The 72089-nt window shown below is 45.8% G+C and overlaps 1 protein-coding gene across 1 annotated transcript; it reads left to right on the top strand.

Moving 5' to 3' along the window:
* The first annotated feature begins 27632 nt into the window (after positions 1 to 27632).
* Positions 27633 to 49962, top strand: LOC120035185 (dickkopf-related protein 2-like). Its single transcript, XM_038982011.1, has 4 exons — positions 27633 to 28187; positions 44383 to 44533; positions 45260 to 45400; positions 47484 to 49962. Exons 1-4 carry the CDS (start codon positions 27987 to 27989, stop codon positions 47732 to 47734), a joined length of 744 nt encoding a protein of 247 aa, XP_038837939.1. The 5' UTR covers positions 27633 to 27986; the 3' UTR covers positions 47735 to 49962.
* The last annotated feature ends 22127 nt before the right edge of the window (positions 49963 to 72089 follow it).

Here is a 72089-nt window from a genome sequence, read left to right as displayed (position 1 = left end):
AATGGCATGAATGAATAGACTTAAAGCACCTGGACACACATGAGGACGACAACACATGGATTGTTCCCCCCTGCACAGTGCCTCTGTCTGCATGATATCTCCTGTCTGCTGGGGTTCCCCAAAACTTCACACCTTGACACGTAGTGTACTACTCTACTGTTGTCCACATGCCAAGAAGAGTTAGTCTCTCTTTCTCTGTCTCTCATCTCTGTCTCATGCTCTATCTCTATCCTATCTTTCTCATACTTTCTATATATATATATATATATATATATATATATATATATATATATATATATATATGCAGTTGAAGTCGGAAGTTTACACACCCCTTAGCCAAATACATTTAAACTCCGTTTTTCACAATTCCTGACATTTAATCCTAGTAAAAATGCCCTGTCTTAGGTCAGTTAGGATCACCACTTTATTTTAAGAATGTGAAATGTCAGAATAATAGTAGAGAGAATTATTTATTTCAGCTTTTATTTCTTTCATCACATTCCCAGTGGGTCAGAAGTTAACATACACTCAATTAGTATTTGGTAGCCTTGCCTTTAAATTGTTTAACTTGGGTCAAACGTTTCGGATAGCCTTCCACAAGCTTCCCACAATAAGTTGGATGAATTTTGGCCCATTCCTCCTGACAGAGCTGGTGTAACTGAGTCAGGTTTGTAGGCCTCTTTGCTCGCACACGCTTTTTCAGTTCTGCCCACACATTTTCTATAGGATTGAGGTCAGGGCTTTGTGACTCCAATACCTTGACTTTGTTGTCCTTAAGCCATTTTGCCACAACTTTGGAAGTTTGCTTGTGGTCATTGTCTATTTGGAAGACCCATTTGCGACCAAGCTTTAACTTCCTGACTGATGTCGTGAGATGTTGCTTCAATATATCCACATAATCTTCCTCCCTCATGATGCCATCTATTTTGTGAAGTGCACCAGTCCCTCCTGCAGCAAAGCACCCCCACAACATGATGCTGCCGACCCCGTGCTTCACGGTTGGGATGGTGTTCTTCGGCTTGCAAGCCTCCTCCCTTTTCCTCCAAACATAACAATGGTCATTAAGGCCTAACAGATCTATTTTTGTTTCATCAGACCAGAGGACATTTCTCCTAAAAGTACGATCTTTGTCCCCATGTGCAGTTGCAAACTGTAGTCTGGCTTTTTTTTATGGCGGTTTTGGAGCAGTGGCTTCTTCCTTGCTGAGCGGCCTTTCAGGTTATGTCAACATAGGACTCATTTTACTGTGGATACAGATACTGTGGATATAGATACTGCTCCCAAGCGTGAATCAGACTTGTGGAGGTCTACAATTCTTTTTCTGAGGTCTTGGCTGATTTCTTTTGATTTTCCCATGATGTCAAGCAAAGAGACACTGAGTTTGAAGGTAGGCCTTGAAATACATCCACAGGTACACCTCCAATTGACTCAAATGATGTCAATTAGCCTATTAGAAGCTTCTAAAGCCATGACATAATTTTCTGGAATTTTCCAAGGTGTTTAAAGGCACAGTCAACTTAGTGTATGTAAACTTCTGACCCACTGGAATTGTGATACAGTGAATTATATGTGAAATAATCTGTCTGTAAACAATTGTTGGAAAAATTACTTGTCATGCACAAAGTAGATGTCCTAACCGACTTGCTAAAACAATAGTTTGTTAACAAGAAATTTGTGGAGTGGTTGAAAAACGAGTTTTAATGACTCCAACCTAAGTGTATGTAAACTTCCGACTTCAACTGTATGTATGTGTGTGTATATATATATCTTCCTTATTCTCTCTCAAGAAACCACAGCCAATGCATAAGCAGTGTAGGATCTGAACATATATCTTTCCTAAACCAATCTCAGAACTGTAGTCAGACTGTAGAGAGTGGAGATACCGTATGCCTGAGGGGTACAGGAGAGATAGGGTTGCTACAGCAGTCAGCCTGTTATGTCTCAAAGTTGAAAAAGGTTTGGAGAGAGACAGAGTGACTGGGTCATTTTGATGCATAGAATATGGGGGAAAGAATGTTGAAGTATAGGCCTAGGTCACGTGATCAAGCTATAGTATAATGAATGAATGTCAATCCAATCTATCTGTATTGAGATAACACGTGTGTCTCTTGACATGATCTCTACTACGTCTTTGCACCTGGAAATAAATCAAACCCGACCACATGTTTTTACTGCTTTTAATAATCCACTTTACCGCCATACCGTTGCTATACAATAGCTCCCTATAACACATCTGTGTGTTGACCCCATATCATATCCTGTGCGACATAGATCACACAACACAGGCACCTGAGTTCACTCCAAGTTCACAAGGTAAAACTCACGTCGTAAGGGATCATTAGTACCTGTGTGAGTGACTTCCAGACGCTTGTTGTTCAGTAATAAAGTGTAGTGATGCGGTTTCAGCTCTCAGCAGCCTCTACCTTGGCAGGGCACCTTTTGGCAATCTCAGATTCCCCGCGTATCATCAGATGTGCTGCTATCCGATGTCACCTTGTACTTGTCTTGGACATTGTTCTAGCTTTGATCATAAATTGCCGTAATTATTCTGGTGGCCTATACTTTACAGCCTACTTCCCGTAAGAAACCCAATTCATGGAACAGGAGAAGCCGGTGCTGTGGTAGTTGTACAGTACACAAGCACAGCGGGGTAAAGGGGAGTGGCCTACCTGACTGGATAAATGGGCCCAATTAAATGCGTCTTTTATGTTTTTCATCAGCAATGCACTTTGCAGCTCTCGCTGCTGCTGCTATTGTGCATCTTCGTCTCTCAGGCTCTTCACGAGTGAGTCCGGATGTGTAAACGAACCGAGGGTGAAATTGAACCAGCTTTTCTTTCTCCACCTCCTCCCTCCCTCCATCCTCCTTCTATTTTTCATTCATCTCCAAAACACAAATAAATAAATGAAGAGAACCTGAGAGGTGAATGCGGGGAATTGTTCATTTGCGGGTTCCGGAGAACAGGAGAAATCAGGACTTAAACAGGGGGTGTTTGACTGACTCATTTGGCTTTTAATAGTGACACACACACTTAACCCTAGAGTGCCCACAGCCCACACCTTACCGTAATCACATAGGCTACTGTGTCGCTTGTCTTTCTTATACCCTCTTGTATATATGGCTGGGAATTGCCAAGGACCTCACGACATGATATTATCACGATACTTTGGTCCCGATACGATAGGTATTGCGATTCTCATGATTCTATATGTATTATGGTTTGATACTGAAATGTTATTGCGATTCGATGCTCCAAACATATTGCTCACCATATGTCTATTGCAGAGGGACAAGAGAGAGCCATGAGAAATCAAGTTTTGATCAGTCATGGAAATAAAAGTGCTGAAAACAAATTGGCTCCCTATTTAAAAAGAAGATGGAGAACAAGCTATGAAGGAAAAATACTTGACTTTGCAGGTACAGCCAACTTGTGTAAAATAATATTGTCAAATTGTCAAATCAAGCTTTATTTATACATCACATTTCAGACATGCAATGCAATGTGCTTTACAGGGGGGGGGGAATGAAAATTAAAGCTGAAATATATACTACACAACAAACATAAGATAAAAAAAACCTAAAGAATGACACAAACCGGACACTAAAAAGCACCCTGAGGAAAAGCAACGCTAAAAATATGTGTTTTAAGATCTCTTTAAAACATGTCCACAGTTTCGGCCCCCCTTTCAGCCCCCTCAGGCTCATATCATCCAAAATACACTATGAAACTGTAGCAACTTTTCCCCCTATCACTACCTGTACACAACGCAAACATCCATCTATCACTCCAGTGTTTAATTGCTATATTGTCATTATTTTGCCTCCATGGCCTATTTATTGCCTTTCCTCCCTACTCTTCTACATTTGCACACACTGTACATAGATTTTTTATATTGTGTTATTGGCTGTACGTTTGTTTATGTGTAACTCTGTGTTGTTGTTTCTGTCGCACTGCTTTGCTTTATCTTGGCCAGGTCACAGTTGCAAATGAGAACTTGTTCTCAACTAGCCTACCTGGTTAAATAAAGGTGAAATAAAAATGTAAAAAACATGTAAGCAATGAGACCCAAAGGGGGCATGGTATATTCTGAATGTACCACAGCGAAGAGCTGTTGTTTGGCACGATGCGTTACCCTTTCTTAACTTGTTATTAAATGCAACAAACATGTAAGAATTCACAGCATCAGTGATATGTTCATAATTTGCATGTCGCTGAAACATTTTACCAATTAGACAGTCATTTATTTCTGTCAGACATTTATTGCAGACCACTTACTGGCTTATTCTGGTCATTGTTTTCTAGTCGTTAAAGCACTCAGACTTGGTCTGTTCAGTCAGTGTGGTTATCCAGAAATATGGAGAGAAAAATTGATGATTTTTCAGTGATTCTCTATTTTTGCCCATAAAACATTTTATTGCTGTGAGAATTATTATGGGATTCCCTTTTCACTGTTCCTTGGAGAGACAGTGCATGTAGCCTCCCTGTGGTATAGCCATTCTGATTGCTCCCCACTGGAACTCGTGGCTGCAGGTTGAATGACTGTCTGAGCAGCTCCTGAAGTAGCCTAGCTGTCTTGACTGGCTGATTACTGATCATCAACAAAAGTCCTATACCATCGTCCTCCTCTTTAGCAATACACAGGCTACGTCTGTCGGCTCTATCAACGCATATAACTTCCGTCAGAATTAAGAGGAGAAACCGAATACTGCTTCTCCTTCGCGTTCCAAAGGGTTACGCATGTTTTCGTTTCCATTGTCCAGAAACTCCCTCATCCTCACATCACAGTTAGTTAATCACTCGTCTCCATCGAGGCCTGGAGCCCACAGACGAGCCGAGCTGAGCTGAAATTCTGAAACCTAATCATTGTTTGCCCTATAACACCGTTAACGTAAGCCAATTTTCAAGGTTAAGTGTAAAAGCCAATTCAATTTGGATCCGCAGGATTTAAACCGCCGATGACTATCTGAGAAAAGGAGAGATGAGGCACATAGACAACAAGAACGTGAAAATCACAGTTTGGAACGGAACACTGGCCCAGGCTCAAATTGATCTCCAACATTATTTTTCTCTCAGTCTTTTCATTCTCAGCCACTTACCGAAAAAGGCAATATTATGAGACATGCCCTGATCTCGTATAAAAATATGACTTGGACTGGGCCTGTAATTATGTTGAGATGGTAAGAGTTATCATCAGTTGAATGTGTTGGATAGGATTAAAGGAAGTTGTACTTTTTTGTCCAAATGTATGACCTCTCTTGATATATGGTAGTAAAATAACAGAAGGGATGATCTCTCATATCCAAGACTAATACGAAACAGCTTTTTTCTGGCCTGTAGGCCTGCAGAATATTCATCCTTACTTCACAGCACAATGATTCATACGTTTTTACAAAAGCAGAATTCTCTGAAAATGCATTCTGGTTGCCGGGGACGAAAGTTCTCTAGTAGTTTGTCCAAAAAATAACTGATGTTAATTGAAAACCTGACTTTCTGTAATTTCAAAAGGGACCTCGGCGCCCACAACAATTATGAAATGCAACAGCTGGTTTCTTTACTTTGTAGAATGCCCTGTCTTGGAGTTTGAACATTGTGCATATTGCTAAATAACATGGTTCCAGTTTCTTTACCGTGACATTTATTTTTGGGAATCGTCTTGGTAACAGTAATGAAAATAAAGACCCGTCAACAGTATCAGATGTACATCCTCCGGGAGGTCATTACTTTATGATGTGGTATGTTCAGAATGAGATGCCATCCACAAACGATTCACCAGTCTCAAAGACGCTTCCTTGGGTGCCTTGTGTCAGTCAGTCAACCCTTTGCTTTAGGTACATATCACAGGAGGCTTCTGAGGGCAGGACGGCTCATAATAATGGCTGAAGCGAACTGAATGGAAACCATGTACAGTGCATTCGGAAAGTATTCAGACCCTGTGACTTTTTACACATTTTATTACGTTACAGCCTTATTCTATTATTACGTTACAACCTTATTCCCCTCATCAATCTACACACAATACCCCTTAATGACAAAGCCAAAACAGGTCTCTAGACATTTTTGCAAATGTATTCAAAATAAAAACCAAAATATAACATTTACATAAGTATTCAGACCCTTTACTCAGTACTTTGTTGAAGCACCTTTGGCAGTGATTACAGCCTTGAGTCTTCTTGGGTATGACGTTACAAGCGTGGCACACCTGTATTTGGGGAGTTTCTCCCATTCTTCTCTGCAGATCCTCTCAAGCTCTCTCAGGTTGGATGGGGAGCGTCGCTGCACAGCTATTTTCAGGTTTTTCAAGAGATGTTTGATCAGGTTTAAGTCTGGCCTCTGGCTGTGCCACTCAAGGACATTCAGAGACTTGTCCTGAAGCCACTCCTGTGTTGTCTTGGCTGTGTGCTTATGGTCGCCCCAGTCTGAGGTCCTGAGCGCTCTGGAGCAGGTTTTCATCAAGGATTTCTCTGTACTTTGCTCTGTTCATCTTTCCCTCGATCCTGACTAGTCTTCCAGTCCCTGCTACTGAAAAACATCCCCACAGCATAATGCTGCCTCCACTATGCTTCACTGTAGGGATGGTGCCATGTTTCCTCCAGACGTGACGCTTGGTATTCAGGCCAAAGAGTTCAATCTTGGTTTCATCAGACCAGAGAATCTTTTTTCTCATGGTCTGAGTCCTTAAAGTGCCTTTTGGCAAACTCCAAGTGGGCTGTCATGTGCCTTTTACAGAGGATTGGCTTCTGTGTGGCCACTCTACCATAAAGACCTGATTGGTGGAGTGCTGCAGATATGGTTGTCCTTCTGGAAGGTTCTCATATTTCCACAGAGGAACTGTGGAGCTCTGTCAGAGTGACCATCGGGTTCTTGGTCACCTCCCTGACCAAGGCCCGTCTCCCCTGATTGCTCAGTTTGGCCGGGCGGCCAGCTCTAGGAAGAGTCTTGGTGGTTCGGCCTGTGTATTATTGGGGACCAACAATGCTGCAGAAATGTTTCGGGACCCTTTCCCAGATCTGTGCCTCGACACAATCCTGTCTCAGAGCTCTACGAACAATTCCTTTCACCTCATGGCTTAATTTTTGCTCTGACATGCACTGTCAACTGTGGGACCTTATATAGACAGGTGTGTGCCTTTCCAAATCATGTCCAATCAATATAATTTAACACAGGGACTCCAGTCAAGTTGTAGAAACATTTCAAGGATGAGCAAAATTTACCCCATTACCCTTTTTTTGGACAAGCTAAGTTTCAAAGCTGTAATGTTTACATTTATTCAGATTATTTCCAGGGATACAGAACATATTGAAATATATGTAGATATCTTTGTTAGAAAGAATACTATATTTTCCTTGACATAATAAGGCTGAATGTAAAGAATTGTTCAATATACCCCACTCTCCCATATACGTAAGTTATTTGTTATTTTTACTATGTAAAAGGTTGATTGGGATACCAAAAGCTGTTTACAGACACACTGCCTTACACCCACTTTTGCCAACAAACGTCCAGCCACCAACCTACATGTGACCTGTCATCTGGCATGTGACAGGTCTGCGGTGTTTGTCTCCCCTGTGGCAACATGGTGCTAACATTAGCTAGAGTAGTGTTACTCCACTTTTTCCCACTCTTGAAAAATTGCAGCGTTGAGAGGCACCAAAGTGAGAAATACAAGTGCAAACAGCTTCGTTCCCTCCAACACTGCTGAAATACACCATACTGCCAAGAGACTAGCTGGGTACAGTATAATTCAGCCTTTGGCTCCCTGTGCTATTAAGCTGTCAAATATAAAACCCAACAGTATAATGACTATTGTTTTCTGCCTAGATGCAATACTTTAAAGCGACTCATAAAGAGCCACAATCATTTATTTCCAGACTTTTATTATGTATTTTCACCTTTTTATGTTGCAATAACAAACATTTATTTGAATAATGATTTTAAAAATAAAGAGGGTAAAAAGTATTTTTATTGGCATACGACAATTTAAAAAATAATCTTAATCCAAACCACATGAAGACAAACATTTGATACAACGAAACTCAAAAGCACCACCATAAAGCTCTGAGAATTTTCATAATTTTGTGGTGGAATTGGACACTACAATTATCTTTGAAATGATAGGCTAACTGTAAACATTTTGAATAATCAAATGCAACTGGTTGGCCATGAACAATAATCAGAAATTGTATCTAACGGACATATATAAAGGCAATAGCTCCTTCGATTAGTCAAATCAAATGTACTTGTAATAGCGTAAAGTGCTGAGATAGGAAGATTTATGGTACGTTTTAAACTTGTTAATTAACCTCTATATCTGCCGCTCATCCTTACTGAACCCTGTTCCTCCTGTCTGTCTGCTTTAGCTGTTTATCTGTTCGATTGTCTGGCTGCAGCTCCCAGCTTTCTCTGAGATTTTTCTACTGTCGATCACAGCGAAGCAGACAGTCTGACTGCCTAAAGCCCTGGCTGGTGTACAGAAACTCAACCTTTCTCAGGAGTTAGGTTAAATTAAAGGATTTAGTAGTACGCTGATCTAGGATCAGGCTTCCTGTGACAATGCACACCTGTACATTGGAACCGTCATGAGATCTGAAGCTGGTCTTCTTTCTCAAAACACTGACGGATCATCATCGTCTCCACACAAGTGTAATTACTGTCATCGAGAAAAGGTTGTTGCTTAATTATGTTAACACTATAATCTGCTTGCTGCTGGTTGGCTTTGGTAAGCTCAGGTAACATGTGGGTGTGTTGGGTCTGTTGACTAGATGAAACCACACCAGATAACACGATGGGACTGTTTGGGGACGGCGATGTAAGACGACATGCTTCAGCATGTATTGTAACGGTATCAATTCAAGTCAATATTGTTCAAGTCAAGGGCGCAACTTTCACTGGGGGGGGCATGTCCCACATTCTGAAATTGCATTTTTGTCCCCCCCAGTTTTATCATTGGAATGTGATACAAAACCAGGCAACAGTGTGTTTTTAGGACCATGCGGACGCCTCCGAGCGGTCGGGTACGCTGTTTGGAGTATTTATCCGACTGGATAACAAAAAAACGAACAAAAATTATTATGTCCCCCCACTTCTAAAACCAAAGTTGCGCCCCTGGTGGGAGACGGTTATGTAAAAGGACATGCTTCAGCCTGTATTGTAACGGTATCAGTGTACTCAATCGGAGACTGTTTGTTCAAGTCAATATCAAACTGTCTTAGATTGCCTGTTTATCTCATATTCCCCTTGTGTAACAGTTCATTAAAACAATTTCCGTGCCCATTTGTTGTTAGTCGGACTCCCATGTTATAGGTGCACAGATTTGTTTTTAACATGGCCCGTAGCTCTTATGTTCTTCAGAGTCAACATTTCTGGGAAATATTTAGAGCTGCACTTTACATGGGAAGGAGGGGACATTTTGTTCTTCGCCGTCGCTTGGGGAGATGGTTTTCTCTTTGTGGCGGCTCAGTACAATGGTTTTCGGTGGTTTCCCCCCGTTGACCACAGACACTTTGCTCACTTTCTCAAGGCGGAATTCCAGGCCCAGCGGCCAAGGCCTCCTCCGCATAGTGACTGAGCATCAAAACATGCCCAATATGCATCACATCTGCCCCCAACAACTCCCATGGGGACGGCATGTTGGCGAGTCAGTTGGAGATGACGTTCTCCAGACCTGGTCTTAGCTTCTCAACTTGTGAGTGTAGCCCAAAACGCCATAACAAATGTGTTTCTCTGTACCACAATTAGGCCTCAGACTGCAATTTCCAACTAAATATTGCGGCTGGAGACTTGAAGTGCAATTGTGAAGGACATCATGAGCCTTCTACGTTCTGTTAAATTAGAATTGACATATCCTGATTTGGCTTTGGCTTACACTTAAATAAACGACTCTCCGATTGTTGCCACTTTTATTCGGGTTAACCTACTGGAGTTCATTAAGCGTGGGTGTGCTGACAGACCAATAGACCTCCATGAAGTCTAAATGGAGTAGGGACGTCCAAAGGATCCCGGATAGCAAGGACCGTCTGAAAACTAGACTAGTGGTGGAGCTGGCTAGCCATTCTTAGTATCTAGTTAGCTAGTCATCTAGTGACATTGAAAGCTAGCTATGTTAGCACCTGGTACTGTTCTAGTCTCACATAGTTAACGTTAGATTACTTTGTGAATGTTGAAATAGTTATGCAAGTGCGTGAACCAAGGTACTTGTCAGCAAACTAAATGGATTGGAGTCTGTTATGCAAATACACTTGTCCCATACAGGCCTACATTTCTCATCACTCACCCTTCATCGGTGCCATCTCATTCAGTCACCTAAACCCAGGGTTTCCCAAACTCGGTCCTCGGGACCCCAAGAGGGGCACGTTTTGGTGTTTGCCCTAGCACTACACAGCTGATTGAGATAATCAACTAATCATCAAGCTTTGATCATTTGAATCAGCTGTGTAGTGTTACGGAAAAATATTAAGTGTGAACCCCAGAGGACAGAGTTTGGGAAACACTGATAACCATCTTCTCTCACACAGTATCTAGCCAACCATATGTCAATACACCATCAGCCCATCCTCCATCAGTATAGCCTCTCATTTGTACAAGTGGACTAAGAGATTTACTACAGCTCAAGTCTTTCACACCTAATCAGTCTTCATAGTGGAGGGTTATACCCAGGACTTCCCAGCTGGCATGCATTATAACATTGGCTTACATACGCTTGCATACACACACCCAAATGCTTGCATACACACACATGCATGCACAGTACACACACACACACACACACACACACACACACACACACACACACACACACACACACACACACACACACACACACACACACACACACACACACACACACACACACACACACACACACACACACACACACACACTATTATAGCGTAGGTAGACACAGTGTGTGGTTAAATAACCCTGTCAGAGTGACAGTGGGATCTCTGCTTGCACATGGATCCTATTTGTAAAGCTGGAGCCAACAGGGCCCTCTAGTTGTATCTCCTTATGAATAATTTTCAGTCTCGTTGTCAGTGACACATCGCTCCAAACCAGTGGCGTTGTTGGTGCTGATGAATACTTTGTCCGTGTCTGTCAGACCAAGAAAAACAGACACCTCGCTGCATGTGCATGGCTGCTGTGCTGAGATGGATCTAGTTCAAATAAACGACCGAAAAAGTAGGCTATACTGTAGGTGCCAACTGACCTAAACATCTTACGTCCATATGGGATTGGTGTGTTTCTCAGGGAGGGTTCTTCTTCTCTGTTCTAGAGAGTGAGAGGGTTCTTCTTCTCTGTTCTAGAGAGTGAGAGGGTTCTTCTTCTCTTTTCTAGCGAGTGAGAGGATTCTTCTCTTTTCTAGAGAGTGAGAGGGTTCTTCTTCTCTTTTCTAGAGAGTGAACAGGATCTTCTTCTCTCTTCTAGAGATGGATAGGGTTCATCTTATTCTCTTTCCTAGAGAGTGAGAGGATTCTTCTTCTCTTTTCTAGAGAGTGAGAGGGTTCTTCTTCTCTGTTCTAGAGAGTGAGAGGGTTCTTCTTCTCTTTCTAGAGAGTGAGAGGGTTCTTCTTCTCTTTTCTAGAGTGAGAGAATTCTTCTTCTCTTTTCTAGAGAGTGAGATGATTCTTCTTCTCTTTTCTAGAGAGTGAGAGGGTTCTTCTTCTCTTTTCTAGAGAGTGAGAGGATTCTTCTTCTCTTTTCTAGAGAGTGAGAGGGTTCTTCTCTTTCTAGAGTGCGAGAGGGTTCTTCTTCTTCTCTCTTCTAGAGAGTGAACAGGTTCTTCTTCTCTCTTCTAGAGATGGATAGGGTTCTTCTTCTCTCTTCTAGAGAGTGAGAGGGTTCTTCTTTTTCTAGAGAGTGAGAGGGTTCTTGTTCTTCAATTTTCTAGAGAGTGAGAGGGTTCTTCTATTTTCTAGAGAGTGAGAGGGTTCTTCTCTTTTCTAGAGAGTGAGAGGGTTCTTCTTCACTTTTCTAGAGAGTGAGAGGGTTCTTCTTCTCTTTTCTAGAGAGTGAGAGGGTTCTTCTTCTCTTTTCTAGAGAGTGAGTGTATTTGAATCACTGTACCAATATGGAGCATAATTCCACCACAACAAGAGACAAGAACAACAGCAAAATAACACGTGTGCTTTGTATATCCCCTTTTATAACTAATATATTCAGCCTCTACCTGTTCCTGAGGCGTGTTTTAGTTTTCTACTGTCCTGAAGCTCCCAATCTCAGGCCAATTATTTCAGGTTGGAAGTCAGAAATAAATCAGTTGATGGTCGATGCCAAGTTTACCTCAAACAATATTAAAGGCAGAATCTGCAGTCATACTGTAGTTGAATGATTTAGCGAAGACAATATCTGCCCTCATGCTGTGGATTATCTTGTCATTGGATGTCATAGGTTTCTTCATAGGTTCCTGGCTTCTAGGGAGTTTCTCCTAGCCACTGTGCTTCTGTGTCTGCATTGCTTACAGGTTGATGTTTATTGTCCTGAATCTTGGCCTGGAGGCAGAACTGAGCGATTTTCACTAGATGGCCCAGTTGCAAAGTCAAAATATTGTAAATATTAATGAAAACAAAAATGTGCTTTTCAGGTCTTCATTTAAGGTTAAGGTTAGGCATTAGGGTTAGCAGTGTGGTTAAGGTTAGGTTTAACATAATATTTTATGACTTGAAACCTGTTCCAGCTAGTGATCACTCTGCAGAGCTGCAGAGGATGGATGGATGGATGGATGGATGGATGGATGGATGGATGGATGGATGGATGGATGGATGGATGGATGGATGGATGGATGGATGGATGGATGGATGGATGGATGGATGGATGGATGGATGGATGGATGGATGGATGGATGGATGGATGGATGGATGATGGAGATTGGATGGATGGATGATACATAAAGCGGAGGGAAAAGGATGAGTGATTTATAATGTTAATCATCCCAAGCAGCATCATTGGTCAGTTGAGACACAAAGAAGCCACTGATTAGATGTAAGTGGCGTGAAAGAAAGAGAGAGGGGGAGAGAGAGAGTGGGGGATAGGGAGAGGGAGAGGGAGAGCAAGAGCGAGAGAGAGAGAGAGAGAGAGAGAGAGAGAGAGAAGGGGAGAGAGAGAAGGGGAGAGAGAGAGAGGGAGAGAGAAGGGGAGAGAGAGAGTGATAGAGAGAGAGAGAGAGAGAGGCGTAGACTACCTCACCAGTCACCACACAATGGTAAAGAAGAGAAGATTGAGATGAGCTCATGCTGTGGCCAAGATAAAGTCTTTGCTAATTGAACGGAAGGGCTTAGAACTGAAAGGACTGCTCTTTCTTTAGTCTCTCGTTTGTTCCGGAAACTTCTTTGATGTCTCTGTGTACAGTAATGGATGTTGGACCAAAGACACATAACAGGAAGTTATCTTTTGGAATAGTCTCCTCTGAAAGACCATCCAGTTTTACCTCATCTTCCATTACCACCGTTAGCATAGAATTGCGTAGGTTTCGGCTTCACGATGGTGAAATTGGAAACATACCTCTAGTCGCTGGGCACGCCGCTCTCTTTCTTTTTAAGTTCCTCCTTCCTTTTTAATGTGGGCTTTCGAGGGGAGAAGACATAACAGGCGTTCGCAGGTCAAAGTTAACACCTTGAACCATCTGGACAGAGAGCATATCCAACCAATAAAAACATCAAGGCCCACGAGGGATTATAGTCTGACTGTAGTAAAAAACATCCCACCTCTCTGTTAGGAGGATTAGTGTGTGTGTGTGTGTGTGTGTGTGTGTGTGTGTGTGTGTGTGTGTGTGTGTGTGTGTGTGTGTGTGTGTGTGTGTGTGTGTGTGTGTGTGTGTGTGTGTGTGTGTGTGTGTGTGTGTGTGTGTGACCCATGGAATATAGACAAAATAGAGAACGAACAGTAAGAGTGGGCATTTCACTGAAAGGTGTTTTTTTTTTTTTTTTGAAGAGTGAAGTGTCCATTTGTGTCAGTATACTTCTCTTTGTATGGATGTTTTCCTACTAGACATACTAGATGCCGTCTTCAAATGATTATATAGACACAGGTAAGAGCCAAAATAAAGGAAACAGCAACGTAAACTCTTAATAAGGTGTTGGGCACCACGATCTAGAACAGCTTCAATGCATCTTGGCATAGATTCTACAAGTGTCTGGAACTCTACTGGAGGGATGCAACACCATTCTTCCATGAGAAATTCCATCATTTGGTATTTTGTTGATGGTGGTGGAAAATGCTGTCTCAGGCTCCGCTCCAGAATCTCCCATAAGTGTTTAATTGTTTTGAGATCTGGTGGCTGAGATGGCCAGGGCATATAGTTTACATCGTTTTCATGCTCATCAAACCATTACGTCACCACTCGTGCCCTGTGGATGGGGGCATTATCATCCTATGGGGGCATCGCCATGGTAGCCAAAATAATGGCCTGCCCAGCATGATGGGATGTTAATTGCTTAATTAACTCAGGGACCACACCTGTGTGGAAGCACCTGCTTTCAATATACTTTGTATCCCTCATTTATTCAAGTGTTCCATTATTTTGGCAGTTACCTGTACGCACTGCAGCCTATATTAATTAATCACAGTGAGGAGATTCAGCTCACCAACACACTACCTTTTACAGTACCTCCTCAACATGTTTTTGTCTTTAGTGTGTGTGTGTGTGTGTGTGTGTGTGTGTGTGTGTGTGTGTGTGTGTGTGTGTGTGTGTGTGTGTGTGTGTGTGTGTGTGTGTGTGTGTGTGTGTGTGTGTGTGTGTGTGGTCACAGGTGGCTGAAATGTGTTGTTTACCGCTGCATCTGTTTCCTGTATGTCCCTAACCATGGTCACACCCAAAGACTCACATTTTCCCAGTCGCCCGACCGCATCACTTCCTGTATCTAGTGTCTGTAACTGACCTCAATGACTTTGGTAGGCAGTGGTATCTATCTTCTCTGGCCTGGCTATAGCGTGCATCATGGGATACGACCGTCTTGTGTGCGTGTTGGAGATAACAGTATGACTTCGGTCCTAAGGAGGCTGTGGCCAAAGCCTCAAAATGGGGTGTGGAATTCCTCTTTTGGCTAAATGGTGGTCTGTGTTGATTGCATGCTTACTCATAGTTGACTGTTCCCCCTCCCCTTCACCAAGATATATCATTGTCCATATCTTCTAGGACATTTTTCCCCAAGTATAAGTTTTTCACATTTTTTTGTCCAAACCTCAAAATATCCCAACACCGACTCACATATTTCGGTGACCCATGACTGAACTGGATCAAAATACACATTGAAGTAACAGAGGGGGTATTCACAGTCACACACGGATTCTTGCGGTAGCGAGTGAATTGTGGGTATATTTCATTTGAAATGTGTCTCACAATTCTTCCCCTGACACCCTGAAGGTCTTCTGGAGTCAATTGTCGCCTCAACAAAGTGTCAGCACTCTCAAAGAAAGACTCTCAATAAACCCACAGTCGCTTCTTCTGCCATATTAACTGTCCTGGCTTCAGGCATTGAGTGGCGGTTAGGCTAGGGTACAAACATTCACTCATTGAGAGAATGTTACTTAATTGAAATGAATGATTATTACCTCTGTAGCTCGGTTGGTAGAGCATGGGGATTGCAATTCCAGGAATGTGGGTTCGATTCCCAGGACCACCCTAAATGTATGCGTGACAGTAAATCGCTTTTGGTGGATATAATGTAGGCTAATGTTCTCAGTAGTGGGTGATCATGAAGTTAAGCATTGACTCATTGTACGACCAGACCTCATCCCTTTCATGCAGCTTTTTTCAAATCATCATTAGAGTTGCATCATGCAGCCTTAGAATGTATTAAAAATCCAAACATATAGTCCAACATTTGTATCACAACTAAAGTTGGATAAATAGCTCTAAATTAGGCATATAGTTGGACCTGCTTCTTTGTTAACCGCTCAACACAGAATCGCCCCATGTGCGCACTCCCTCAAATCGTTTGGAGAAAATATCCTTTCTATTTGATTCATCTTTGTTCAATTGTATTCTTCATACTATAAAATAATATAAAATAATGTCACGGAATTCTAAGCAAATCTTGTCTGCTAAATGAACTAGTGTAGCCCACAGACATCAGGGCCTAACATAAGGACAACTCAGAGTATGCTATTCTGTTCTTCTGAAATAAACTACATTTTCTTCATATCATATTTCTTTAGACCTGTCTAAAATAACTAATGGATTTATTGTGATGGTACTACTTAGTCACCTCTTTGAAAATCAGCCATAGAATGCCAACTATTTCATATAGTGTACCTACAGTACTTAAGTAACGCTAAGGGGTCACTAATGTGTTGGGGGAAGATCTAAAGGGGAATTTAGCTTATCGAAACCGACACTTGAAATCAGTATATGGGTCCCGCTCTGTGACTTTCCTGTCTGCTGTCAACATCACAGGTTTGGGGACAATGGCACATTGTGTGGTCGTCATTCAATCCCAGCGCTGCCATGCCGTAACATTGACACTGAGTGATGGCATAAAAATGATGTCACCGCGGCTGCCTTCGGGAAAAACAAAGACCTACCTAACTTAAGACATGGCAAATCTGATCTGTGGTCAGATTAAAGCCAGAGATCACTGGGAAGAAGAAAGACCTACCTACAGTAAAGACAATCTGATCTGTGGTCAGATTAAAGCTGTATGGATCACTAGGAAGAAACCCTAATAACGTACACAGCAATAAGGGACTCCAACTTCTCCTCTAGAGTGACGGAGTGGCAAAGATATTTTGTTGACTCTTTCTGGGGTTTGACCCCTCGCCGCCTCATGTCAAGATGCTCCAGAATGACTTTAGTTTACATACTTCTGAGCTGAGGGATGACATCTGCTTATTTAGTATCTCAATGTGACATGCACAGCAGAGGAGGCTGGTGGGAGGAGCTATAGGAGGACAGGCTCATTGTAATGGCTTGAATGGAATATTATATAACGATATCAAAAACATCAAACATATGGAAACCACATGTTTGACTCCATTCCATTTATTCCATTCCAGCCATTACAATGAGCCTGTCCTCCTATAACACCTCCCACCAGCCTCCTCTGATGTACAGTACCACTCCCAGAGTACTCTATCTTTACTGTCCCTCAGTAAGCTTACTGTAAAGAGGCCGATCATTTACTTCATGGTTTATTTGTTTTGTTTCATGGCACAAATACTGCATTATTTCTGCCTGCTGATTTGAAAAATGTCTCTGGACTCAGATGGAAACGAAGTAGTTGTACATTTTCTCCTACAGGGAGTAACAAAATGCATGCCTTGGTAATTGTTGTGGACATTTTTACCGAAGCCCTCTACAGTAAAGGGTTGTGAGTGTGTATAATAACACAGGACCAGCATCTATACTATACCACCATGTGTGCATACATGCATACATACTGTACATGCATACACGCACATGCATGCACGCACATGCATGCACGCTCACCCACTCACACACAGATAGATAGATCGATTTTTTTCTTACCCAATCAACACTCTTCACAACAATAATTACCCTTACATTGATCTGCAGCTGTCCACACACTGCCTGCCTGTAAGTCTTCCATTAACAATACCACAGCACGGTATTGTCACATTTTCGAGGTTGACCATTGATTCAATGGAATATTTGGAAAATCACAGTTTACCATGAGAACATGGTATTTATACGCTATTTTGGTCAAGAACTTCGTAAATCTCTCCCAAAGCGTTGCCCCCCCCCAATGCATGCTGGGATTTTGGAATACTATACATACCTGGCTACAAGCGCTTTTCAGTCACGCTCTAGTGTAGTCAATAGACAGGCGTGCATAAATGCTCTGCTTAGATATGTCAGACAGCCACGGTGCGGAACAGTATGACTTATTTTGGTTGTGGAGATGAACAAAAGTCTTACTAGTATCTCTATTTATCATTGCTCTCTATACTCCATCTGTAGACAGATACCATGAGGCTTTAGGTTTCATGTCCTTGTAAGGCTTTACTGTTCATCTAACGCATGAGACATCATCATGGAATACTACCAGTCTCCAAACGTCTTTTAATCTCTCATATCAATTGTCTGTAGGAGTGTATCAGTAAGAGGAGATCTTTCCCACTGAGGCAAAATCAACGTGGAAACAGATTGGATTTGCAAAAAGTCAACATAAGGGCATTCCGTCTTTTTTTTCACCCAACTTTTAACCTAACATTGTTGAATTCACGTTATCATTTTAACCAAATGTAAATGAAAACTAGAAGTTGAACTGACGTCTGTGCGCAGTGGGGTGTGTTCTTCAGAGACCTGCGACTCACTACTGTCACACTGCTGACCACAATGGTGGTATGTCAGTGTGTCTGCACAGCCCCAGGCAAGGCAGAGGAGAGGGCATCATCAGACAGCCGTTTGATTTAGAGTCAGGGGACGGCCTTTCGGGACACTTGATTATCAGAGCCCAGCTTTCATGTGGTCAGCGTTCTCGCTAAAGAGGGGTCACTGTTATCAATTCAATAATCTGAGGCATTTAACGGGAGAAACAGGGCGGCATTCTTGTTTCCGAAAGGCTTGACTCTTCGCAAATAGACCTAATCCATCTTCCTGGCAAATCAGAGGAATTAGCCCCGATAGGTAGGCAGCAGCATCTCTTTAAACAGAGCCACACACACACACACACTCCTTTTCAAAATGCCTCCAATTGAACTTCCTGGAATGTGCTCCACAATGTGAGAAGTCGGAGCTTGCGCAAGAAGTCGCCCGGTTTTTGATTAGAGTGGAGGAGGCTAACGATGCAAATCAGAGGAGCGGCAGGACATGTATGTAGTCTGGGTTACAGCCATGCAGAGGCTGGAACAATGACCCGTTTGAATGAATTGTACTGTAGTTCCACTGAGATGCTCAATCGCCTTAGAACGTACAGCTACTGTAAACACGTAGCCTATGGATAGGCTAACATATAGGACATGATATCAGTTACCAGCCATAGAAATACAAAAAATAACAGCACTATCTTCCACAATTAAACAAAACACAATTTTCCGTTGGAAGTGCATGAGATAACAGCTTTCTTAGCCTAACATGCAGCACATGTACAGTAGCAGCGTCCACGTAGCCTATGGATAAACAGACAGTATTCACTTAGAAATAGAAAGCATTTGAGTCATGGTTTATCAGTCCTTGTGGGCTTTAAATGGAATTGAGTGCCAAGCCTTAACAAGATGGCTGGCAGATGTAGTAGGAAGTGGTGGTGCCTCTCCAAAAACACAATGTGTTTCTGTCTAATCCGTCTACGTCTTTGTCTTCTTGGTGATAATAGTCAAGTATGAACAAGACCCTTTTGATGCTCTCTCCAGGATGTCGTCTTCACTACAGATGTAGGATCTTAATTTGATCACCCTGTTGCAGGATAACTTTCCTGTAATACAGGACACTTTAAACTTGTAGTGTATTAGAGGTTTAAAAAGGTTTCGGAAGTTTGTAATCTCCTCTTGTTTTTCCCTTACTGAAAATGTTTTGTCCTCTACAACAATCTCCATGAATTATAATCCACATAATAGTTCCCATTTACTGTCGCTACAGGATTATTTTCCTGCTGTAGAAAACTGGCTCAAATTTAAGATCCTACATCTGTAACTGCCATCTGCCCACTCTCCTTTTCTCCGGTTAGCGAAGAAAACGGAGGACTTGACTTTCCCCTCTTAATATTGCCAATTTCAATGATTCATTAATAATTTTTCTTATTCTGTGGTCCTGATAGGCTACATTTAGTAAGGGATGTATGTTGCAGCTGACGCACGTAGTTGTTGCTTATTGTTTTTCATTTGGCAGGAGTTGAAACAAAACCCATTTCACATCATGTAGTTCTTATCTGGATTTCACAAGAAAAATGAATAACTCAGTCAAATAATACTGGAAACCACATGCTTGGTTTTTCCTACTTTTTATGGAAAGACATTTCCAGACAGGCCGTCAACAACGGAATAAGTGATTTGACTCCACTCATAGAAATACAAAAAACAACATTTTTATCCGCAATTAAACTTAAGAAAATATTCTCTATTGGAATTACATGGGATAATGGCTTTCTTCTTCCAGGATCTCATTATGGTTCACGTTCCGGAATCAAACATGTTTGTCCTTCCTTTAATGGCCAACTGTGCTACAAATGTTTAGCCACCTGCTGAAACGACTCGGCCATCAAACGGTTCAAACCGCGTCATCATCATCCCGTCTGCTTGGACCACAGAGGTGGTGGTGTATACACTACAGGAGACAGACAGACCGTTTGGATCATTTGTTTATCGTCTAGCTGGCCTGGGTGTGGCCAGCCCATCTGCAGGAAACTCAATGACTCACATCAAAGTCATACATCAAAAAGAGAGCTACATTTTCTCTGGGTTTGACTTTGACCACACCAGCGACCAACCCCAGCGTCACCACGCCTGATTTATAGACGTCTAGTCTGGACCCAACTGTGGGGATGGGGAACGCTGCTTTTACAACTGCACAGGTCACAAGCCTTCTGATTCAACTCCCCTCAATCCAAGTCAGAGATAGTCAGGGTGGACTCCAGGCAGCATACTGGGCCAGTCGACCTGCCCTTGCCCCCTGACGTTTTTGGGATTGATACGTGGGTGATTGTGTCCGACGTGGAGGGTGGGGGAGGCGAAACCCAACCCAACCCAACCCAAGGCAATACATGCTGTGTGATCCATTAATAAGAACCAGTTCCGATGTCCTGGGTCGAGAAGGTTTACAACAACATGGGTTGCATCCAAGACCTTAACCACAATTACTTAACCAAGTTCCCAGTATTTGAATCTCCCAGTCAGTGGAATGCTTTAAAAGCAAACATAAAAGCATCATGTCATTCATTTCCTCAACCCCTCCCCCCACCCATACATGGTAACGCTTATTTCCATATGATGATTACAGATTGGAGACATATTGTTTGTTTAGAACCACAGACTGACAACCAGCTGTGAACGAGAAGAGGCAGCCTGCTGTAAATTCTGTAAGTCAACACACCGGCCGGCAGTCTCTGGGTATACATTATGTACGTACCCTTATGTTGTTGTTTGGAATATATATGGATTTTACTGTATAGCCTGTGACTTCAGCAGACAGATTCAAATGAGGATGGAAAATAATGCTGAGAGAAGTGATTTGTGACTGTTAGTGACCCCCGAGGGAAAGTTTGCACCTGCCTCATTAATTGGCAGATATGACCACCTTGGTCATGGACTGTAAGGCCGATGTTTCTCATGTTGCCATGACTCCATTGGGCTGGAGCTGGTCCAGTTATGGTCTGGCATAGAGAGAGAGGGACTCTCTACCTGGTATTGGATTCTTCCTTCAATCTTTGACTTCCAAATTGTAATCAAAAACAACGAGGCCTGCCTTCTCTGTTGTCAATTTGTCTCCACATATCGTTTTACAGATGGTTTGAAGCTGTTCAATCGATAAATCGCCAGGACTAAATAACTTTTCGTTATGTGAGAGTATAAACATGGTGGTCAAAACTCAATGACCTTATGATCGCTGGGGTGATGATAGAATCTCAGAACACCAACACTGGTCCAAACATTCCGTCTGGCCAAATCAACAGGCCAAGAAAACAATTACCCCGGTTAGCACCGGCCAACTGCTTTTACACTGCATACTCGTCAATCGTCGCTGCTGTGAAGCACTCGCAAACCTGCTGTTTCCTTAAAATACCATTTTTGGGGGCATGAAATCTTCATGAAATCTTTTTTTCCCTAGGGACTTGCCCAGCATTGCGTCGAAGAGGAGCCAGGGCACCAGATCAACCTCACAGCTATCTCCAAAACATCTAAATAACCTCCAGATAGCCCTGTCCAAAACCTCTAAATAGCCTCCAGATAGCCCTGTCCAAAACATCTAAATAGCCTCCAGATAGCCCTGTCCAAAACCTCTAAATAACCTCCAGATAGCCCTCTCCAAAACCTCTAAATAACCTCCAGATAGCCCTGTCCAAAACCTCTAAATAACCTCCAGATAGCCCTCTCCAAAACCTCTAAATAACCTCCAGATAGCCCTGTCCAAAACATCTAAATAACCTCCAGATAGCCCTCTCCAAAACATCTAAATATCCTCCAGATAGCCCTGTCCAAAACATCTAAATAACCTCCAGATAGCCCTGTCCAAAACCTCTAAATAACCTCCAGATAGCCCTCTCCAAAACCTCTAAATAATCTCCAGATAGCCCTGTCCAAAACCTCTAAATTATCTCCAGATAGCCCTCTCCAAAACCTCTAAATAATCTCCAGATAGCCCTCTCCAAAACATCTAAATATCCTCCAGATAGCCTTGTCCAAAACCTCTAAATAACCTCCAGATAGCCCTGTCCAAAACCTCTAAATAACCTCCAGATAGCCCTGTCCAAAACCTCTAAATAGCCTCCAGATAGCCCTCTCCAAAACCTCTAAATAACCTCCAGATAGCCCTGTCCAAAACATCTAAATAACCTCCAGATAGCCCTCTCCAAAACATCTAAATATCCTCCAGATAGCCTTGTCCAAAACCTCTAAATAACCTCCAGATAGCCCTGTCCAAAACCTCTAAATAGCCTCCAGATAGCCCTGTCCAAAACCTCTAAATAACCTCCAGATAGCCCTCTCCAAAACCTCTAAATAACCTCCAGATAGCCCTGTCCAAAACCTACAAATAACCTTCAGATAGCCTTGTCCAAAACCTCTAAATAACCTCCAGATAGCCCTGTCCAAAACCTCTAAATAACCTCCAGATAGCCCTGTCCAAAACCTCTAAATAGCCTCCAGATAGCCCTGTCCAAAACCTCTAAATAACCTCCAGATAGCCCTCTCCAAAACCTCTAAATAACCTCCAGATAGCCCTGTCCAAAACCTCTAAATAACCTCCAGATAGCCCTCTCCAAAACCTCTAAATAACCTCCAGATAGCCCTGTCCAAAACCTCTAAATAACCTCCAGATAGCCCTCTCCAAAACATCTAAATATCCTCCAGATAGCCTTGTCCAAAACCTCTAAATAACCTCCAGATATCCCTGTCCCAAACCTCTAAATAACCTCCAGATAGCCCTGTCCAAAACCTCTAAATAACCCCCAGATAGCCCTCTCCAAAACATCTAAATAACCTCCAGATAGCCCTCTCCAAAACCTCTAAATAACCTCCAGATAGCCCTGTCCAAAACCTCTAAATAACCTCCAGGTGGCCCTGTCCAAAACCTCTAAATAACCTCCAGATGGCCCTCTCCAAAACATCTAAATAACCTCCAGATAGCTCTGTCAAAATCCTATAAATAACCTCCAGATAGCCCCCTCCAAAACCTCTAAATAACCTCCAGATAGCCCTGTCCAAAACCTCTAAATAACCTCCAGATAGCCCCCTCCAAAACCTCTAAATAACCTCCAGATAGCCCTGTCCAAAACCTCTAAATAACCTCCAGATAGCCCTGTCCAAAACCTCTAAATAACCTCCAGATAGCCCTGTCCAAAACCTCTAAATAACCTCCAGATAGACCTGTCCAAAACATCTAAATAACCTCCAGATAGCCCTGTCCAAAACATCTAAATAACCTCCAGATAGCCCTCTCCAAAACATCTAAATAACCTCCAGATAGCCCTGTCCAAAACATCTAAATAACCTCCAGGTGGCCCTGTCCAAAACCTCTAAATAACCTCCAGATAGCCCTCTCCAAAACCTCTAAATAACCTCCAGATAGCCCTGTCCAAAACCTCTAAATAACCTCCAGATAGCCCTGTCCAAAACCTCTAAATAACCTCCAGATAGCCCTCTCCAAAACCTCTAAATAACCTCCAGATAGCCCTCTCCAAAACATCTAAATAACCTCCAGATAGCCCTGTCCAAAACATCTAAATAACCTCCAGATAGCCCTGTCCAAAACCGCTAAATAACCTCCAGATAGCCCTCTCCAAAACCTCTAAATAACCTCCAGATAGCCCTGTCCAAAACCGCTAAATAACCTCCAGATAGCCCTCTCCAAAACCTCTAAATATCCTCCAGATAGCCCTCTCCAAAACCTCTAAATAACCTCCAGATAGCCCTGTCCAAAACCTCTAAATAACCTCCAGATAGCCCTGTCCAAAACATCTAAATAACCTCCAGATAGCCCTCTCCAAAACCTCTAAATAACCTCCAGATAGCCCTGTCCAAAACCTCTAAATAACCTCCAGATAGCCCTCTCCAAAGAAAAAAACAGGTTTTTAGAAATTTTAGCACATTTATGTAAATAAGGTATTTTTTGTTTTATTTGTCAACGCTTTGCTATGATACTTGAAATTGAGCTCAGGTGCATCCTGTTTCCATTGATCATCCTTGAGATGTTTCTACAACTGTGGTAAATTCAATTGATTGGGCATGATTTGGAAAGGCACACACCTGTCTATATAAGGTCCCACAGTGCATGTCAGAGCAAAAACCAAGCCATGAGGTCGAAGGAATTGTCCGTAGAGCTCAGAGACAGGATTGTGTCGAAGCACAGATCTGGGAAAGGGTCCCGAAAAATATCTGCAGCATTGAAGGTCCCCAAGAACACGGTGGGCTCCATCATTCTTAAATGGAAGAAGTTTGAAACCACCAAGACTCTCCCTAGAGCTGGAAGTTTGCCAAAAGGCACCTAAAAGGATGCAGACCATGAGAAACAAGATTTTTTGGTCTGATGAAACCAAGATTGAACTCTTTGGCCTGAATGCGAAGCATCACATCTGGAGGAAACCTGGCACCATCCCTATGGTGAAGCATGGTGGTGGCAGCATTATGCTGTGGCGATTTTTTTTAGCAGTAGGGACTGGGAGACTAGTCAAGATCGAGGGAAAGATGAACGGAGCAAAGTACAGAGAGATCTTTGATGAAAACCTGCTCCAGAGCGCTCAGGACCTCTGACTGAGGTGAAGGTTCACCTTTGAATAGGACAATAACTCTAAGCACACAGCCAAGACAACACAGGAGTGGCTTCGGGACAAGTCTCTGCATGTCCTTGAGTGGCCCAGCCAGAGCCCGGACTTGAACCCGATCAATCATCTCTGGAGAGTCCTGAAAATAGCTGTGCAGCGATGCTCCCCATCCAACCTGACAGAGCTTGAGAGGATCTGCAGAGAAGAATGGGAGAAACTCCCCAAATACAGGTGTACCAAGCTTATACCGTTATACCCAAGAAGACTCAAGGCTGTAATCCCTACAAAAGTACTGAGTAACGGGTCTGAATACTCATGTGAAATTTCCGTTTTTTATTTGTAATAAGTTTGCAAACATTTCTAAAAACCTGTTTTGGCTTTCTCATTATGGAGTATTGTGTGCAGATTGATGAGGGGGAAAAAACGATTTTATCAATTTTAGAATAAGGCTGTAACGGAACAAAATGTCAAGGGGTCTGAATACTTTTCAAATGCACTGTATGTCATTCATTCATGGTGATGTTTGTGATTGAAATCCTCCTGGTGCTCTGGGCCACTTGTCTCTCGTCCCCGGGAGCTTTTTAAACTCTTTCAATGCAAAACATTGCTGGGGTCTTTTAAAACAAAAGCCTAGAGAAACTGACAGATTCCAGCTGAGCAGTGCTTTGGATTTATGGGATAAATCATATTGGTATTACAGACAGTTGATGTTGTGAAGCTTTGTGTTCTTCACTTGGATGTTTGAGTGTGATCTGCCTTTAATTCAAACCACAAAAATAACTTCATAAAATCTACACTGCAGGGATAGTGTTACTACACTGCAGGGATAGTGTTACTACACTGCAGGGATAGTGTTACTACACTGCAGGGATAGTGTTACTTCAAAGTGCAAAAGTCTACGTTCTGGTTGGTTCCCCTTCCTGTTCTCTATTAAAAGCTGATGGTATTGACGCCTCTTGTCAAACAATGTCTTTTTCTTTTACAACTTCCCTGAGTATAAAGAGAGTTGTGAATAGTGCTGTAACCATCACACCATTCAAGGGCCTCAATGTCACTGTTATGATAGGCGTGTACAAAAATGCATTTGTTCATTCAATCAAACTACAGTACAGGCCCATCACAGGAAGTATTCACTATTGTAATACATCATAGAAGCACAATACACTTCCCTGATTGGCTGCTTGCCCAAACAAAAGAGGTTGGCACACTGGTTTGAGGCGTGTGACGGATCACTTTTAAGGTCAGAAGTGTGTGTGTGTGTGTGTGTGTGTGTGTGTGTGTGTGTGTGTGTGTGTGTGTGTGTGTGTGTGTGTGTGTGTGTGTGTGTGTGTGTGTGTGTGTGTACTAGAGCATTACACACATCATAGAGTCAGAGACTTTGTGGGTGCAGCATGCTGGTTTCGGTAACTGGCTCTTCATCGTTTATGTTGATAAGGCAGCTGGAGTTCTTGATTAACATGCACTGTGGTTTCTGCTGGTGAATCATATGTTCCATTAATTATCTTTAGTGCCAGAAAAACATCCAGGTCACTGATAGATATAGGAGTGTCTGGTTGATGACGTTTGACTGATTTCTACAAATTCCCTTATCAGGAATGATTATGAATATTTGGTTTCTGGGCCCGTATTCACAAAGCATCTCAGAGTAGGAGTGCTGATCTAGGATCAGGTCTCCCCTGTCAATATAATCCTATTAATTCATCATCTAAATGATGATCATCTAATCATCTAAAATGCAAAACTGATGCTAGATCAGCACAATGATTCTTCATTCTACAGATCTCACAAATCTCGATTGCATAATTCTAGATAAGTTTGTATTCCCGATGGCCTTCACCACAGTACAATGTGCCTTAGCACTCCAAAATCATATAGGCACCTTACCTTACCACTTCAAGAAGGTATTATACTGTTGTGATGTTATCGAACCATCATGAACATAACTTATTCTGATGCAGGGACCATAAACCCAGATATCGAACAAAGGAGTCTCTATATGTTAGGTATATCACTAACCATATCACTGAGAACATTCCTCGCATCATGAGGGAAGCCTTTCCCATCGGCCAAAACAATGGTTATCTGATTGTCTTATACAAGCTATTTTTGTGAATACCGATTTAAATTGGTGGTGTCAATGAGTCCAAGCCACATCACCCCATATAATGAAGGTGGGAAAGATAAGTTAGTATGCCAACCTGAACCTCATGAACCATGTCATAGAAGGCAACATTTTTATTCCAACCAGATCCACATACCCTAGATTAAAATTCCAATGTCATACCTCAATACAAGTACATAAGCACATTATGACTATAGGCCTATTGAAAATAAATGTGTTTTGTTGTGTTTTTATTTTTTAAATAATAATTAGATACTTGTCCATTTCATGAAGGTGTGATGGCGGTTATAGACCAAGAAAAATTGTGACAAACTATCTGAAGTTGTATTCACCCCTCTCTTTCATTTCCTTTGCCCCCAACCGTCTCGTTATAAAAAAGGTCAGCACACACAGTTAAAATATACAGTGTATAATTGTATAGGTTTTTCCCCAACAGGGCTTCTGGTGCAGGCGTCTGGGACCAGTCTGGGACGGGGGCTCGAGACAACAATGCGCAGCGCGCACGTACAGATCGGTTTCAGTCTTTGTCAGTTCTGAATGGGGGCGGAGGAAGTAAACCCATTAGAATCCTATAAAAAGAAAGTATCCGAGATCATAAAATATCAGGCTGCCGCACTAAGCATTCACTTACTGCCAGAGAGACAGACTGGAAGTCGCTTGTCAAGTTTCACCCTGACCTTGTGAGCGTCAGCGTTTTTTTATTCATTGAGGCTCATCATTTTGATTTGATTTTTAGATTGAGCTATTGGTGTTGTCATAAAAGTGGCATTTCTGTCGATGGCAATAACCCGTTTCCTTTTCTGATTCGTTAAAAAGAGAACACTTACCGTTATTGACTTTATTCGCAAGTGGTCAACTTAACACATGGACACAGTGTAACAGAGCGCGCGTTTCTGTGATACCTTTATGCGTAATTGGCTAGGTCCGGGTCGCCCGCTTTATCCTATTCGAATCCGTTTTTATTTTTTGGGCAACATTTCTAAACAATTGTTTCCCAAGGATGCTCGGCCTGACTCGGAATAGATTCTGGTGTGTTTTCGCGCTGCTTGTCGCGGCCTTGAGGATGGGAGAGTCGCAGAGAGCAGAGCGCTCCAAGCCAAACTCCATCAAAGCGGCTCTGATGGGAGAGCCCACTCCGGCCACGAACCGTTCAGCCACCCTCCAACCCGGGATCACCAAGAAAGGCAACATCCTTGCGCAGGTAATCTCATCGTTCTCTTTTGATTTACACACATATTACTGTAGTTATGATTTGATTGTAACAACTTTTGACGAGGACATTGGTAATAATTTACTGTTTTGACATCCCTTTTCATGTTTTGAATAATCGTATTGGTATAAGTATTTTAGATGTCTCCGTTTTGCATTTAAATGGCTGGTTACAACTGTTCCAATACATGCGTTTTTGCTTTACGCAAGCCCCCAAACATTGCGCGTGGTGCCCAACTGCCCATGGAAGTTTTTTGACGAGAACTAAAATAGCGGTATCAGCCCCTATACCATGAAAACTTCTCTCATGTGTGAATCGTTATTGGAAATTACAGGGATTGGACCCCTCATAAACCTTAATTGCATCTCAGACCTTGACGCCACTGTCGGGTCCAACACGCTTCCAAGGCAAATCATTAACATGATCAGTAGAAATGTGAGAGAAAGTAAGTTAACACCGGGGATTATTTTCTGTCTGGTTCTTAATGTCATTAAACCGCTCCAGACGCGTTCTGGAATTATTAGACGGAACTGTGGGCTGAGTGTGAAGGATACTCTTACCGACCACTTAATATGCACTCCAAGTGTTATCAGTTCCTGCTGTTTCAACACAGTGGGGAATTAGCCTGGCTGTCTGCATAGGCCTAGTGCCCCGGGGTAAAGAGCTACACAGTGGTGGAAAAAGTAACCAATTGTCATACTTGACTAAAAGTCAGGATACCTTAATAGAAAAGGACTAAAGTAAAAGTGAAAGTCACCCAGTAAAATACTACTTGAGCAAAAGTCTAAAAGTATTTCAATTTAAATATAATTAAGTATCAAAAGTAAATGTAATTGCAAAAATATGCTTAAGTACGAGTATAAATCATTTCAAATTCCTTATATTAAGCAAACCAGACGGTGCCACTTAAATGTTTTTAAAGTATGGATAACAAGGGGCACATCCCAATAGCTCAACATAATTTACAAAGTAAGCATATGTGTTTAGTGAGCCCGCCAGATCAGCGGCAATAGGGATGACCAGGGATGTTCTCTTGATAAGTCCGTGAATTGGATCATTTTCCTATCCTGCTAAGCATTCAAAATGTAACGAAAAAAGGTAAGGAGTACAAAGTACATTATTTTCTTTAGGAATGTAGTGAAATAAAAGTTGTCAAAAATATAAATAGTAACGTACAGATATCCCCAAAAATACTTATATAGTACTTTAAAGTATTTTTACTTTAGTACTTTATACCACTGGAGCTACGCTATAGTTTGGTTCATGTGTGAATTGTAAAAAAGCATTCTACCTAATTAGTTCTCCAATTGTTTTATTGAAACTGGATCTCAGGTGCCGTACTGTATGTTTAGGTATATAATGTGTTCATACTGTATGTTTAGGTATATAATGTGTTCATACTGTATGTTTAGGTATATAATGTGTTCATACTGTATGTTTAGGTATATAATGTGTTCATACTGTATGTTTAGGTATATAATGTGTTCATACCGTATGTTTAGGAATATAATGTGTTCATACCGTATGTTTAGGTATATAATGTGTTCATACTGTATGTTTAGGTATATAATGTGTTCATACTGTATGTTTAGGTATATAATGTGTTCATACTGTATGTTTAGGTATATAATGTGTTCATACTGTATGTTTAGGTATATAATGTGTTCATACTGTATGTTTAGGTATTTAATGTGTTCATACTGTATGTTTAGGTATATAATGTGTTCATACTGTATGTTTAGGTATATAATGTGTTCATACCATATGTTTAGGTATATAATATGTTCATACCGTATGTTTAGGTATATAATGTGTTCATACTGTATGTTTAGGTATATAATATGTTCATACCGTATGTTTAGGTATATAATGTGTTCATACTGTATGTTTAGGTATATAATGTGTTCATACTGTATGTTTAGGTATATAATGTGTTCATACTGTATGTTTAGGTATATAATATGTTCATACCGTATGTTTAGGTATATAATATGTTCATACCGTATGTTTAGGTATATAATATGTTCATACCGTATGTTTAGGTATATAATGTGTTCATATTTTGTAGGTGAAGTTAAAAAAAATAGGATACATATATAAATAGTTCCCTCCCTCCCTCCCTCCCTCCCTCCCTCCCTCCCTCCCTCCCTCCCTCCCTCCCTCCCTCCCTCCCTCCCTCCCTCCCTCCCTCCCTCCCTCCCTCCCTCCCTCCCTCCCTCCCTCCCTCTGTACCCCACCTGCTGTCTCGACCTCTGAATGCTCGGCTATGAAAAGCCAACTGACATTTACTCCTGAGATGCTGACCTGTTGCACCCTCTACAACCACTGTGATTATTATTTGACCCTGCTGGTCATCTTTGAACGTTTGAAAATCTTGAAGAACGACCTGGCCTTAATGGCCATGTACTCTTATAATCTCCACTTGGCACAGCCAGAAGAGGTGTGGTTCCTCTCTAGGTTTCTTCCTATGTTCTGGCCTTTCTAGGGAGTTTTTCCTAAAGTAAATTAATATGAAAGTTGACAAAATTAGTTTAGATCTTTTTTCTTTTCTTTTTTTTCTCTTTGTTATCAAATGTAAAAGGCAACACTGTTTACGTGATTTCTGGCATCTTCTTGAACAGTAGATGGCGCCACATTTCTGTTTTCCCCTGCTATACATTTAAGCCAGCGTTTCACATTTAAAAAAAATCATAATTTCAACTCAACAGAGAAGAAACAGTTGATTCTCTTTGTCTTTTACAATCAAAGTGTTTATACCAGTGTAACTACTGGTTGGCTGCAGTTTAGCTTTGGCTTGGACTAGTGTCTGCTGTAGGCTTATACAGGTCTCCAGAATGTCACTTGTAATGATACCAGTGGATGAAGGGGATATGCCTGTCTGTAGCCTGTGTGTGTGTGTGTGTGCGTGCGTGCGCGTGTGTGTGTGTGTGTGTGTGCGTGCGTGCGTGCGTGCGTGTGTGTGTGTGTGGACACTGTAGTGTGGGAGCTGCTCCCTACTGCTGAGAGCACTGTTCTGAGATCCTACCACTCAGATGAGTGAGGATTAAAGGGACTAGCTTCAGTCTCTTCTGTGTAGTGGGAACCGTTCCAGCCACCAGAGCTGTGCCAGACCTCTGTTTAAATGTCTGCTTACAACTTTGCCATTGCAATAAACTGGAGTGGTTTGGATAGAATGGACCACTGGGGATGAGTGTGTGTATGTGTGGAGACCACCACCGTACTGTTATAAGAGTGAAACGCCACGGTACATTTAGATGGCTAATGGTTTCAATGGGAGGTGGTGTGTCTCCCCATCTCTCCTGTCTGCTAGAATGGTTTCCAGCCTTGTAATGTTACAGCCAGCACTCAACAACAGCCAGACATGAATCACGGGCCACAGGCAAACTCTATTGACCTGCTGTGTGGCATCTGAAGTGGTTGTTTATGATGTAAATCAAAGATAACGAACCTTGAAGTCTTCACGGGCTTTTAATTGGCAACGTGTGGCATCGATTTGTGATGGCTTATAGGAGCTTTTGTTATAGTGTGGATGATACTGAGCAGTCAACCATGCAAATAGTGGGTCATGGTGATTGCTTTTTTTGCGACTAAAGGTCCTCACTAGCTTTTTATGTTAGATTATATACTCATAATGAACAATTGACTCTATAGAGAATGGCCTGACTCTGAAGTGAACCTGCCTCGATTTTTTGATTTGCACCAACACTTGTCCGGTGATCAGGGTGCCTGCCGGGCAGAGACATGCAGTGGGGCAGAGACATGCTGCGGGTCAGAGACATGCGATGGGACAGAGACATGCAGTGGGTCAGAGACATGCGATGGGTCAGAGACATGCAGTGGGTCAGAGACATGCGGTGGGTCAGAGACATGCTGCGGGTCAGAGACATGCGATGGGACAGAGACATGCAGAGGGTCAGAGACATGCAGTGGGTCAGAGACATGCAGTGGGTCAGAGACATGGGGTGGGTCAGAGACATGCTGCGGGTCAGAGACATGCGATGGGACAGAGACATGCAGAGGGTCAGAGACATGCGATGGGTCAGAGACATGCAGTGGGTCAGAGACATGCGGTGGGTCAGAGACATGCAGTGGGTCAGAGACATGCGATGGGACAGAGACATGCAGAGGGTCAGAGACATGCGATGGGGCAGAGACATGCGGTGGGTCAGAGACATGGGGTGGGTCAGAGACATGCGGTGGATCAGAGACATGCAGTGGGTCAGAGACATGGGGTGGGTCAGAGACATGGGGTGGGTCAGAGACATGCGGTGGGGCAGAGACATGCGGTGGGTCAGAGACATGCGGCGGGTCAGAGACATGCGGTGAGTCAGAGACATGCGGTGGGTCAGAGACATGGGGTGGATCAGAGACATGCAGTGGGTCAGAGACATGGGGTGGGTCAGAGACATGGGGTGGGTCAGAGACATGCGGTGGATCAGAGACATGCGGTGGGTCAGAGACATGCGGCGGGTCAGAGACATGCGGTGAGTCAGAGACATGCGGCGGGTCAGAGACATGCGGCGGGTCAGAGATATGCGGTGGGTCAGAGACATGCGGTGGGTCAGAGACATGCGGCGTGTCAGAGACATGCGGCGGGTCAGAGACATGCGGCGGGTCAAAGACATGCGGTGGGGCAGAGACATGCGGTGGGTCAGAGATATGCGGTGGGTCAGAGACATGCGGTGGGTCAGAGATATGCGGTGGGTCAGAGACATGCGGTGGGGCAGAGACATGCGGTGGGTCAGAGACATGCGGTGGGTCAGAGACATGCGGTGGGTCAGAGACATGCGGCGGGTCAGAGATATGCGGTGGGTCAGAGACATGCGGTGGGTCAGAGACATGCGGTGGGGCAGAGACATGCGGTGGGTCAGAGACATGCGGTGGGTCAGAGACATGCGGTGGGTCAGAGACATGCGGTGGGTCAGAGACATGCGGCGGGTCAGAGATATGCGGTGGGTCAGAGACATGCGGTGGGTCAGAGACATGCGGTGGGTCAGAGACATGCGGTGGGGCAGAGACATGCGGCGGGTCAGAGATATGCGGCGGGTCAGAGATATGCGGTGGGTCAGAGACATGCGGTGGGTCAGAGATATGCGGTGGGTCAGAGACATGCGGTGGATCAGAGACATGCGGTGGGTCAGAGACATGCGGTGGGTCAGAGACATGCGATGGGTTAGAGCTGCGTGGGGGCATCAGTGGAAAGCGGTGTTGTGAAACCTCAAATATTAGAACCAATCTCTTCTGGCTGAACCTTGGCCTTCTCTACCCTGTAGATTTATGAAGACGTTGGCGTAATGTTAAGGTTGTTATAATTCGTGATGAAGCGTTGGCAGAATATTACACCTTCCTTCATAGAGGCAGTGGATCAGGACATGAGTGATAGTCCGCTTATAACACTTCTAAACTTCACAGTTTGAGAGACTATCGCCATAATTCACCATCACATCCATTTAGTCACTTTCCCACATTTCTCCGTCAGATTCCTTCAACAGCAGACCTCCTCAAAATAAGGGTGTTCATTTTTATACAGCATTATTCAAGCTGTTGAAATGTATTCCTTCAGGGCCTCCAATTCTCCGACATGAAAGGATATGCGAAGGATTGCAACATAAGCTCTCAATAAATCACCCCCACTGGCTCACTTTCAAAAGTCACAAATTAGAGATGGGGAGTCGGGGAGGGGAGCACCGCGGCCACCCAGAGAAGCCTGCAGGAAACCGCGGTGTAATTTGGTGTTTAAATTGTCAGATTAGTAAAGTTGGGCTCTATCCAATATGTCAAAGCTATTGGTGGATCTATATAGGAAGTACCATGACAGACTAATTTGTTTTTGTTTCCCTCGGCGGTTGACAAAGTTTTGCACTGACTTTGCCGCTCTCCGCTCTCGCTGACTATAAATGTCACATGAATCACTTTGCGCTCCAACCTCAAGGTCAGGTTGTGACAGTCCCAAGTGATTCAATCATTACAATTAAAACAAGCTGCATGAGTGTGTGGCTCCATCCCCTATTCCCCTTCACATTGAATTGACTTGCGTGAAACCAAACCGAAGTAACGCAAAGTAAAAGGCCCTCTTGACTGGGAGATGTTCAGACCCGATGCTCCTGGGTGGCCACTGGTTCCCAGTAAGTTAGAGAACCAGTACAGATGGATGGTATGGGCAGGGAACGTTCACCACCCTAACCTCTGAACCCACAAGGGGAAGTGGAGTCATGCGTACAGTAACAGTGGTTGGCTGTTCCTACCAGTGCCTGGACATCCATACAGTTTTAAGTAGTCTTAAAACTGTGTTTAATTCAACACAGAGATTATTTTAACAAGCCAGGACCGAATCGCTTAGGCTCCCCCAGTAAAAGTTGAGCGCTAGGTCCCCTCTCTCCCCTCTCTTCCCCCCTCTCGCCCTGCCAGCACCCCTCCCTCCCCCCTCCAGGGTTAAGTAACTGTTTAGTGATCTTAACGATCTGAGAGGGGGAAACAAAGCAGGCCGAGGTGTGAGTGCTTGTTAGCGCTAGGCTAGCCGCCGTCAAGGCTCCGTCTCCTCCGTCTCAGGGGTCCGGCGGGTCTCCTGGCTGTCTCTCACCCCTCCAGTCAGGGGGGCCCAGCGGGTCTCCTGGCTGTCTCTCACCCCTCCAGTCAGCAGGCCCTGGGGGGCGAGTGTGGGCCCCAGATGGGCCATAATGGATATCAGGGGCCCTAGCAGGCCAGCAGAGTATCCTGAGGGGAATTCATTTCACTTACCTCTGTACTTAGACCTGTTAATGAGAGTCAGGAGACACAGAGCCCTTCTCTATCCACAGGCTAACACCTCACTGAGCTACACCCAGCTCTGACTGGGGTTTCCGGCTCAGTCATGTGCCCTTCTTTTGATCGCTGGTGTAGGGCCAATATGGTTCTGAGTGTATTTAAAGAGTTAGGACATTGAGGTTTCTACATTATGATACGTTTCCATGACACTTTAACATTCTACGCTGAGTGTACAAAACATTAAGAACACCTGCTCTTTTCATGACCAGGTGAATCCAGGTGGAAGCTTTGATCCCTTATTGATGTCACTTGTTAAATCTACTTCAACCAGTGTAGATGAAGGGGAGGAGACAGGTTCTTGAAGGATTTTTAATCATTGAGACAATTGAGACATGGATTGTGAATGTGTGGCGTTCAGAGGGTGAATGGGAAGATAAAATATTGAAGTGCCTTTGAACGGTGTATGGTACAGTAGTAGGTGCCAGGCGTGCCGGTTTCAGTCAAAAACAGTGACGCTGCTGGGTTTTTAATGTAGAACAGTTTCCCATTGGGTGGTCCACCACCCAATGGACATCCAGCCAACTTGACACAACTTTGGGAAGCATTGGAGTCAACATGGGCCAGCATCCCTGTGGAACACTTTCAACACCTTGTAGAGTCCATGCCCTGACTAATTGAGGCAGAAGGTGTTCCTAATGTTTTGTATAGTCAGTGTATGGCAGCCATGTTCGCTCTCCATTAACATTACATGGGGAATATTTAAACACATTTATGTAACTGAATGTCTGGAATTAGAACAAGATAGAACATGTTCCAAGTTGACCCAACTCTCTAAATTCAGCACATTCAGCACATGGTGTAGCCTATACGGAGACTCTGTCACCAGAGTCACAGACCGATACAATCCAGGAGTTAACCCATCAAAGACCTGTGTTTTGAGTGATGAAAGAGCCAAAGTTGTATTCTTAAGGTTCTTATGACGCGTATGTGTTTGATGCTGTCTCTTTGTTATCTGATACTGTGAGACCGTCTCTCCTTAGAGGGCAGAGGACGTTTGTTTACTTGGTGACATAGTTTATTAGACTCAGTGAGGCTCGGTGCTGCTGACCATGATTACCAATCACAGTTTCAGGTTTCCATGCTTGATTGTCCAAGGTCAAGTTCAATTGCCCTCCAAGTTCTCTTAACAGTGTGTGTGGCTCTGTGTGTGGCTCTGTGTGTGTGTGTGTGTGTGTGTGTGTGTGTGTGTGTGTGTGTGTGTGTGTGTGTGTGTGTGTGTGTGTGTGTGTGTGTGTGTGTGTGTGTGTGTGTGTGTGTGTGTGTGTGTGTGTGTGTGTATATTACTGTTATAACGCCATTCTTTTAATCTTCTTAAGTGAATAGTGAGCACAGCTCGCCTTTTCTAACCAGACTTTTGATGTTTGAACGGTTTGAATATACATTTTGACAGTTGGCTAAATGACGGAATCTTATGTGTCACAGTTGCCCTGAAGTACAGTAGCTGCCTCATCTGCCGTGACTAGACTTGAGGTAAATAACACTCCACTAACTTTGTGTTGTGGTGTTATGAACATGTGTTACACTCCTATCATATTATGATATCAGTCCTTAGGAATGACTGATGCTGGGTAAATACGGGCAAATACAGAGTAAGGGACAGGTTCAAAGACTCATGTATCCTGGAGTAAAACTGGTGTATGCTCCCTCCCTCCCTCCCTCCCTCCCTCCCTCCCTCCCTCCCTCCCTCCCTCCCTCCCTCCCTCCCTCCCTCTACCTTCAAAGCCCAGGCCACTTATAACACCACGAGAGCAGCACGAGACAGGACTGGGGAGCCAGGGGCCTTCCCTCATCGCTCCGCGTCTGTCTCCCTCTTTATGGTCTAGCCTGCATGCCCAGAGAGGTACACAGCCCACTTCCTCTAACAGGGATAGCCTCTTGCTTTCATGTGATATGGTGTGTCTAGGGAAAATAGGGGATCGGGAGTGGCGGCGGCGGCAAAAAAAGTGGCCAATAAAGTGAGCTAGTGGAGTAGTGATCAAATGAGACACATCCAAACGAAACCGCCGCCTCCCCTCAGAGGACCGTGGCGTCAATGAGGTGTTTTGAAACATGGCAAGATAAAGTGAGATTATCGGTCACTGGATTTCAAAGGGCTCCTGTGAAATGATGGAGGCTTGATGGAAGAGGTGAGGGAGGAAGGGGAGGATAGTGAGGGGAGGGCGGGAAGGGAGGAGGCCCTTCCTACAGCAGAGTACAGTACAGCTCCACTCTAATCAATCCTAGACTGCATAGCCAGGAACCACCTGCTAAAAATCTGAGAGACAGTATAGGGTACTGTAGGGCCAAGATATCTATCTTCACATTTCAAGATTAAAGGCTATTTTTCAACATCAGAACATAGCTACACACTTTCCTGTGGTGTTGATCTCATTGGTCAATGCTTCAGAGCATTGTGGGGTTAACCAAGTCTAATTTCTCCTTCTCTTAGGGCTAGTTAATTGTTCATGGGCAGCAGAGTTGCCAACGACCGGATGCATCCAGTTTTCAGGGATTTATTTATTTATTTATTTTTTAATTTCACCTTTATTTAACCAGGTAGGCTAGTTGAGAACACGTTCTCATTTGCAACTGCGACCTGGCCAAAATAAAGCATAGCAATTCGACACAAACAACAACACAGAGTTACACATGGAATAAACAAAACATACAGTCAATAATACAGTAGAACAAAAGAAAACAAAAAGTCTATATACAGTGAGTGCAAATGAGGTAAGATAAGGGAGTTAAGGCAATAAATAGGCCATGGTGGCGAAGTAATTACAATATAGCAATTAAACACTGGAATGGTAGATGTGCAGAAGATGAATGTGCAAGTAGAGATACTGGGGTGCAAAGGAGCAAGATAAATAAATAAATACAGTATGGGGATGAGGTAGGTAGATAGATGGGCTGCTTACAGATGGGCTATGTACAGGTGCAGTGATCTGTGAGTTGCTCTGACAGCTGGTGCTTAAAGCTAGTGAGGGAGATATGAGTCTCCAGCTTCAGAGATTTTTGCAGTTTGTTCCAGTCATTGGCAGCAGAGAACTGGAAGGAAAGACAACCAAAGGAGGAATTGGCTTTGGGGGTGACCAGTGAGATATACCTGCTGGAACGCGTGCTGCGAGTGGGTGCTGCTATGGTGACCAGTGAGCTGAGATAAGGCGGGGCTTTACCTAGCAGAGACTTGTAGATGACCTGTAGCCAATGGGTTTGGCGACGAGTATGAAGCGAGGGCCAACCAACGAGAGCGTACAGGTCGCAATGGTGGGTAGTGTATGGGGCTTTGGTGACAAAACGGATGGCGCTGTGATAGACCGCATAAAGTTTGTTGAGTAGAGTGTTCGAGGCTATTTTATAGATGACATCACCGAAGTCGAGGATCGGTAGGATGGTCAGTTTTACGAGGGTATGTTTGGCAGCATGAGTGAAAGACGCTTTGTTGCGATATAGGAAGCCGATTCTAGATTTAATTTTGGATTGGAGATGCTTAATGTGAGTCTGGAAGGAGAGTTTACAGTCTAACCAGACACCTAGGTATTTGTAGTTGTCCACGTATTCTAAGTCAGAGCCATCCAGAGTAGTGCTGCTGGACGGGCGAGCAGGTGCGGGCAGCGAACGGTTGAATAGCATGCATTTAGTTTTACTTGCGTTTAAGAGCAGTTGGAGGCCACGGAAGGAGAGTTGTATGGCATTGAAGCTCGTCTGGAGGTTAGTTAACACAGTGTCCAAAGAGGGGCCAGAAGTATACAGAATGGTGTCGTCTGCGTAGAGGTGTATCAGAGAATCACCAGCAGCAAGAGCAACATCCTTGATGTATACAGAGAAGAGAGTCGGCCCGAGGGTTGAACCCTGTGGCACCCCCATAGAGACTGCCAGAGGTCCGGACAACAGGCCCTCCGATTTGACACACTGAACTCTATCAGAGAAGTAGTTGGTAAACCAGGCGAGGCAATCATTTGAGAAACCAAGGCTGTCGAGTCTGCCAATAAGAATGTGGTGATTGACAGAGTCGAAAGCCTTGGCCAGGTCGATGAATATGGCTGCACAGTAATGTCTCTTATCGATAGCGGTTATGATGTCGTTTAGGACCTTGAGCGTGGCTGAGGTGCACCCATGACCAGCTCTGAAACCAGATTGCATAGCGGAGAAGGTACGGTGGGATTCGAAATGGTCGGTGATCTGTTTGTTAACTTGGCTTTTGAAGACCTTAGAAAGACAGGGTAGGATAGATATAGGTAGATATAGATATAGGGATACAACCTAGCTTCCTTTTCCGCTGAAGACCGGATGTGGGAACTCTGCTCAGGCGTTTTCTTTTATGCCTGCTACATTAGGTTATGGGCGGCCACAGGCCTCAGTTGATACCACTGAACTTGAGAACACGAACATGATCTGAAACTCTTGGCTCTGATGATGTCATTGTTGACATAGGCTAGCATGTAAAATACCCTGTTAGCTCTACGTTACATTCGCCTCGCTTCACTGCAGGAGAATTTGGGCACAAGCCCAGTTCAGAAACATGAAGCTAAGGTCAACCTTTTATGTTTGGAAGGACTTGCTTTTCCAAGACTTATCAAGACATTTCCAATTATTATTATTATTATTGCTTAATGGTTTCACTTCCAAGAACGTATTATTTCTTAATGGTTATTAATCAATAATACCTTCTTGGAAATGTCTTGATAAGTCTTGGAAAAGCAAGTCCTTCCAAACATAAAAGGTTGACCTGAGCTTCAATAACAACTGTGGCACCATTTAGGATATCACCGTGCTGCAACTTATTCTTTTTCTGTTTGCTCTTATTTTCATTGTATTACTGGACGGACGTTTATTAGTTCCTCCATGTGTTTTCAATGTGACAAACTCGACATTGCTCACACAAGGTCCAAATACCTCTAAGCCTGTTCAGTTTATTTAAGCACATGGATATTAAATAACATCTGATCTGAAGATATTGAGATATTCGGTATTTTGAGAGCCCGCTCAAACATGTGGTGTACATTTTGATTTAGCAACAAGGCCTTTTATGGTGACGTAACCCTTCTGAATCCTAATCCACGTTCATTATCGTGACTGTAATGATTTTCTGTTCTAGTATTCACATGTTTATTATTCAATGCTTTGCAATGGTGGTCAGTTCTGATGCAGATCTGTCAGTACAGCACCAGCCCGACGTAGAGCAGCCCAAACATGTTGCTATTACTTCAATCTAACATTGGATGGAGAAATCCTAAATAGGCTGTTTGTAGCAATGTCTGTTGTCATTGTTGTGCATTTTTGGGGTTGGTATTGTGTAGCTCATACAAAGTGGACACTAATGCATGTTGACGGGTGCCTGGTGCCTGGTGGCTAGTGGCTGGTGGCTGGTGGCTAGTGGCTGGTGGCTGGTGGCTGGTGCCTGGTGGCCGGTGGCTGGTGGCTAGTGGCATGTTGCCTGGTGGCTGGTGGCATGGTGCCTGGTAGCTAGTGGCATGCTACCTGGTGGCATGTTGCCTGGTGGCTGGTGGCATGCTGCCTGGTGGCATGTTGCCTGGTGGCTGGTGGCATGCTGCCTGGTGGCTTGTGGCATGTTGCCTGGTAGCTAGTGGCATGCTGCCTGGTGGCATGTTGCCTGGTGGCTGGTGGCATGTTGCCTGGTGGCTGGTGGCATGTTGCCTGGTGGCTGGTGGCATGCTGCCTGGTGGCTGTTGGCATGCTGCCTGGTGGCTGGTGGCATGTTGCCTGGTGGCATGCTGCCTGGTGGCTGTTGGCATGCTGCCTGGTGGCTGTTGGCATGTTGCCTGGTGGCTGTTGGCATGTTGCCTGGTGGCATGTTGCCTGGTGGCTGTTGGCATGTTGCCTGGTGGCTGTTGGCATGTTGCCTGGTGGCATGTTGCCTGGTGGCTGGTGGCATGTTGCCTGGTGGCTGGTGGCTTGTGGCAGGTTGCCTGGTGGTTGGTGGCATGTTGCCTGGTGGCTGGTGGCATGCTACCTAGTGGCTGGTGGCTGGTGGCATGCTGCCTGGTGGCTGGTGGCATGTTGCCTGGTGGCTGGTGGCATGCTGCCTGGTGGCTGTTGGCATGCTGCCTGGTGTCTGTTGGCATGTTGCCTGGTGGCTGGTGGCTGTTGGCATGCTGCCTGGTGGCTGGTGGCATGTTGCCTGGTGGCTGGTGGCTGTTGGCATGTTGCCTGGTGGCTGGTGGCTGTTGGCATGTTGCCTGGTGGCTGGTGGCATGCTGCCTGGTGGCATGTTGCCTGGTGGCTGGTGGCATGCTGCCTGGTGGCTTGTGGCATGTTGCCTGGTAGCTAGTGGCATGCTGCCTGGTGGCATGTTGCCTGGTGGCTGGTGGCATGTTGCCTGGTGGCTGGTGGCATGTTGCCTGGTGGCTGGTGGCATGCTGCCTGGTGGCTGTTGGCATGCTGCCTGGTGGCTGGTGGCATGTTGCCTGGTGGCATGCTGCCTGGTGGCTGTTGGCATGCTGCCTGGTGGCTGTTGGCATGTTGCCTGGTGGCTGTTGGCATGTTGCCTGGTGGCATGTTGCCTGGTGGCTGTTGGCATGTTGCCTGGTGGCTGTTGGCATGTTGCCTGGTGGCATGTTGCCTGGTGGCTGGTGGCATGTTGCCTGGTGGCTGGTGGCTTGTGGCAGGTTGCCTGGTGGTTGGTGGCATGTTGCCTGGTGGCTGGTGGCATGCTACCTAGTGGCTGGTGGCTGGTGGCATGCTGCCTGGTGGCTGGTGGCATGTTGCCTGGTGGCTGGTGGCATGCTGCCTGGTGGCTGTTGGCATGCTGCCTGGTGTCTGTTGGCATGTTGCCTGGTGGCTGGTGGCTGTTGGCATGCTGCCTGGTGGCTGGTGGCATGTTGCCTGGTGGCTGGTGGCTGTTGGCATGTTGCCTGGTGGCTGTTGGCATGTTGCCTGGTGGCTGGTGGCATGCTGCCTGGTGGCTGGTGGCTGTTGGCATGCTGCCTGGTGGCTGGTGGCTGTTGGCATGTTGCCTGGTGGCTGTTGGCATGTTGCCTGGTGGCTGGTGGCATGTTGCCTGGTGGCTGGTGGCATGTTGCCTGGTGGCTGGTGGCTTGTGGCATGTTGCCTGGTGGCTGGTGGCATGTTGCCTGGTGGCTGGTGGCATGCTACCTAGTGGCTGGTGACTGGTGGCATGCTACCTAGTGGCTGGTGGCTGGTAGAATGCTGCCTGGTGGCTGGTGGCATGTTGCCTGGTGGCTGGTGGCATGCTGCCTGGTGGCTGGTGGCATGTTGCCTGGTGGCTGGTGGCATGCTGCCTGGTGGCATGTTGCCTGGTGGCATGTTGCCTGGTGGCTGGTGGCATGTTGCCTGGTGGCTGGTGGCATGTTGCCTGGTGGCTGGTGGCATGTTGCCTGGTGGCTGGTGGCATGCTACCTGGTGGCATGCTGGCTGGTGGCTTGTGGCATGCTGCCTGGTGGCTGGTGGTATGCTGCCTGGTCGCTGGTGGCTGGTGCCTGGTAGCTGGTGGCATGCTGCCTGGTGGCTGGTGCCTGGTGGCTGGTGCCTGGTAGCTGGTGGCATGTTGCCTGGTGGCTGGTGGCATGGTGGCTGGTGGCATGTTGCCTGGTGGCTGGTGCCTGGTGGCTGGTGCCTGGTGGTTGTGCCTGGTGGCATGTTGCCTGGTGGCTGGTGCCTGGTGGCTGGTGCCTGGCAGCTGGTGCCTGGTGGCATGCTGGCTGGTGGCATGTTGCCTGGTGGCTGGTGGCATGTTGCCTGGTGGCTGGTGCCTGGTGGCTGGTGGCATGCTGGCTGGTGGCATGTTGCCTGGTGGCTGGTGCCTGGTGGCATGCTGGCTGGTGGCATGTTGCCTGGTGCCTGGTGGCTGGTGCCTGGTGGCTGTTGCCTGGTGGCTGATGTTGGAGTGGCCAGACCTCAGCAAAAGACTGAAACAGCCTCATCGACCGACTCTGGACCTTGTCCAAGGAGGAGTTGCTTGTGTACAGTACAGTGTCCCCTCTCACTCGACATGTTCAAAATACTCTCACAACACTATATCATCTGACTATGATATTATTTCAGTTGAACTCGTTTGCCCTCATACTCGTGCGACGCTGGGGGCTACCAGACGGTACGCCATGTGTAAAAAAAAAAAGTACAATCCCGTGGTTGTGTGCATTGCTGTGTGCACTTGTGGTGGAAAAAGTGAGCCGGGCCCTTTCATTATGGCTGCCCTGTGGACTGTGGTTGAATGGTTGCTATGTTTATGGACACACTGCGGTTCTACCTCGGTCATCTCGGCTCACCTAAATCAATGTGTTCAGCAGACCCGGTTGGTGGCTGAGGACTGAAGGAAATCACATTGAATTGTTATCATGTCGCCATAGCTTCTCCAGACTACGGCCTATGTCTCAGGCACTGTCTGAAATGGCATCCTATTGCCTAAATAGTACACTTTTGACCGGGTGCCATTTCAGACATACCCTCAGTGATCTTAGAGAATCAATCGGTGGAATTATGAGATGGAAAAGTAAGAAAAGAACCACGGATGCCAAATACTTGCTTTTCAAATCCCCAGGTACCCAATTAGAAAAACGGTTGGTCGCAGAATGGACTAACTCCATAGCCAAGTGGTTCTATTATCCAATGACTGCTTCATTGAACTATTTAGGCTTCTAAAAGCCATCTCGATATAGAGTGAACCATGACTTGTGTTTTTCTTGGGTGGGGATCCGGTCATGGCTCCATTGTTTGGAATATCTGAAGATATTCCTGGCCGTAGGTTGGCACGTAGAAGCTGAGCGAGAGGCAGCAGTCCCCCTTCTCTCTCTCTCTAGTCTACGGACTGTTTTCCACCGTTGGAAAAAGGTCTGGTTCTTCAGAAGGAATTCATACAGAACACACTCTGCTAATCTGCTTACTGTCTTGAGCAATTTCTGTTGGACTTTTTAAAGCCGTCACATAAAAATGCCATGGGAGACAGGGAAATTAGTGACGGTTAGGAGAAGTAATGGAGTCTAGGAGTGGGGTTTATATGACTGTAAGTGGAACCAAAACCGTTTTCCGTCATGTCTGGTAACCATTACCGACAAAACATTATGTTTTTTATGATGCAATTATAAAAAAGGGCAACGTTATTGGTGACAGGTTTGTTGCTAGTTAGCCTGAGTTGAACCGCAGTGTCACTGTTCCCTAACTAATGACTGTACGTAACCGTATTAGTGACCTTAGTCCAATACCTAGTGACCTCGTCCAGAGGTTTCAGACCTCTTGGCATAACCGCTTAGATGTGTGACTAGCAGTCACATGCAGGGACCAGGGTTCGAGTCCCGGTCGGGGGTCACCACCCTAATAAACCACCAATATTATGAGTTGATTTATTGGGCTAACAAGACACTAATTGATACATACATGTGATCATTATTCATGATTCTGAATGTGTCTGTTTTGACATCTACAGGTGTACCCATGCAGCAGCGATAAGGAGTGCACTGTAGGAAGCTACTGCCACAGCCCTCAGCAAGCACCCTCCCGCTGTCTCACCTGCCGACGGAGGAAGAAGCGTTGCCATAGAGACGCCATGTGCTGCCCCAGCAACCGCTGCAGCAACTGTACGTTGTCTTGACGGACCTCTCTTACTTCTTAAGTCAGCATGTCTAAAGTCGGTGTGAAGTGAACACTTGTCAGAACACTACGTCTCTGTCATATTACAAGAACATTCCTAACAGACATACTGGATGGGTGTCATGCAACAGAGAGGGACATCTATCTAGTACAGAGGAAATTTAAATGGGGCGGCAGGTAGCCTAGTGGTTAGAGCGTTGGGCCAGCGTTGGGCTAGGTTGCTAGATCGAATCCCCGAGCTGACAAAGTAGAAATCTGTCTTTCTGCCCCTGAACAAGGCAGTGTTCCTAGGCTGTCATTGTAAATAAGAATTTGTTCTTAACTGACTTGCCTAGTTAAATAAAGGTTAAATAAAAATGAGGGAGCAATTACATTTAAACCATATTGAACACATGCTTTCTACCCATAGGTCAGCACTGAATGCTCCTCTCTCTCCGCTCTGTGTCCTCTGAGAGATGAACTGCAATAGACATGAATGATAACCACATGTACTAGTCACCGGGTAGCTGTAATGACAATATGATCCCTAATAACACAAGTTAAACAACTGTCGTTGACCAACCTGAACAGAAATTCATATAGAAGACGGAATATGACACTGTATCTATCAAACCCTGGCTTGTCTTTAGCTGTAATGATATCAATCAATCATTATTATGTGGTGGTTGAGCTCACCTCTAACTTCTCTCTCTCCGCTGGCCGTATCCATGTAGATATCTGTGTCCCTATCTCGGAGAGCGTCCTCTCACCTCACATCTCAGCCTTGGACGACCACAACAAGCTCTCCACCAAGGACAGCACTGTCGACTGGAAGAAGAGTGGGAAAGCAGCGCAGGCCAAACACTCTATTAAAGGTAGCCATTTCACCTACTTCTTATACAGCTGTAAACAGACCAGGGTTTAAATAGTATTTGACATCTGCTTAAAATGCTTTGAGTGTTCGATTGAGATTGCCTGGAGAGATGGGTGGGGTTTGTACTTTTGGAACTACTCCATTGGTTCAATTGCACCAGGCAAGCTTAGTCAAGCACAGCTATAGTATTTGAAAGATCTTCGATACCAGTTGAACCCAGGTCTGAAGACCGCCTCTCGGCCTGGCCTGGGAGAAGATATACAGTCATATGAAGGGATCTCTGTTTCCTTTTCCGATTTTGCAATCGCAATATCTCTCGCTGATCCTGGTCCACGGCGCTGAATCTCTGTTGTCCCGGTTCTCTGTTCCTTGTCTGTAGTCACACGAAGTTAAAGAGACGGCAGTCCGCAAACGACCGCTATAATTACCCGCTGGCTCGTATATCAGCTGCGAACCTCAGAGACCACGGCTCAGCATGGGGGCCTGGCTGAGAGAAACCAAACCACAGTGGCCCCTTGCTGTTCCCCACGGCACCTACATAAACCAGGCATACAAACACTCTCGCTGACAGCACCACGCTGTCTCATATACATTTGTGAAACCACAGAATGTCGAGTTGGCGAGGTTCGTAGTGGTATTAATAACTGGAGTTATTATTGAATCCCCTTTTGGCATTCGTTTTAGCCGGACTCAACAAGTGAATAGGCCTACACTTCGTATAAGCAGTGTTGTTGTCAATAAAGTTCTACCTCTAATGAGACACCTTAATGGCGGTGCAGTAAATGCCCTCTGGAGAAATGAATAGCCGCAATGCTAAAATGCCAGTATAAAAAGGGTGCAGTATTTGAGGTCGTTTTGAGTAAACGCTAGGCCTATTCACTTTTTCATTTGCGTCTGACTCTCATCTTGCATCGCCTCTGCAACTCAATTGCAGTGACTTTGGAGGGAGAGTCGAGAGATCAACACGACATATTAAACATTCCATTCAGGCAGAACACTGAGTGGGAACTTCATGCTGTTGATTGGAACTTCATTTCGAAAAACAAACCCCTTACAAGAAACGGAGGTTTTGTTAGAGTTACAGGACGGCTGGTGTGTGTCGAGAAACCCGTCTGGCACAGGGGAAACTGGGTTGTTTCACAGAAAACTTGCATGACTAAATAACATGGATCATAAATATTTGTCGTACTAATTACATCCTTTGAAAGACTATATAAACCTGTAATATAAACCTCCTGCCAAGAACATCAAGTTCTACCCGAAATAGGTTCATTTAGTTGATAAATCTAAGGACATTTCCAGTCCACTAATATAATAGCCCTGTAATGTAATTTGAATTGAGATGAAAAGAAAGCTAGATGTATGTTTGAGCTCTTTCCTACGGAAGTCAAAACAAAGATAATGGGCATTTCCTGTGGCTTAGTAGTTGGGGATCTTCCCTGTAGAGTGTACTGTACATTTCACATGTAAGAGCATGATTACCCTCTACATATTGATGAATGGCCACGAATTGTCCATGTTCTAAACCAGGGTTTCCCAAACTTGGTCCTGCCACCACCCCTGGGTGCACGTTTTGGTTGTTGCCCTAGCACATCACAGCTAATTCAAATCATCAAAGCTAGATGATGAGTTGGTTATTTGAATCAGCTGTGTAGTGCTAGGGTTTGGAAAACCCTGCTCCAAACCACACATAGATTACATTTTTTACATTCCACAGTCTAGAACAGGGATTGGCAACTTTGATGGTGGTGAGGGCCACAAAACAATCTGAGTTCATCATGAGGGGCTGCAGTTTCTCCACCCATCAATGGGGGCCCCCTGGGCTCTAATTCGACCTTGATGTATAGCTGAGTCCGAGGGCCTTCCACGCAGACCGCCAGTTGCCCATCCCTGGTCTAAATAAGGAATGGTAATAGAATCCACAGTAGATTATATAGTATTCTATACTAGTACATGCAGTAAAGGGTCCGAGTATATCAATACATGCTGAGAAGTAAGAAAAGGTCTATGTTTTGCATGTGCACCCTACGTATTCCCTCATACTAGTCCATGTTAAGACTCCTTTCTCTCCCTCCCTTGACCAGGACACGAGGGCGACCCGTGCCTGCGCTCGTCGGACTGCTCCGTGGGCTACTGCTGCGCTCGCCACTTCTGGACCAAGATCTGCAAGCCGGTGCTGCGGCAGGGCGAGGTGTGCACCAAGCAGAGGAAGAAGGGCTCCCACGGCCTGGAGATCTTCCAGCGCTGCGACTGTGCCAAGGGCCTATCCTGCAAGGTCTGGAAGGACGCCACCTCCTCCTCCAAGTCCAGGCTTCACATGTGCCAGAGGATCTGAAGGGTGAGGCAGGGCTGTCTGCCGAGGCCTTTCTCTTTGTCTTCCTCCGACCTGCTTTCGGGGGAGGAGAACCAGGAGATGACATGAGAGGAGAGACTTGGAAAGAGAGATTAAGAGAGAGAATGGAAGATGCTAAGGGCTGGTTGATACCCAGCAAACTAAAGCAAAGACGAAGGTTCTTCTGAGAACATTTGGCACCGTTCCATGTATGATCCTTCCTGTTTGGTTGTGTTCCAGCTCAGAACATTCCCACACGGTTCTGAGAATGTTGCGTTCATCGTTAAGTTGTGCAGCGGGTTCTCGAGGACTTTATGCAAAATAACTTCTTTATGTCGAAGGCTCTCCACAAAGTTGGATGTGGTTTATGTACAAGTTCCTTAAAATGTTGCATATATTTTCACATCATGAAAAGAAAAGACATATCTTTATTACAGCCATCATTAACCAACGGCATAGAAACATCATCCTCTTCCTATCTATCCTTATGAAGGCAAGACTGCTGTGATGCACCCTTCGTTTACTAGTTATGTTTGTTTTTGGCACATATTTCACATAGGATATTTTCACACTAAGGGAACCCCAGCTAACCGATACAAGCGCTATTGTAATCTCACTATTCTGATTATATTTGTAGCGTTCACTCCAATAGTGTAACCAATGTGGGAATCTCCAAACGAATAGCCGCCTACAATAACAATGACTCTCAAACCAACATGTAGGCTCAACCATGCTAGTAAAGAACAAAAAGCATATATGTTTTGTATAGATTATGAACATAGATATACAGGTAACTGCCAAAATAAAGGAAACACCAACATAAAGTGTTTCACCAGGTCGTTGAGGCACCGCGATCCAGAACAGCTTCAGTGCACCTCGGCATAGATTTGACAAGTGTCTGGAACTCTATTGGAGGGATGAGAGATGAGTCTTCCACAAGAATTTCCATCATTTGGTGTTTTGTTGATGGTGGTGGAAAATGCTGTCTCAGGCACCGCTCCGGAATCTCGCATTCGTGTTCATTTGGGTTGAGAACTAGCCTGGATTTGTCTCAGTTGAGTCTAAGTGTAGACGTATGCCATAGTAAGGCTATTATTAAGAGCCTGGAATCCAAACATGTTTAGTTTTCTAGATTTTGATGGAATCCAGGCTAGAATCCAAACATATTCAGTTTGATTGCAGGCTAGAATCCAAAGAGATTCAGTTTGATTGGTTCAACCACAGGACTGGAGGGTCAGTGGTGTAGAACTGATAGCAGACCCCAAAGTGCCTCCAGTCCCCAAATGACATCCATATGACTGGAGCTGAGACCACAACCAGGAATCCAGGAATTCAATCAGGACATATTGAACACATGGTTTTATCTGTTACTACTACTTACAATTTCTGAAAATATTACCGTAATTGCAAATATGCCCAATAACCTTTGCTCTTTCCCCCACATTTGCGATCTGTATTCAATTGATAATGATAATATAATTCACTATACAATACCTATGAAATGTGACCTGCACCTTCTAGAATGTTTTAATCTTTTTTATTTCTCATGAGTCTGGGAAAATGCTTACTTTTTACACGTCTTACTGGATGTACAGTGTACCTACCTGCTCATTGTTTTTCATATTAGATGATTTTCAATGTTAAACTTAACCAGTTGTTCACTACAGTACATAGTCAATGCAATAATATGTACCTCCATTTTGTTTTACATTTGTTTTCCAGGCACCATTTCCACCAGTTTTCTAACGTCAATAAGCTCTTATATTGTATATAATGTGGAAACGATTGAAATTGTATTTAAGAATCAATGTATATCATGTACAGATAATAATAAACATTAGAAAGATATTAAGGTAACAACAAAAAGGATTGGGTGAGATGATTTAAAGGGGACATTGCAGCAAGGTTAGTTCAAGTCTGTCGAGTAGGCACTGGTGGCCCTGGGTGGGCTTGGGCCCAATCAGATTGTGCGGTGTTTATAGGCTCTCTACTTGTCAGTGTTCCAAAAGGGACATTATTGGTATTTTTACCTAAACATGCGAACACCATCAGATAGACTTCCCAGCAAGCAGTGCACTGGAATGACATTCATATGAACTGGAATGACATTCACTTTCATGGGATGGGTGGCCAAAAATAAGTAACTGAAAGCCACGAATATGACCGCATTGAGGCAAATGTCACTGTCCTACTGTTTTCAGCAGATATTTTCTGTGCATTTACAGTGATGGATGAATAAATAAAGAATGTATTTTGTATTACAAACGACTTGTTACTTTACTATTATCAATAGTTGATACCAGAACACTTTGAACACTGTTTAGTAGGCCTACAAAAAGGTGCTATCTAGAACCTAAAAGGGTTCTTTGGCTGCCCTCATATGAGAACCCTTTGAAGAACCCTTTTTGGTTGCAGGTAGAATGCTTTTGGTTCCAGGTAGAACTCGTTTGGGTTCAATGTAGAACCCTTTCCACAGAGGGTTCTACATGGAACCCAAAATGGTTTTACCTGGAACCAAAAAGGGTTCTCCTATGGGGACAGCCGAATAACATTTTTTGAACCTTTATTTCTATAGGTTACTGCAGTTTCCCAAACCTCCATCTGGTTCCTTATTTGATACAATACAAGCACACCTGATTCAAATGTCCAACTAATCACCAGGCCCTTCATTAGTGGTCCGCTGTAGCTCATTTGGTAGAGCATGGCACTTGCGATAGTGGGTTCGATTCCCAGGACCACCCATACATGTAAAATACAGTATATGCAAGCATGACTGTAAGTGGCTTTGGATAAAAACTGCCTGCTTATGGCATATATTATTATTAGTTCAGCTTATCACCAGGCTCTTCATTAGTTGGCTGGGGGTAATCGAGGAGAGGTTTGGGAAACAGTTCGCTACAGTTTACTCCAGTCATTTCAGTAGATGTTCATATCTTCAGAGTCCAACAATAAAGAACTAGATGGACTAGGTAAGAGGACACTGTCTTCTGGCCACTGACAATTCTCCACTCATGCTTACGAGACAGTGGAAACCTTCGTATGGGTCTCTCATTGGACAAGGCACAAGCTGTGGCGGCCAAAGACAAGAAAATGTTCTTGAAATATTGGCTACATGAAATTGTATGTTTGTGAGGCTGAAAACAAGAGGCATTTTGCCTCCAGTTTCCTTTCTACAGTTAATAGTCAACGATTTATCATAATCAATTGCCTAATGCTGAATATAAAGCCGTGCTGAGTTATTGTGTGTTTTGCACGCAAGGAGAAATGCTACGTTCATGTGTTTGTCGGTAATAGGAAACTCTGAAATGTCCAGCTGGGAAGTTGGCGAAACAACTATGAGTTATGGTGCATCTGGCACTTTATCAAGGGAGTGAATGCACAAATACTAACTTACTCTCTCATTTGAAGACTATAAATATGACAAAACACCAACAAGTCAAGTAGGCCTTCCATTTTTCACTCATTTGCAACAACCATGAAGCTGTGGCCTAAATGTGCTCATTGAGAGTGGCATGATTGGCATTGTCGACTGTCAAATCTTCGGTTTGTCTTTGAAATGAACCAAAACAAACAAACAAAGACATCTTTCAGTAGGATCATTACTCTTACTTAGCACTTCACAAGGCCTGGAAGGCTGGAACAAACCAAACAATCCCTCATTGCTTTACTCAAAGCCCCTCCAAAGATCACTCTAAAAACCATCAAGTTTGTTCTCAATGGTTGTATATGACTTTATTGAGTCCTGTTTTGTCTACAGCCAAATCATTGAGATTTATCGTCCACATTCAGATTTTTTTCCATTAAAGTCTGGGATTACACAGCCACATTGAACAGTCAAAGACCGACATTTGCATTGATAGTGTACAGTGGGCTTATATTCTTGGAGATGTTTCTACGTTTTTAACATGATACACACTGTGTAGAACCTAAATTGAATATATACTGTAAAGTAGCTATACAGTAGCCTCCTAATTGTATCACTTATTTTCTGTGGCATTCCACGCTTGGAAACCTTACATTTTTCTACATATATATTTTTTTCCTCAGTTATTAAACTATTTTACAGACTAAAATTATACTTTTCGGAAAGTGACCTTTTGTTGGAAATGTGTTTGACAGATGTTCAATAACCTTGAAAAACCATCAATAGGTTCCTGAAAATGTTTGAATGAGCTTGTTTTTCACTATTTCCATGCCAAAGTGAAATCTGTTCTTTTTCAATTTGGCAGATCAACATATTGTGTAATATGACTGGGCATATTCCAATGGAAATGTCAGTACTGATATTGGTATTAAAATTGATTATTACTATACACTATGGGCGCTTTTAAAATGAGGCCCTGTCGGCAATGCAGGTCTGGGTGTGTAGACTAGCAGTACAGAAAATCCTCAATTAGTTGGGTAATTTTAGTTGACCTTTTATCACTGTCTTTGGAGAGTCTTGCTAATTTGGAGAATCTGCAAATGTTCATGAAAATTTTTATTGGGTTATGATGAATCAGCTGTACAACATCAATCTCAATCGCACTCCACACAACCCTTTCTCACCTGGACAAAAGGAACACCTATGTGAGGATGCTGTTCATTGACTACAGCTCAGCGTTCAACACCATAGTGCCCAAAAAGCTCATTACTAAGCTAAGGACCCTGGGACTAAACACAATGCAACTGGATCCTGGACTTCCTGACGGGCCACCCCCAGTTGGTAAGGGTAGGCAACTACACATCCGCCACACTGATCCTTCGACACTGGGGCCCCTCAGGGGTGCGTGTTTTGTCCTCTTTTGTACTTCCTGTTCACTCATGACCAAGCACGACTCCAACACCATCATTAAGTTTGATGACGACACAACAGTGGTAGTGTCTGATCACAGACTACGATGAGACATCCAATAGGGATGAGGTCAGAGACCTGGCCGTGTGGTGCCAGGACAACAACCTCTGCCTCAATGTGAGCAAGACAAAGGAGATGATCGTGGACTACAGGAAAAGGAGGGCCGAACAGGCCCCCATTAACATCGACGGAGCTGTAGTGGAGCAGGTTGAGAGTTTCAAGTTCCTTGGTGTCCACATCACCAACAAATTATCATGGTAAAACACACCAAGACAGTCAGGAAGAGGGCACGACAAAACCTATCCCCCCTCAGGAGACTGAAAAGATTTGGCATGGGTCCCCAGATCATCAAAAAGTTCTACAGCTGCACCATCGAGAGCATCCTGACTGGTTGCATCACCGCCTGGTGTGGCAACTGCTCGGCATCTGACCGTAAGGCACTACAGAGGGTAGCGCGTACGGCCCAGTATATCACTGGGGCCAAGCTTCCTGCCATCCAGGACCTATATACTAGGCGTGTCAGCGAAAGGCCCAGAAAATTGTCAGAGACTCCAGTCACCCAAGTCATGGACTGTTTTCTCTGCTACCGCCAAGCTTCTACCCCGAAGCTATAAGACTGCTGAACAATTAATCAAATGGCCACCCAAACTATTTAAATTCCCCCCCCCCCCCAACCCTTGTTTTTACACTGCTGCTACTCGCTGTTTATTATCAATGCGTAGTCACTTTACCCCTACCTACATGTACAAATTACCTCGACTAACCTGTACCGCCGCACATTGACTCAGTACCGGTACCCCCTGTATACAGCCTCGTTATTGTTATGTCATTTTATTGTGTTACTTTTTACTTTAGTTTATGTAGTAAATATTTTCTTAACTCTATTTCTTGAACTGCATTGTTGGTTAAGGGCTTGCATTTCATGGTAAGGTCTACACTTGTTGTACTCAGCGCATGTGACAAATAAAATTAGATTGGATTGGATTTTTTTTAAAATTGTATTTATTTAACCTTTATTTAACTAGGCAAGTCAGTTAAGAACAAATTCTTATTTACAATGATGGCCTACCAAAAGGCAAAAGGCCTCCTGCGTGGACGGGGGCCCAGGATTAAAAATTAAAAATAAACACAATATAAATATAGGACAAAACACATATCACAACAAGAGAGACAGCACAACACTACATAAAGAGAGACCTAAGACAACAACATAGCAAGGCAGCAACACATGACAACACAGCATGGTAGCAACACAACATAACAACAACATGGTAGCAACACAACATAACAACAACATGGTAGCAATACAACATAACAACAACATGGTAGCAACACAACATAACAACAACATGGTAGCAACACAACATGATAGCAACACAAACATGGTATAAACATTATTGGGCACCGGCAACAGCACAAAGAGTAAGAAGGTAGAGACAACAATAAATCACACAAAACAGCCTCAACTATCAGAAGTAGTGTCCATGATTGAGTCTTTGAATGAAGAGATTGAGATAAAACTGTCCAGTTTTAGTTTGAATATGTTCCCAACTTAAATGTCTTAAGAGCAGCAAATCAGATGAACCGCTAGCCGCTGAAGGCATGCTGCTTGGTAATGAAGCAGGGTTTCTCCAAAGTTTCTCTAGATGCCATGGACCTTGAAACTATAAACACCTCTCTTTGCAAAAATAAATATATAATAATTTGTTGCCACATTCCATGGAAACTGCACTTTATGAAAAGATTTATATCATTTTCAATATCCAGGCCAGCGCTGGTATGCTATGACCGTTTCATTCTAAGTGGACTAGAATTGTTATACCGTGAAGAGGCAATTAGTAAAGCACACTAAGTACTATTTTCAATAATTTACACTTTTACTTTTATGGATATTTTACAACCACCTCGTTTCAGGTGCTGAGATATGCAATAAATCATTTTCTCACTTCTCGTGACAGTACAAAGAGACAATCTGGCATAATTACAGAATAACGAGCCCTTAACTCCACGGCGGTTAACAAAGTTATGCTTTCTCTCCGTTAACTGACTGTCCAGACGTTATTTAGTTATTCCACATGTGTTTCTGATACAAAATAATGACCCTACCCTACCTATGTTGGGAGAGAGTTCTGGAGGCTAGTCTGAAATATTGGCTGTTCCTTGGAGTGGTTGTCATCTACTCAGACTCAATACTACTCACTCAGATAGATACAGGGACGAGAACCATTAGATTGTATGGAGACTTTTGGTCGCCTTGGAAAAGAACGGTTGGATACTGAGTAGAGCTTTTCTTTAGAGATAGGCCACCCGAACAGAGTGTGATACTCATATAGACGCAGGGAAGATGAGACCAGGAGTACCATGACAGTGTGAAGACTTCAGGTCTCCCTGGAAAGAGCAGTCGGATACTGAATGCTAATATCCAACTTTTGCTTAGTGGTAGGGCCACCCACAGACTCCACGGTACCCACCAAGATTAATGAGGCAGCGTCAAGTCTCTGGGTACACAGATTCCAAATGTATCAGCAAGAGGAACAAACGAGTCGTCCTCGTAGAAAGTTCTAGTGCTGCCATTGTAGGTTCCAGAAGACTGAAACGCTTGATGATTAATAGAATGCTTTTATTTGGCACTCGTATTGGCATCCAAGGCCTAGACAGGCCGACTTTAGCACTTAGGACTGGTAAGAAATCTGTCTCTTCACATACAACTGATGAGGGTAATGGGAGAGAAGCAGACTAATGACATACTACAGAATGATTCGTATCCTGATATTGTCGTCTTTTTTGGGGCCTGTGTTGGATGTCTGTGTTGGTAAGAGTAATGTTTGAAAAGACAGCTGTCCTTTCTGTCTCCGTAGGACTTCACAAATAAATGGATGTATGACAGGCTTCTTCTAAAGAGTAAGTCATGTGATAAAAATGTGTACGGTGCATTTCAAGAATTACAGTATGCTTTATGTGTTGGTCTGACCACGGGGTTGGTGTCAGTGTTCATACACCTGACATTACTTTACAGACCGCTGACATAGTCACTTCTGTGCTCGCCTGTATAGAAAAGCGTATTGTTAGCTTAAACAAAGATGTGTCAGTGTCTCTCGGTGACTCTCTCCACTTGTTCATTTGGAGTCTTCCAGTCATAACCTGTCAGCAGTAACCACAAAGAATATGTGGTCGGACACTCACAAACACCAAGCACCTTTTCACAGTGTCTTCTGTCTAAGGCCTTTGTTTTTGTACATAGAAAATCAAGTCATTTTCCAGGTGGGGAAAAAAGTAATTTGGCCTTAAAGTATTTTTAGAAAAGCCTGATGGACTCATTGTTATAGCAAAGGTGCAGATAATTAATTATATTAATGTCTAAAGTTATTATTTTCCGTTGCTAAATTGCTAAATCTTTTGCTCAACCCAGCTAAGTGGCAGTCTGTTCGTTGGGCATGGCAGTCACTACGATTGGCTGAGACTGAAGGCTTTATCATCCTAAAGCTCACATTTTCCATTACCTCTTGTTGTTGCAACATACTTTTAACATAATCCATTTTTTCTCTTGCAAATTGTCAAATCATTTCAATCAGCCTAAAATGACGCATGCCCCGAGTCCAAGAAAAGAGCCGTTCTTACTTCAGCGGTGATCCAAACAGACTGGCTGCGTAGCCTCACTGCCAACTTCCAATTCCTGGCTGGACCCCTGCCTGGTCCAACCACTGCTCTCTGTCTATTCTCAACTTCTCAGTCACTTTGCCCCAGCGATGATTAAACAGTTGTATTAGTGCCTAATGGAAATACCCAGAGCCATGCAACAAGTATGTAATAGCTACATAATAACTCATCTAGGAGACCATGCTCAAGCGCAGACATCATGGGCCTTGGGCTCTGTGATGTGAAGGATCACCAATTAATCCTGTGTGTAGTGAAGGATCACCAATTAATCCTGTGTGTAGTAACTGTCGGCCAGTCTGATCTACTGTAACATCGGCTTCAGAGAAGAATTGGAAGTATGCTAAAGGGAGACTAGATATAAATGTTGTATAGTTCCGTGCTTTTGTGATGAGAATCTGGATCTCATATAAATATATGCTGAGGCCTTCCTCTGTGTTTGATTTCCTTATCTCTCGTCATAGTTATTTTAGAGTATGGCCCTGTATCCTCCCTACATAGACTAGTATCCTCATTGGGTCCATATGGTCTATATATTTCCTAACTGTCTATAAAAGCCAAGGTTTGCTGATTTAGGCTACCTGCCCACCCAGCCATTCTATTGTATAGAAATTCCTGTTTCCAGCCAACGGAATTTCTACAACCACCGATGAAATGTGACCGATTTTATCTATTTGAAGACATTTTAAAGGACAAGCTCTTTTCTTTCATGTTATTCAATTGTTACCATGCACATGCAACAAGATAGCTCAGATGTGCGAGTGCCTATTAGAATTTTAAAGGACAAGCACTAAAAACAAGAATATGAATGCAAGGCGCTGTCGACACAAAGTCGAGACAGACTCGTTGTAAACGTGACGTAGACACAACTGACCGTCCGGCGTATCTTTCAAATCAAACATTTCTAGCCTAAACGCGGGTTGTTATGCAACGTTATTTATCGTATAGAGAATGCAGAAGAAGGCTCCGCCGGTCTGCAATCATGTCCTAAGTGTATTTTACTGGGTTTTACCTGGAAGACGGATAGGCCTGCTGGAACACACTGGAGCTTCATTATAAACGGATGAGAGCAACAGTGAAACACTCATGCCTTGGCAGAACAGATCCTACCCAGGTTGTTACATGGACCCCTACTTTGATCTCTGAGAGATTTGTTATATTTTATTCCTTAATCAGCCCAGTGGAAATCCTCTGATGTATAGATTGGGAAGGGCGCGCTGAGTAGCGATAAACTGCAGGAGCCGAGAAAATAAACGTTATGGTTTGACTGGTTGAAATAATGGAGTGAGGATGCATGATGGATGATGGAGGTTTATTGATGTTGTGCCAAAGCACTCACTCTCTCCTTTTCCTTTCTGTTTATCCTGGCAGCCATCTTTGTTTTTCTGCCTCCATGAGTACCAAATTTCCACCATACTGTACAGATCAAGGAGTGACCGACTAGTGCATGCCAGCAGGCCTATCTAGGCCCGTTACAAAGAGATCTCCTGCATGTCACAAGACTGTTAGCCCTCTGAGCCGAAGCCTGGGCATTAGCTCTGGGTCTTCAGGTCCCGGGCAAGGGTACTTACCATAAGAGTGTGGTTCCCAGAATCACCTCTGTTACAAAGGCCTCTCCTTTGGTTGGGAGGAAAGACCCATTGATATAGTGCTTGAGGATCGGGCCATCTGTCTGCTGTATTGTACTAGCAGACCTATTAGCAGTATGATGACAGACTGGAGAATCAAACCCCGGTCTTTAGAGACATGTTCCCAGAAGTTGTTGGTTTCATCACCGTTTCAATACACCTAACAGTTGTTTTACGGTCAGATAGCCTACTGTGCCACTCACAGACAGGTGTAAATCAAACACCCCCACTTCAGACACCACACATTCACAGTTTAAATAGAGCCGGGTCTTCAACCCTTAGGCCTTTGGCCTGCAAACGCTATTCTAAGAAAAAATATGATTTGTGGGATAGGTAGGGTCAACCAAAGAATGCTTCATGTTCCCAGGTAGCATCTTATTCCTACCCTTTGCGCTCTCCCTCGGTCTCAGTAGCATCCTGCTAAGGTAACAGATGGTGTTAACCTTTCTCATCATGTAAAGGGTTTTAGTTGGTTCATCCAGACATCCAGTAGCTGTGTTAACACCTCGTACCATTGTCAGTAAGATTGATGGGACTCTTGTTATCACATTTCAGATCCTTTATAGACCAGGACCAGGAAGAAGAGATGGATTTCTCGGGACACCTGTATAAATACAGATGATCGAGTTTCTTGTCCATTTATATTGTCCATGTCAGAATCTCTCCATTCTAATTCCATTTACACCTGTTGGGTTTTCATTTCTCTGTCTCTCTTTTGCTCTCTATCGGTCTCTCTCTCTCTTTCTACCTCTCTCTTTCTTTCATGATTCTCACTCCTTTGAACATGGCCCATCTGTTTTTTGGTCCGCCTTAGTCGGCCCTTTGCCGGGTGCCAAGCGCTGCGCAGTCGAGAATTTTAGTAAATCTTAGCGGATTAGCCATTTCTAATATACACAGTGACTTGCTTTTCAGAAAAAGAGCGCAGAGAGTGCAGCCAAGCGAATGTGTGCGTGAGCAAGAGAATTACTGTGATGCTGTTGTGCTGCATGTCATATGTCCGCTCCCATAAAAATAGTTACAACTTTTTGCGAGCCAACGTCATTAAGTCTCGTGGCGAAGGAGTCGTCTCAGACCTTTGATTTATGTGAAGTGGAATGCTTCTCTATCCGAATTGGAATTGACCCATCCATAAAGTCAAACAGTATGTGAAGGTATCCCCACAACTGGACACATACATGTTCTTGCAACGTCCTATGAAACGTGTCTCGAACTCTGATGTTGTATATTCTGAGAACGTGGTAATCACCTTTTGGGTATGTGCCAAAGCATGCTCAAGATTTCTCAGAAGTTTTTTTCTAACGTAGATGGAATGTTCCACAAACTAACTGAAAACTGAACACTCAAACATTACTGGTAACATTACAAAAACGTTCGCTCTCCCTAGAATTGTTAGCTGGGAGCAGGGGTGAGGGGTCGACAAATAAGCGGCACACATTGGAAGCCCAGCATGTGAATGTGTTTAGGCAGGAATGCAGGATATGCCATCTAAGATTCACGACCGTGCTTTGATCAGTGTCTGCCCCTGATTTACTGGCCTGGATCGAAGATTTGTGTGTGGGTTTATTGGCGAGAGTAAATTGAGGACAGCGGACTCCTAGTTCAAAACTGTTAACGGTTTCAAACTGCTACACCTCCTTCATGCCCAGGTATGTCAGAACAGGTTATGGAGTCCTTTTAATGGTGTGGCTGTGTGTGGGTGGGTGTGTGTTGGTGTGTGTGTGTTGGTGTGTGTGCGTGCGTGCGTGAACGTTTTATCCGAGTAGACAGCATTTGGTTGTGCTCACCCTTATGAGGAAATATTGCAGTCAGAGTGCAGTTATTCTGCAATTACTGCATCCAAAATAGCACAGTCGCCTGCAGTTACTAAACTTTTACTGCAGTTTCAATTGCAATCTTTTTTTGTTAGTGGAGTAGCAACTGTTCCATGCTACCGCAAGTCACCGTGCTCTGATATCACATCTATATGTTTGGATCTATAGAAATACCTCAGCTAAATATGTAGATGTGGATGATGCATGTATCACCTAGCTTGGTCCCAGACCTGTTTGTGCCCTGAACTGTTGTGTCATGCCAACCATGTTTGACCATAGGAGTTGGCAAGACATTACAAACTGATGCGGGACCAGGATATCACCTACTAGCAGACTTCATTTGACTGGCCCCACAGACTGACCCCTGTCTGACTCACAGGAGCTGGTGGTGAGGTGTGAAACAGGCCTCGTCTCATAATGAACTGTGTACGAGGCCAAGTAGTGTTGTTTCTCCATAATATCCCGTCATTAAGTCAATCTGTGTTTCGTCTTGGCTCATGACGTTGATACGAAGAGACATGACCATTCTGTATTGCTCCCCTTCAACTCATTTGCGGGTGGTGGTTCCAAGTCTTCTAAACCTGGGTTTCCATTTTGTTTACATCTTCAACATGTTTCGGGACTGAAATGTGTCTGCCAGTAAACAAACAACTGCCTGTGTTTGTGTCACGCACCCTTAGAAGTCGAGAGGAGTGACGATTTTGGACGTTCGGGTTCAAATAAGCGGTTTGTGCGGCGGGTGTTTGCGTCCATCTTGTTCTCACATTCTCTCACAGAGGCAGCATCTTCCCAAATGTGTTTCATTAGGGATCTTTCAACAGGACTCAAAACGTTTTGCCACTGTGTCCAACACTGAAACACATGTCGGGAAATGAGGACATAGTGCCTTACATGGAGCACTAGGCACCATATTCAACCCCTTCCCTAACTTGTATGTGGTTAGAGTACTGTATATAATACTGTGTTGTTTCCAATATCATCCTAATCTCAGATGAGTCAGCATACAGTATGTAGGGATATGATAAGGCATTTTTTAATCATCAACAACATCCATTGCCGTTCTGTGCTCACTTAGATACGAGCGCTAGCACTTGCCCACATCCTCAGTCAACGGGACTGTGGGAGCTCCATTTGTCAAACAGGCAAACCTGATACGCTGTGTTATTGTGCTTCTTTCAACTGCTCCAAACGGTAACACTGCCCCTCCTACTCCCAGGAGGGGGGTCTCAACCACCACCCCACCCCGTCATTCCCCCATCTACTGTCATCCCTCATCTGCAAAAGGAAGGCTTTGTCAGGATGTCTCACTTTGGCAGTTTAACTTGATAGGGAACCATTGAGGGCTTGTGGGTGGCAAAGGGTACAATTTCCTCTTCGGTAGTGGAAAAAAAAGGAGATTTCCCGGGATGAATCATCCATAGGTCTCTCTGTCACTCTGTTCTCTCTATCTCTCTGTCCTCTATCCATATGTCTCCTCTCTGTCGCTCTGTTCTCTCTGTCCGCTATCCATAAGTCTCCTTTCTCTCTCTGTCACTCTGTTCTCTCTATCTCTCTGTCCTCTATCCATGTCTCCTCTCTGTCACTCTGTTCTCTCTATCTCTCTGTCCTCTATCCATATGTCTCCTCTCTGTCGCTCTGTTCTCTCTGTCCGCTATCCATAAGTCTCCTTTCTGTCTCTGTCACTCTGTTCTCTCTATCTCTCTGTCCGCTATCCATAAGTCTCCTTTCTGTCTCTGTCACTCTGTTCTCTCTATCTCTCTGTCCTCTATCCATATGTGTCCTCTCTGTCTCTTTCTGTTGCTTTGGTCTCTCTATCTCTCTGTCCTCTATCCATAAGTCTCCTTTCTGTCTCTCTGTCACTGTTCTCTCTATCTCTCTGTCCTCTATCCATAAGTCTCCTTTCTGTCTCTCTGTCACTGTTCTCTCTATCTCTCTGTCCTCTATCCATATGTCTCCTCTCTGTCTCCTCTCTGTCACTCTGTTCTCTCTATCTCTCTGTCCTCTATCCATGTCTCCTCTCTGTCTCTCTGTTCTCTCTATCTCTCTGTCCTCTATCCATATGTCTCCTCTCTGTCACTCTGTTCTCTCTATCTCTCTGTCCTCTATCCATGTCTCCTCTCTGTCACTCTGTTCTCTCTATCTCTCTGTCCTCTATCCATGTCTCCTCTATGTCACTCTGTTCTCTCTATCTCTCTGTCCTCTATCCATGTCTCCTCTCTGTCACTCTGTTCTCTCTATCTCTCTGTCCTCTATCCATGTCTCCTCTCTGTCACTCTGTTCTCTCTATCTCTCTGTCCTCTATCCATGTCTCCTCTCTGTCACTCTGTTCTCTCTATCTCTCTGTCCTCTATCCATGTCTCCTCTATGTCACTCTCTTCTCTCTATCTCTCTGTCCTCTATCCATGTCTCCTCTCTGTCACTCTGTTCTCTCTATCTCTCTGTCCTCTATCCATGTCTCCTCTCTGTCACTCTGTTCTCTCTATCTCTCTGTCCTCTATCCATGTCTCCTCTCTGTCTCTCTGTTCTCTCTATCTCTCTGTCCTCTATCCATGTCTCCTCTCTGTCACTCTGTTCTCTCTATCTCTCTGTCCTCTATCCATGTCTCCTCTCTGTCTCTCTCTTCTCTATATAGTGACAGAGGACACCTATGTATAGAAGAGAGAGAACCCCATGTTTACAGTGTAGAGAGATTGAGAGAAGACAGATGAAATCTAAGAGAATAGAGAGACAAAGAGAAGAGAGAGAGAGAGAGATCTAGGAATAGAGGACATCTAGAGCAGACCACAGAGAAGCATTAGAGGAAGGTGGAATATATCACATAGCACAGGCAGCAGCACCACCACTACTTTGATTTAACTCTGAGCAGCACAGTCTCTCTGAGCCAGCTGTCTCTGTAAGCAATCAACACAGAGGCAGAAACACATGGCCCAGCCTCGGCCACAAGTCATGCAATCCTCATTCTTTTGGGTTTATTGTTTACATGCCGGCCCAGCGCCGGCCAAACAGCCACTTCAGTCAGTGTATGCCTAATTGAGCGGACAATGTGGACATGACCATTTTTCCTAGTAGGGTAGTCTAGTATAATTGTCATGACGAGGGCGGCAGGTAACCTAGCGGTTTGAGTGTTGGGCCAGTAACCGAAAGGTCACTAGTTCGAATCTCAGAGCCGACAGAGTGAACAATCGGTCGATGAGCAAGGCATTTGACCCTAATTGCTCCAGGGTCGTTGGTGACTTGACCCTGTCTGTGACCCCACTCTCTGAGGATGTCTCATTAGGACAAATGTAAGCCCCCACCAAATGATTAGTTGGGGCACTCGCAGCATTCTGGAGCTGGAGAAAATGGGACAGTGGGTGGAATGCTGTAAGCAGTGGAGTGTTCTGGGCTGAGTATTCCGGAGTCTGTTAGTACTCCTAGAGAGCTTGTCCAGTACTGCGGAGAGACCTTGGGTCATCTGGCAGATAGTGCTCTGTGCGCCACTAGAGGTTGCTTAAGACTGGATGGGCGGTTTTGAGGGTAACAGGTTCTCTCTCTCTTCTCTCCTCCTCCTCCCTCACTTTCCGGTGGGAGACAGTTCAGGAGAAGTGCACGGCCGCACGTACACTAGAGAGAATTCACAATCACGAAGTCCTCCTTCTTGGTTTGTGCCTGATCATGTATTACAGTGAATGGTGTATTTATAGTTTATCTGACGCCCTTCCAAATGGTTTTTTAAAATTCCAAATGTTTCTTTAATTCGCTCTCTGGATGTAATGGCCACCCAGATGCAGCAAATACCACATGCTGTGAGTCAGGACACGTGTGTTGAGCTTGTAACTACATGTACTGGACAATGTGTGCTGTATCACAAATAAACTGTACAAATTCTTAGTGAACTTTAGCAAAAGTGCAGACTGCAGCCCTGTTGAATGAATCCAGTGTGTATTGAAAAGGGGATGGAGAAGTCAGGATTTAGCAATGCTGACTCGAAACGCAGCTGAAATTGATTACAAGTCCATTTGTGACCTCTCTTACCATTGGAAATTGGTTTATAAACTACTCACTTTAGAGACTGCAACTTAATTGCATGGCGTGCCGTGATACACTATATATACAAAAGTATGTGGACACCCCTTCGAATTAGTGGATTCGACTATTTCAGCCACACCCGTTGCTGACAGGTGTATAAAATCGAGCACACAGCCATGCAATCTCCAAAGACAAACATTGCCAGTAGAATGGCCTTACTGAAGAGCTCAGTGACTTTCAACGTGATACCGTCATAGGATGCCACCTTTCCAACAAGTCAGTTTGTTAAATGTCTGCCCTGCTAGAGCTGCCCCGGTCAACTGTAAGGGCTGTTATTGTGAAGTGGAAACGTCTAGGAGCAATAACGGCTCAGTCGCGAAGTGGTAGGCCACACAAGCTCACAGAACGGGACCACCGAGTGCTGAAGCAGGTAACGTTTAAAAATCGTCTGTTCTCGGTTGCAACACTCACTACGAGTTCCAAACTCCCTCTGGATGCAACATCAGCACAATAACTTTTCGTCAGGATTTTCATGAAATGGGTTTCCATGGCCAAGCAGCCTCACTCAAGCCTAAGATCACCATGTGCAATGCCAAGCGTCGGCTGGAATGGTCCAAAGCTCGCCGCCATTGGACTCTGGAGCAGTGGAAACGCGTTCTCTGGAGTGATAAATCATGCGTCACAATCTGGCAGTCCGACGGACACATCTGGGTTTGGCAGATGCCAGGAGAACGCTATCTGCCCCAATGCATAGTGCCAACTGTAAAGTTTGGTGGAGGAGGAATAATGGTCTGGGGCTGTTTTTTATGGTTCGGGCCCCTTAGTTCCAGTGAAGGGAAATGTTAACACTACAGCAAACAACGACATTCTAGAAGATTCTGTGTTTCCAACTTTGTGACAATAAAGTTGTTCCTGTTTCAGCATGACAATGCCCCCTTGCACAAAGCGATGTCCATACAGAAATGGTTTCTCGAGATCGGTGTGGAAGAAGTTGACTGGCCTGCACGGAGCCCAGTCCTCACTAATGCTCTCTTCCAACATCTAGTGGAAAGCCTTCCCAGAAGAGTGGAGGCTGGAATGGCAGGGACCAACTCCATATTAATGCCCATGATTTTGGAATGAGATGTTCGACAGGCAGATGTCCACATACTTTTGTAGTGTAGCGTATCTTGTAGTTTTAGCCTGAACTACAGTATGTTACGTCTGTTGATACTGTAGATATCTAAATAGTGGATACTACCTGGTTGAAGGGTGTACATACTTTCTATGCTACCTGGTTGAAGGGTGTACATACTTTCTATACTACCTGGTTGAAGGGTGTACATACTTTCTATACTACCTGGTTGAAGGGTGTACATACTTTCTATGCTACCTGGTTGAAGGGTCTACATACTTTCTATACTACCTGGTTGAAGGGTGTACATACTTTCTATACTACCTGGTTGAAGGGTGTACATACTTTCTATACTACCTGGTTGAAGGGTGTACATACTTTCTATACAACCTGGTTGAAGGGTGTACATACTTTCTATACTACCTGGTTGAAGGGTGTACATACCCCGTTGGTATGTATGGTATCTTTTAGCACCTGTTCCTCTGTCAGTTGGTGGCGGTAGAGTAAACAGGTGAACAGCAGTAAAACGTCCTACTTTCTGTAGTATGCAGTTTAATCCTGGCCTCAGTATTGCTGCCTTCTGTTATATTTCTGCCGTGTAGTTATTTACTATAGTTGCTGTGTACACTTTCTAAGAATGAGCTGTTTATAACCGTTCTTCTCCTGCTTTTACCTACCATATGCCCTCCTCTCCTGTTTCCTTTACCAGGCTATTCCCCAACCCACTACCCCTTACATAACACCACAGACTCACACACACTACCACCCCACCCACCCCTCTCTCTCACCCCACCCCCACCGTACTCAGTGGGAACTAAGTGGGATGAATGGGCTACCTGGAAATCTCACTGTTTCAAATGACGGCCGTGTGGAAGTGGAGCTGTGAGCCCTGGTGTTATTATCCTCCTGCCGTTCATTCACAAAAATCTCAGAGACACTAAAGAGGTTACCTACACCCCTCACCCCACCGGCCACCGCTCTCCTCCCTCACAGAGAGACACTAGAGAGGTTACCTACACCCCTCACCCCACCGGCCACCGCTCTCCTCCCTCACAGAGAGACACTAGAGAGGTTACCTACACCCCTCACCCCACCGGCCACCGCTCTCCTCCCTCACAGAGAGACACTAGAGAGGTAGGGAGGGACAGGGAGAGCCCCACCCAGTTACCTACACCCCTCACCCCACCGGCCACCCCTCTCCTCCCTCACAGAGAGACACTAGAGAGGTAGGGAGGGACAGGGAGAGCCCCACCCAGTTACCTACACCCCTCACCCCACCGGCCACCGCTCTCCTCCCTCACAGAGAGACACTAGAGAGGTTACCTACACCCCTCACCCCACCGGCCACCGCTCTCCTCCCTCACAGAGAGACACTAGAGAGGTTACCTACACCCCTCAACCCACCGGCCACCGCTCTCCTCCCTCACAGAGAGACACTAGAGAGGTTACCTACACCCCTCACCCCACCGGCCACCGCTCTCCTCCCTCACAGAGAGACACTAGAGAGGTTACCTACACCCCTCACCCCACCGGCCACCGCTCTCCTCCCTCACAGAGAGACACTAGAGAGGTTACCTACACCCTCAACCCACCGGCCACCGCTCTCCTCCCTCACAGAGAGACACTAGAGAGGTTACCTACACCCCTCACCCCACCGGCCACCGCTCTCCCCCCTCACAGAGAGACACTAGAGAGGTTACCTACACCCCTCACCCCACCGGCCACCGCTCTCCTCCCTCACAGAGAGACACTAGAGAGGTTACCTACACCCCTCACCCCACAGGCCACCGCTCTCCTCCCTCACAGAGAGACACTAGAGAGGTTACCTACACCCCTCACCCCACCGGCCACCGCTCTCCTCCCTCACAGAGAGACACTAGAGAGGTTACCTACACCCCTCACCCCACCGGCCACCGCTCTCCTCCCTCACAGAGAGACACTAGAGAGGTTACCTACACCCCTCACCCCACCGGCCACCGCTCTCCTCCCTCACAGAGAGACACTAGAGAGGTTACCTACACCCCTCACCCCACCGGCCACCGCTCTCCTCCCTCACAGAGAGACACTAGAGAGGTTACCTACACCCCTCACCCCACCGGCCACCGCTCTCCTCCCTCACAGAGAGACACTAGAGAGGTTACCTACACCCCTCACCCCACCGGCCACCGCTCTCCTCCCTCACAGAGAGACACTAGAGAGGTTACCTACACCCCTCACCCCACCGGCCACCGCTCTCCTCCCTCACAGAGAGACACTAGAGAGGTTACCTACACCCTTCACCCCACCGGCCACCGCTCACCTCCCTCACAGAGAGACACTAGAGAGGTTACCTACACCCCTCACCCCACCGGCCACCGCTCTCCTCCCTCACAGAGAGACACTAGAGAGGTTACCTACACCCCTCACCCCACCGGCCACCGCTCTCCTCCCTCACAGAGAGACACTAAAGAGGTTACCTACACCCCTCACCCCACCGGCCACCGCTCTCCTCCCTCACAGAGAGACACTAGAGAGGTTACCTACACCCCTCACCCCACCAGCCTACCACTCTCCTCCCTCACAGAGAGAAACTAGAGAGGTTACCTACACCCCTCACCCCACCGGCCACCGCTCTCCTCCCTCACAGAGAGACACTAGAGAGGTTACCTACACCCCTCACCCCACCGGCCACCGCTCTCCTCCCTCACAGAGAGACACTAGAGAGGTAGGGAGGGACAGGGAGAGCCCCACCCAGTTACCTACACCCCTCACCCCACCGGCCACCCCTCTCCTCCCTCACAGAGAGACACTAGAGAGGTAGGGAGGGACAGGGAGAGCCCCACCCAGTTACCTACACCCCTCACCCCACCGGCCACCGCTCTCCTCCCTCACAGAGAGACACTAGAGAGGTTACCTACACCCCTCACCCCACCGGCCACCGCTCTCCTCCCTCACAGAGAGACACTAGAGAGGTTACCTACACCCCTCACCCCACCGGCCACCGCTCTCCTCCCTCACAGAGAGACACTAGAGAGGTTACCTACACCCCTCACCCCACCGGCCACCGCTCTCCTCCCTCACAGAGAGACACTAGAGAGGTTACCTACACCCCTCACCCCACCGGCCACCGCTCTCCTCCCTCACAGAGAGACACTAGAGAGGTTACCTACACCCCTCACCCCACCGGCCACCGCTCTCCTCCCTCACAGAGAGACACTAGAGAGGTTACCTACACCCCTCACCCCACCGGCCACCGCTCTCCTCCCTCACAGAGAGACACTAGAGAGGTTACCTACACCCCTCACCCCACCGGCCACCGCTCTCCTCCCTCACAGAGAGACACTAGAGAGGTTACCTACACCCCTCACCGCACCGGCCACCGCTCTCCTCCCTCACAGAGAGACACTAGAGAGGTTACTTACACCCCTCACCCCACCGGCCACCGCTCTCCTCCCTCACAGAGAGACACTAGAGAGGTTACCTACACCCCTCACCCCACCGGCCACCGCTCTCCTCCCTCACAGAGAGACACTAGAGAAGTTACCTACACCCCTCACCCCACCGGCCACCGCTCTCCTCCCTCACAGAGAGACACTAGAGAGGTTACCTACACCCCTCACCCCACCGGCCACCGCTCTCCTCCCTCACAGAGAGACACTAGAGAGGTTACCTACACCCCTCACCCCACCGGCCACCGCTCTCCTCCCTCACAGAGACACTAGAGAGGTAGGGAGGGACAGGGAGAGCCCCACCCAGTTACCTACACCCCTCACCCCACCGCCCACCGCTCTCCTCCCTCACAGAGAGACACTAGAGAGGTAGGGAGGGACAGGGAGAGCCCCACCCAGTTACCTACACCCATCACCCCACCGGCCACCACTCTCTTCCCTCACAGAGAGACACTAGAGAGGTTACCTACACCCCTCACCCCACCGGCCACCACTCTCCTTCCTCACAGAGAGACACTAGAGAGGTTACCTACACCCCTCACCCCACCGGCCACCGCTCTCCTCCCTCACAGAGAGACACTAGAGAGGGAGGGAGGGAGAGGGAGAGCCCCACCCAGTTACCTACACCCCTCACCCCACTGGCCACCGCTCTCCTCCCTCACAGAGAGACACTAGAGAGGTTACCTACACCCCTCACCCCACCAGCCACCGCTCTCCTCCCTCACAGAGAGACACTAGAGAGGTAGGGAGGGACAGGGAGAGCCCCACCCAGTTACCTACACCCCTCACCCCACCGGCCACCGCTTTCCTCCCTCACAGAGAGACACTAGAGAGGTAGGGAGGGACAGGGAGAGCCCCACCCAGTTACCTACACCCCTCACCCCACCGGCCACCGCTCTCCTTCCTCACAGAGAGACACTAGAGAGGTAGGGAGGGACAGGGAGAGTCCCATCCAGTTACCTCTACCCCTCACCCCACCGGCCAGCGCTCTCCTCCCTCACAGAGAGACACTAGAGAGGTAGGGAGGGACAGGGAGAGTCCCACGCAGTTACCTACACCCCTCACCCCACCGGCCACCGCTCTCCTCCCTCACAGAGAGACACTAGAGAGGTAGGGAGGGACAGGGAGAGCCCCACCCAGTTACCTACACCCCTCACCCCACCGGCCACCCCTCTCCTCCCTCACAGAGAGACACTAGAGAGGTAGGGAGGGACAGGGAGAGCCCCACCCAGTTACCTACACCCCTCACCCCACCGGCCACCGCTCTCCTCCCTCACAGAGAGACACTAGAGAGGTTACCTACACCCCTCACCCCACCGGCCACCGCTCTCCTCCCTCACAGAGAGACACTAGAGAGGTTACCTACACCCCTCACCCCACCGGCCACCGCTCTCCTCCCTCACAGAGAGACACTAGAGAGGTTACCTACACCCCTCACCCCACCGGCCACCGCTCTCCTCCCTCACAGAGAGACACTAGAGAGGTTACCTACACCCCTCACCCCACCGGCCACCGCTCTCCTCCCTCACAGAGAGACACTAGAGAGGTTACCTACACCCCTCACCCCACCGGCCACCGCTCTCCTCCCTCACAGAGAGACACTAGAGAGGTTACCTACACCCCTCACCCCACCGGCCACCGCCCTCCTCCCTCACAGAGAGACACTAGAGAGGTTACCTACACCCCTCACCCCACCGGCCACCCCTCTCCTCCCTCACAGAGAGACACTAGAGAGGTTACCTACACCCCTCACCCCACCGGCCACCGCTCTCCTCCCTCACAGAGAGACACTAGAGAGGTTACCTACACCCCTCACCCCACCGGCCACCGCTCTCCTCCCTCACAGAGAGACACTAGAGAGGTTACTTACACCCCTCACCCCACCGGCCACCGCTCTCCTCCCTCACAGAGAGACACTAGAGAGGTTACCTACACCCCTCACCCCACCGGCCACCGCTCTCCTCCCTCACAGAGAGACACTAGAGAAGTTACCTACACCCCTCACCCCACCGGCCACCGCTCTCCTCCCTCACAGAGAGACACTAGAGAGGTTACCTACACCCCTCACCCCACCGGCCACCGCTCTCCTCCCTCACAGAGAGACACTAGAGAGGTTACCTACACACCTCACCCCACCGGCCACCGCTCTCCTCCCTCACAGAGAGACACTAGAGAGGTAGGGAGGGACAGGGAGAGCCCCACCCAGTTACCTACACCCCTCACCCCACCGCTCTCCTCCCTCACAGAGAGACACTAGAGAGGTAGGGAGGGACAGGGAGAGCCCCACCCAGTTACCTACACCCCTCACCCCACCGGCCACCGCTTTCCTCCCTCACAGAGAGACACTAGAGAGGTAGGGAGGGACAGGGAGAGTCCCACGCAGTTACCTACACCCCTCACCCCACCGGCCACCGCTCTCCTCCCTCACAGAGAGACACTAGAGAGGTAGGGAGGGACAGGGAGAGCCCCACCCAGTTACCTACACCCCTCACCCCACCGGCCACCCCTCTCCTCCCTCACAGAGAGACACTAGAGAGGTAGGGAGGGACAGGGAGAGCCCCACCCAGTTACCTACACCCCTCACCCCACCGGCCACCGCTCTCCTCCCTCACAGAGAGACACTAGAGAGGTTACCTACACCCCTCACCCCACCGGCCACCGCTCTCCTCCCTCACAGAGAGACACTAGAGAGGTTACCTACACCCCTCACCCCACCGGCCACCGCTCTCCTCCCTCACAGAGAGACACTAGAGAGGTTACCTACACCCCTCACCCCACCGGCCACCGCTCTCCTCCCTCACAGAGAGACACTAGAGAGGTTACCTACACCCCTCACCCCACCGGCCACCGCTCTCCTCCCTCACAGAGAGACACTAGAGAGGTTACCTACACCCCTCACCCCACCGGCCACCGCCCCTCCTCCCTCACAGAGAGACACTAGAGAGGTTACCTACACCCCTCACCCCACCGGCCACCCCTCTCCTCCCTCACAGAGAGACACTAGAGAGGTTACCTACACCCCTCACCCCACCGGCCACCGCTCTCCTCCCTCACAGAGAGACACTAGAGAGGTTACCTACACCCCTCACCCCACCGGCCACCGCTCTCCTCCCTCACAGAGAGACACTAGAGAGGTTACTTACACCCCTCACCCCACCGGCCACCGCTCTCCTCCCTCACAGAGAGACACTAGAGAGGTTACCTACACCCCTCACCCCACCGGCCACCGCTCTCCTCCCTCATAGAGAGACACTAGAGAAGTTACCTACACCCCTCACCCCACCGGCCACCGCTCTCCTCCCTCACAGAGAGACACTAGAGAGGTTACCTACACCCCTCACCCCACCGGCCACCGCTCTCCTCCCTCACAGAGAGACACTAGAGAGGTTACCTACACCCCTCACCCCACCGGCCACCGCTCTCCTCCCTCACAGAGAGACACTAGAGAGGTAGGGAGGGACAGGGAGAGCCCCACCCAGTTACCTACACCCCTCACCCCACCGCTCTCCTCCCTCACAGAGAGACACTAGAGAGGTAGGGAGGGACAGGGAGAGCCCCACCCAGTTACCTACACCCCTCACCCCACCGGCCACCACTCTCCTCCCTCACAGAGAGACACTAGAGAGGTTACCTACACCCCTCACCCCACCGGCCACCGCTCTCCTTCCTCACAGAGAGACACTAGAGAGGTTACCTACACCCCTCACCCCACCGGCCACCGCTCTCCTCCCTCACAGAGAGACACTAGAGAGGTAGGGAGGGACAGGGAGAGCCCCACCCAGTTACCTACACCCCTCACCCCACTGGCCACCGCTCTCCTCCCTCACAGAGAGACACTAGAGAGGTTACCTACACCCCTCACCCCACCAGCCACCGCTCTC

This window comes from Salvelinus namaycush, chromosome 42 (genome assembly GCF_016432855.1).
Source record: "Salvelinus namaycush isolate Seneca chromosome 42, SaNama_1.0, whole genome shotgun sequence".
Classification (NCBI taxonomy): domain Eukaryota; kingdom Metazoa; phylum Chordata; class Actinopteri; order Salmoniformes; family Salmonidae; genus Salvelinus; species Salvelinus namaycush.
The sequence above is the reverse complement of the archived record's forward strand: the minus strand, read 5'-3'. Positions and strand labels throughout refer to the sequence as shown.

Excerpts from the sequence above, each read along its gene's own strand:
- LOC120035185 (XM_038982011.1), top strand. The coding sequence starts at position 27,987 with ATGCTCGGCCTGACTCGGAATAGATTCTGGTGTGTTTTCGCGCTGCTT. Across the intron at positions 28,188-44,382 it reads AAGGCAACATCCTTGCGCAG|GTGTACCCATGCAGCAGCGA; the intron begins GTAATCTCATCG and ends TGACATCTACAG. Across the intron at positions 44,534-45,259 it reads CAGCAACCGCTGCAGCAACT|ATATCTGTGTCCCTATCTCG; the intron begins GTACGTTGTCTT and ends GTATCCATGTAG.